The sequence below is a fragment of the Nicotiana tabacum genome, chromosome 19 (assembly GCF_000715075.1).
Source record: "Nicotiana tabacum cultivar K326 chromosome 19, ASM71507v2, whole genome shotgun sequence".
NCBI lineage: Eukaryota > Viridiplantae > Streptophyta > Magnoliopsida > Solanales > Solanaceae > Nicotiana > Nicotiana tabacum.
Window position 1 is genome coordinate 60,237,630 of NC_134098.1, and position 71,369 is coordinate 60,308,998.

At 37.6% G+C, this 71,369-nt stretch overlaps 5 protein-coding genes across 12 annotated transcripts; 2 read left to right on the forward strand and 3 right to left on the reverse strand.

Annotated features, from left to right (window-relative positions):
• The first annotated feature begins 8,433 nt into the window (after nt 1-8,433).
• On the forward strand, nt 8,434-16,237 carry LOC107831861 (hyperosmolality-gated Ca2+ permeable channel 1.7-like). 3 transcript variants are annotated; one of them, XM_075237796.1, is made up of 13 exons: nt 8,434-8,744; nt 9,468-9,621; nt 9,893-10,232; nt 10,426-10,575; nt 10,974-11,109; nt 11,192-11,293; nt 11,520-11,639; nt 11,771-11,851; nt 12,917-13,257; nt 13,652-13,897; nt 14,550-14,874; nt 15,360-15,593; nt 15,766-16,237. In XM_075237796.1, the coding sequence occupies exons 3-13, from the start codon at nt 9,919-9,921 to the stop codon at nt 15,967-15,969; spliced, it is 2,253 nt and encodes a 750-aa protein (XP_075093897.1). In that variant the 5' UTR covers nt 8,434-8,744; nt 9,468-9,621; nt 9,893-9,918; the 3' UTR covers nt 15,970-16,237. The 3 variants fall into 3 exon arrangements, with proteins under 3 accessions (XP_075093897.1, XP_016515142.2, XP_016515143.2); XM_016659656.2 differs by having other exon boundaries at nt 9,491-9,621; XM_016659657.2 differs by lacking the exon at nt 9,468-9,621.
• Nucleotides 16,238-22,731: 6,494 nt separating this feature from the next.
• LOC107775735 (isoamylase 2, chloroplastic-like) lies at nt 22,732-26,869 on the forward strand. The gene is made up of 2 exons (XM_016595496.2): nt 22,732-22,830; nt 24,035-26,869. Exon 2 carries the CDS (start codon nt 24,110-24,112, stop codon nt 26,699-26,701), a length of 2,592 nt encoding a protein of 863 aa, XP_016450982.2. The 5' UTR covers nt 22,732-22,830; nt 24,035-24,109; the 3' UTR covers nt 26,702-26,869.
• A 193-nt stretch (nt 26,870-27,062) lies between these two features.
• LOC107775741 (protein PALE CRESS, chloroplastic) lies at nt 27,063-32,625 on the reverse strand. Of its 4 annotated transcripts, none has more exons than XR_012702709.1 (8): nt 32,436-32,619; nt 32,277-32,350; nt 31,606-31,800; nt 29,495-29,581; nt 28,785-28,835; nt 28,060-28,242; nt 27,604-27,804; nt 27,063-27,340 (listed from the first exon to the last, which is right to left on the reverse strand). XR_012702709.1 is itself a non-coding variant. In XM_016595517.2 (8 exons), the coding sequence occupies exons 1-7, from the start codon at nt 32,548-32,550 to the stop codon at nt 27,626-27,628; spliced, it is 939 nt and encodes a 312-aa protein (XP_016451003.2). In that variant the 5' UTR covers nt 32,551-32,619; the 3' UTR covers nt 27,063-27,340; nt 27,604-27,625. The 4 variants fall into 4 exon arrangements, 3 of the variants coding, with proteins under 3 accessions (XP_016451003.2, XP_016450995.2, XP_016451010.1); XM_016595517.2 differs by having other exon boundaries at nt 27,604-27,859; XM_016595509.2 differs by having other exon boundaries at nt 27,063-27,859; nt 32,436-32,625.
• A 1,437-nt stretch (nt 32,626-34,062) lies between these two features.
• Nucleotides 34,063-45,207, reverse strand: LOC107775727 (mediator of RNA polymerase II transcription subunit 33A). Its single transcript, XM_075237798.1, has 12 exons — nt 44,777-45,207; nt 43,958-44,068; nt 41,973-42,320; nt 41,482-41,801; nt 41,314-41,405; nt 40,587-40,923; nt 39,997-40,207; nt 38,952-39,066; nt 37,676-37,837; nt 36,593-37,250; nt 35,978-36,184; nt 34,063-35,516 (listed from the first exon to the last, which is right to left on the reverse strand). Exons 1-12 carry the CDS (start codon nt 45,064-45,066, stop codon nt 34,384-34,386), a joined length of 3,984 nt encoding a protein of 1,327 aa, XP_075093899.1. The 5' UTR covers nt 45,067-45,207; the 3' UTR covers nt 34,063-34,383.
• A 1,091-nt stretch (nt 45,208-46,298) lies between these two features.
• Nucleotides 46,299-54,981, reverse strand: LOC107775711 (RNA exonuclease 4-like). 3 transcript variants are annotated; one of them, XM_016595476.2, is made up of 8 exons: nt 54,845-54,981; nt 54,561-54,620; nt 53,935-54,086; nt 53,709-53,842; nt 53,381-53,598; nt 53,088-53,294; nt 47,119-47,199; nt 46,299-46,848 (listed from the first exon to the last, which is right to left on the reverse strand). In XM_016595476.2, exons 2-8 carry the CDS (start codon nt 54,605-54,607, stop codon nt 46,614-46,616), a joined length of 1,074 nt encoding a protein of 357 aa, XP_016450962.1. In that variant the 5' UTR covers nt 54,608-54,620; nt 54,845-54,981; the 3' UTR covers nt 46,299-46,613. The 3 variants fall into 3 exon arrangements, with proteins under 3 accessions (XP_016450962.1, XP_016450956.1, XP_075093898.1); XM_016595470.2 differs by lacking the exon at nt 54,845-54,981 and adding an exon at nt 54,703-54,837; XM_075237797.1 differs by lacking the exons at nt 47,119-47,199; nt 54,845-54,981 and having other exon boundaries at nt 54,561-54,769.
• Between the last annotated feature and the right edge of the window lie 16,388 nt (nt 54,982-71,369).

Genomic DNA, 71,369 nt, shown 5'->3' on the forward strand with positions numbered 1-71,369 from the left:
GATACTGGATGTGTCAACAATTGTTTGGACGTAATGACGGGAATCATTGTATGTTTGAGGAATGGTATGATGAACCCATTAACCAGGAATATTACAAATCATGTTTGCAGTATGTTTGGAATATGAACGGTGAATACCAATGCCAGATCTCTGAAATGCAACGAGAAATTGCGGCAGTGCAGGAGAAACTAAAAGACACGGAAGAAGAAAAAAAATAAAATGGATGAAAAATTTAAGTGGTTGGAGCAGAGAATAATAGGCGGTAGTGACTAAACAAACACATGTATGTGTTGAGTGTAGTATTTTATCTTTATGTTTTCTGTGTCATGTATTTTCATTAGTTGTATTGAATTTAAATTATGTTAAGTTACTATGTTTGTGTTTGTGTTGTAGTATTAAAATAATGAAGAATCGGAGAAATAAGAATATAATGCGCATATAATGTAAATAATAAAAATTATTGCTATTATTTACTGAATGTCATATATACATAAAATTAAAAAAATCAATGTGTCCCACATCCTGTATGCTTTAATGCAACCGTTGGCCTGAGGCGCATCCCAAACCTCCCGGCTACGCAATCAGGATCATCCTTATCACGTCGCCTCTTTATCGGAGGATGCGCTGCAGCATGGTCATCAGCAGGGTTGGCAGGCTCGGTAGAAGGATCGTCGGTCCAGCAGTAACCTACAGAATAATAAGATATTTTAGTATATGAAATAGATATTAGTAATGTACGTGTTAAGTCATAAAAATTTAAATTGTCTTACCATGGTCTCATCTGGCTCCTGAATATAATCATTCGTCGTAGCCAGGTCAGTACCGCACAAAGTGGCCTCCGTGACGGGCGAGGATGAAGCCTTAATAAAAAAAACATAAAGATATTTATGGCTAATTAATGAGATAAAAACAAATTTAAATTTAATCGTGATACAAACATACTTGCGCCTGTGAAAGATCCCCAGCATCCCTCGATGATGAGCCATAACTCAGTCGGCACCCATTATCCACATCTCGTGTCGGCCGATCATCAGCAAGTCGATGGGCCTGGAAGATCAGGAAAATACTAATCCCAATCCTCTCGCGCAATGGTCGTGCCCGCGATCAACAATGGAGCGGACGGGATCACCTGCGAAGTCCCTGGAGTGAGCTGAAGCTAAAGGCTGAATGACGGCATGCTGCTGTGAAAGTGGTCTGGCTTATGGAGGTCACCCGACTGATCAACTCTAACATCCTCAACAGGTGCCTCAACACCCCCTTGCTGGGGACCACCTCCTCACCGACCACCACGACCTCATGGGACACCCCTACCTCGTGGGGCACGCCAGCCACGTCGACCACGTTCCGGCCCCACTGGTGGCCCACGATGGTACTTCTCTGGTGCCACATACTCAGCCTCGTATCCTAATCGCTCATCATCTCGGGCTCCCTTCAATGTCCGGGAAGCCAGATCGGTAACCTGCCGGCCATACTCGTGCAAAGCGATTTCTCCCCCGCCGGTATATTATTGCATCTGCAGTCCCAACTAGTGGAACAGATGTAGGTCAATAGTCTGCACAACATGTAAAATATAAATTACGGAACGCTAGGTTAACGTTATAAGTAAGTATACCAAATAACATACCAGTGCCTCGTGCCTCCCAGCGTGTTGAACGTACCGACAGCCAGCGCGATAAATGGGATTCCCGATGAAAAGTCGGGTACCGCTGCAGTACCAGCCCATATAATCATGCTCAGTCTCCATCCGATCAGGTGGAGGGGGACGGAATCAGGTCATGTCGCTAGTCCCAAGTATCGATCTGCAACTCTAGCCATGCCATATATGTATGGTCCACCCTGGAACGATCATCCCGCTGGTAATGTGTGATATGTCGGGGGGCGGTAGCGGTACAAGCTGCGGGCGGCCAAACTAGCTAAGTACAAGCTCGGTGGCATGATACTCTACAATATCAAGGCACATCAACGGGACGGAAGAGCTCCACATAATTCGGTCGGCCGAGCAATAATCGGGCAAACCAACTATTAGCTCGTCGATGTATGGCCTCCAGATGAACTATTAAGTAACAACAGAAAACGTGAGTATACGCAACACATATGAAGCCAGGCCAAGTAAATTTAGGTATACATTTACCTGTGCATCCTCCAGCAAATCCAACAAATCCCTGCACAAGGAGAGATTATGTTGAGCCTCGTACTCTTGTCCATATTCTCGCCTATCAACCCACCTCCTAGCTAGAGGGAGAAACGGAGGTGGTGCACCCAGAGCTAAGGGTGGTAGAGGTGGCTGCAACTGCATGAACCGCTCCCAGGCCCAAACCTAATATATAAAGTGGACGTAAAATTTAAGGTATATTTTTACCGGGTATGTTATAACGAATAGAGTATTCGACTATGTTTTCACCTGTAGCAACGGTAAAAATTCAGCAACGTCATGTTGGGTGCCCATGCTCGCCGGGCACATCTGCCTGTACAAGTAACCGAGAATAGCAGCACCCCAATTGTACTGATGAAAAATCATCTAGTCGCTCAAGATGATGAAGAAATCTCAAGATGACTAGGTTTCCCGAAATGTTTGGGAACAAAACCCCTCCAAACATAAGGAGCAACATTAACCTCGTGTACCGGTGGATATGAAGCTCCGGTATATCATCTGTGATGTCAGTGTGCAATGCCTCCAAATGCTGTCGGACGAGCGTCAACTGCAGACGAATGGCCCCAACAAGTGCAGTCTCATTCAGTGGTTGGAAACCGGTGAGCCGCTGCAGCATCTCCATGTAGTGCAAACCCGTATACTCTATGATGGCTTTCGGCAAAGCAACAGGGTGTCCATCAACGGGCAACCCATACAGGACCTCTACGTCCTGAAGCATGATAGTGGCCTCTCCAATGGGCAAATGGAATGTCTGCGTCTCCGGTAACCACCTCTTTATCAGGGCCGTGATCAACGACTAATCCAGCTACAGTCGGCCGATCTCTACAATCATATAAAAGCCCGTATCCTGGAGGCGTCTGACTATACGGGGATAGAGAGGGTGGTCCCTGAGAAAGCCCCACATATTGTCAACTCTCCTGGCACGGAACGTCTGGGCCAGTAACTGCCCCTCCCATATGTGCGATGACCTATGATCGCCTTGTAACAACAGTAGCTCCAGACTAGCAGGTCCGGGATGCAAAGGCGGAATCTTCATGTCGTTTACCGTAAATTAAATAATATTAATTACATTATTTTACTTTAATATGTTAGTTTTATTATTTTACATGTTAGTTTTATTATTTTATATGTTTGTTTGTAAATTAAATAATTAATTTTCATAATTATACAAGATTTAATTATTAAATATTCACATATGAGTTCCGGGCTCGATATTTGAGGCCCAGTAGCACCAAGATATCCTGAATTCTTGTGTTCATGATGAGAAAATTTTCTTTATCACTCAACATGTCTGTTATTTTAAATGTTAGTTTATTATTTATATGTTAGTTTAATATTGTATATGTTAGTTTTATTAATTTATATGTTAGTTTTATTATTTATGTTAGTTTTATTATTGTATATTTTTGTTCATGATTCGCTTATTTTTTACTATAATAAAATTAAATAATTAATTTTCATAATTATACAAGATTTAATTATTAAATATTCACATATAGGTTCCGGGCTCGATATTTGAGGCCCGATAGCACCAAGATATCCTGAATTCTTGTGTTCATGATGAATTTTTTTTTTGATTTATCACTCAACATGTCTGTTATTTTAAATGTTAGTTTATTATTTATATGTTAGTTTTATTAATTTATATGTTAGTTTTATTATTTTATATGTTAGTTTTATTATTATATATTTTTATTTATGACTCACTTATTTTTTACTATAATAAAATTAAATAATTAATTTTCATAATTATACAAGATTTAATTATTAAATATTCACATATGGGTTCCGGGCTCGATATTTGAGGCTCAGTAGCACCAAGATATCCTGGAAATATTGTTGTTTTCTCATACTTAGCCCAGAAAATATTGTTGTTTTCTCATGTTATTTTCTTACGATTGTTGACTAGAATTGGACAGAGTTTATATTTGAACTATCAGCTTTTTTGACGTATTTTGGGTATAATAGATACTTAAATGATTAATTTCGATAACTACAATGATACTACGCTAAAGGGCACTACATTTTACTACGCGAAAAGGGCATTACATTACAAATACAAGCACTACATTATGTCACAAGATACCACTAGAGGAAACTAAAGTAATAATTTATCTATTTTACTAGTTTTTAAGCAAATAAATAATCTAAACCGGATAAAAATAATAAATAAATTTAATCACACAACATTCACGAAAATACATATACCACAGTAAAAAGTAACTAATTAGTATTTTTTTTAAGGTATAACTAATTAAAAGTAACATATACCACGGGCCGTTAAGGTATAGCGTCATTTAAAAGGGCGTTATACATATTTTGATCACTATGATTTTTTTCCACATATTTTGATCGTTTGAGTTCAAAAGAATCACATTTTGATTCCGGCCTCTTTATTTTGGTTGGATCAGTTGGACCATCATGTGACCTAGAAGTTAGGAAATCAAGAAACTACTCCAATAAATTAGCAAAAAGAGCATCGAGATCTGAAAAATACGTGGCCGTCTTAGTGGCAATGGTACCATTTTGCTATTTAAAGCTACCATGGTCTTGGAGGTAACATAGTGCATTTTTTAGAGAATGTTAGATGTCAATTAAATTATTTCAGACACCTCAAAATAGAGAAACAAAACGAGAATAACTTTAGAATCCTCATATGTCAAAAAAACAAAAGAAAAAAAATAACCAAACTACAACAACCGCGGTCCGCTTTTTACACTTTTTTTCCCCTCAAAAGATAAAAGTCACCACACAAAAAATAGGAAAACGGTTGGCTTTAGACTAAGGGTGGCAAGTGGGCCGGTCCCGGGCCTAAACGGGTCAAGTGGGTTGGTCCAAACGGTTTTGGTTCCGGATCGGTCCCAAATTAAACGGGCCAAACATTTCCGGGCTAAACGATCTTTTTGTAGGGACCGGTCCGGGACCGTGACCGTTTGATCCCGGGCTAAACGATCCCGGCCCGCGAGCTAAATAGGCTAAGTGGGCCCAACAGATTTTTTTTAAAAAAAAAATTAAAAAGATATTAGAGACAAAAGGATGTTAAAAAAAAATATCTAAGGCAATGCTTTATAAATTTTATTATAGAATTGTGACCTGAATTTTATTTAACATCCTAAATTTTAATATTCAATATTTAATATATATATATATATTATACTATACTATACTATATGTACATCTTATATAGCTTATATACTATACACTTAGTATATATATACTTTTTAGTAGTAACATGAAATAACCAAAGTATGGTACTTTTTAGCTAGTATAAATATGGAATGATAGAAGATCAAGTTTAGCTCAACTCAGTTTTAGTTGAAACAGTAATCTGAGTTGAGCTAAAACTTGATCTTCTATCATTCCATATTTATACCAGCTAAGAAGTACCGATGATATATAGAGAGAGAGCTTATATATTATACATTTAATATATATACTATACTAAGTGTATAGTATATAAGATATATAATATGTACGTATAATATAGTATAGTATAGTATATATATATATATATATATATATATATATAAGCTATATTTGATATATATATCGAATATAGCTTATATATTATATACTTAGTAATAATAAAGTAAGCAATAGTAGCAATTATAGAAGAAAATTAGAGAGAGATTGTGATAGATTGATTATTTTGTAAGAAAAATGAAAGAATGAGGGGGTATTTATAGTTGAAAATAGAGAAAAAATGTAATTATAAAAATAGGGGGTATTTATAAATAGCCAACGACTATTTTTGACAGCCAACGGCTATATTAAAAAATAAAATAAAATTTAAATATAGCTGTTGGGACCGTTTGGCCCGCTAAGGGGCGGACCCAAAGCATAGGACCGGCCCACGAGACCGGCCCAGACCCACTAAAGCCGGGCCTAACGATCCTGGCCCGTTTAGCCCTTTTGGCTCGTTTAGCCCGCGGTCCCGGACCGGCCCATTTTAGGGGGGTCTGAGTGGTTAATTTCGTCGGCACCATAAGGATAATATTGGAATGAATGAACTTGAATAAGTAAAATGAATGTAGATGATCATTCGTATTCCCGACCCGAATTGAGGCTCAGTTGATTGAAAAAAAGTTAGATTCATTGCAAAGCTTGATCACATATTAGGAAAGGAAATGATCCATGGAATGCTAACTTATGAACTTTTGTAAACAAACATTTAGTTACATTGATTTTGTGAGTTACTATTTTTATCACCCTTCCCCTCTCCTAGTTCCAATTTAGGAAAGAGTGTATCTTAATTTGAAGTAATCTATATAAATTTAGATAGGTTACCACTCACCATCTTAGAGATAGTTTTGTTCAAGATTATGATCTTATTGTTTACCCACACGTATATATTGAAAAAGACGGGTTCCCCGCGTAAATTGGAACCGTAGCTGTTTTTGATGTCCCCACATATTTGAAAATGAAATTACTCATTGTAACTGCTTGCCTGAATTGGTTTAAAGCGTTGAACAATAGAAAAGAAATAGTTTAACGTTAAAAATAATAGATTGATATTGTTTAAAAATAATATAAGCTAAATATTAGTTTGAGACAAGAATTAAAGTCTGCCTCAAACACAATATACATGAGTTAATTTTGCAATGGTCACAGAATTATATATGTCTGTGTAAAATAATATTTTTAACACGGACATATAATATGCATAGATATAATAAATCGACACCAACATGTCAGGTATCAGAATTCCTTTGCAAGTGCACAAACGACAAGAAGCGTAGTCATTACTCATTTGAATTTGAAAAGAAAAAAGTTTGAGACAAACAAGAAGTCAAATTTGGAAGACAAGAATAACCTCGGACAAACAACCGCAGGAGCCAACAGCAACCGCCCAAGACAGCGAATCATCCTAACACTATACAAAACACAAACTGGACACGCAGTAAAAGCGAAGGGGGCATTTGTGGAATTAGCTCAAATATGCAGCTTATTTATTTTTTAACATCTACTCCCTCCTCCTATCCACAATAAGTGATTCTTTTGTTATTTTTACACAAATTAAAAAATTTATTTTTTAATATTAATTAATAATAAAATTGATCATAATAACTTTTACTATTTGTTCACATAAATACTCCTAATACATATTCCAATACTATTTACTTCAAGAACAATATAGGAAAAAAATAATTAATTCATTCTTAAAATCCGAAAAAATTACTTATTTTGAACCATAAAAAAAAGGCTAAAAAATCACTTATTATGAACCGAAGGGAGTAATGTTTTCTCGAACCTTCACGCCAACGAATATCACTCCGAAGAAAGGTGTTTGTTTTCTTATTTTTTGATAATTTATATGAAATATAAAAACTTATTTTAATTACTTCATCATGTTGTAGAATGATATCAAAACTTAAACATCTATGAGAAAAACTTAAAATCGTTTCAGTCGGAATCAATTTGATGTGCTTTAATTCCACTCTTAATTTTAACATGTTATAACTAATAATTATATTTATATTTATAAATTATTAATTTTACTTTTGGATGAATAGTAACTATACGACCAAACTTCTCTATAATAAATTCGTTTATTAGGACTTTTTGTTGCCTTTTATAATGATTAACTGTTATACCGATACACCTATTACAATTTTATGTCTCTATCTCATTTTGTTGTTCTAAATCAAAAGTTATTAATTTTTTTAATTTGATTATGTTATAAAAAGGTAACAAAGTTATTTAATATTAAAATCTAAAATAATATTCATATTTCATTCATTAAATATTTTAAAAAGCTAATACACTACTAATAAGATGGACTGTGAGGAAAATGTCAAAAACAAAAAAAAAAAAAAAAAAAAAATCTTTATTTTTAGGATTGTTACACAAAAAGCATGCCAGATTTAATGTTTAATTTTTCTTGTCTGTATACATAGATTATATATTGATTGTATATAATTATACATATATTATAGTATATAAATTATACATGTATTATAGATCGGCCGGTTATTTTAAGTTTAAGACATTATAGATTAGCTGCTATTTAGATTAAATCTTCTATTGTTTTTTATCTTCTGATTTAACAAGAGTGTTTGACCAATTAAATGCTTCGCTGAAGCTTTTACAAAGAGATTCGAACTGAATTAGTGATAGGATAGTAGTTATCATTTATATGAATTGAGAGTACAAAATTAAATTGAAGAAGAAGACAGGTCAGAGCGCATAGGGGTAGTTTTGTAATTGCAACATATTTCAAGTTATGCTGCAGCTGGTCTGTTAATAATAACAGCATATAACGTTTTTTGGTGAAAGTGTCATGAGACGCATATACACACAGCAAAAGAAGGCCGGTCCCGTGCTTGTTGCCGCCCCCTCCTCAGGCTCGGGCACATTTTCCCCTCCATCAAAATCGTCATCTTCCTCTCTAAGAAACCCTAACTGAATCTTTTTCTTCACCCACATTACGTTGAGGTTCTGTTCTGTCATTCACATATTCATTCACTTCATTCTTATTGAAGAATATACCTTTGTTTGCTTGGTTGGCCACAAGGGAAGAAAAAAAAAATCTTGTCGATACGTTTGGGTTCTTGTGAGAGGACGGAAAGCAAGAAACTTGGCTCGTTTTAAGGTTTGTCATATGTCAATTCTTTGTTCATTAATCTTCTCAAGTTTGTATAATCATGTTTCTTCATGTGTTTTGTTGATTATCGGAGAGATATAAGCTGTTTTTCAAGGCCATGATCATGGAAAAAACAATTTCTGAATTCGAAAGAAAAAAAAAAGAATATAAAAAACAAAAACTGATGGGCCTCTGTTCTTGATCCTGATTTGTTTAAAAGACCATTAATGTATAACAAGATATTGTATAACATTGTATGTTGTCCATCATCTACGGCGTAGCTGTTTCATGTTCCCATTGTCTTCATCCTGTTAACTCATGGCTTAAACATGATTATCATGCTCTCAAATGTCATATTCAAGACTTTGCCATCTAAGGCGGAGCTACAATTTTGAATTTATTCTGAATTCTAGATAAGACGGCTTACTAGGTTCTGAATAAATTATGTATACATATTAAGTGAACTTCTTAACACAAATACTTGATTTGAGCCAAAGTTACTAGGTTCTACTGAAGTTGTAAGCCCGTACACTAGCTCCGCCCTGTCTGCCATCCCCATGTGACCCAATAAGTTTATTTTGTGATTATTTTTTTTCGGTTATGAGGGGTTTTACAAAAACGCTCTACATGTCTCGTAGCATACTGTTCTGCGTAAGTCTATAAATTATAACTTTGATGCTTCTTCAATTAGGTTTGAGGTAAAGTATGCATATTTTGGTATTTAATTTGTAGATATTGGCGTTGCACTTGTACAGGCTGATAGAGTACGGCCTGATAGAGTCAAAAGGTGATTGACAGACCTCGAAAGTGCGCCATCATTGCGGCTGGGAAAAAGGAGTGCCTATAGGTTCTAGTTCTTCTGGTTGCCTTGATAATAAAGCAAAAGGTGCTGACTATTGAGACTATGAGTCCAAAATTTGATATTTGTTGAAATTTTACTAATTTTTCACATATGTTTATATTCCGCGTTAAAATTACTGGTTCAGTTGAACCCAGTGAATAAGGCTGCATCCGCCTCTACCTCTGCTGACTGGTAACTGGACTGATGGCATATTTGTTAAACTTGATTATGAGTAGTATTTGTCTTCATTATGAGAAATACCATAATTGGCAAAGTTGTCACTCTTATACATACCTGTCTTCCCTGGTAATAACAGGTTACAAGTAACATTCTGAAGGAAACATGGCTAGCAGTGATGATATTCTTCTGTCAGCTGTGCTCAATCTTCTATCTGCATTTGCATTTCTTGTGGCCTTTGCTATTCTACGACTCCAGCCATTCAATGACAGAGTGTACTTCTCAAAATGGTATCTGAAGGGAATACGAGCAAGCCCAAGAAGTTCCGGAGCATTTGTGAGGAAATTTGTCAACTTGGATTGCAGAACATACATAAGGTTCCTGAATTGGATGCCTGCAGCTCTAAGAATGCCAGAACCAGAGCTTATCGATCATGCTGGTCTTGATTCTGCTGTCTATATACGGATATACCTTCTTGGGTGAGTTCACAACATTTAGAATATTCCTTGTCCATTTCATTAGAAGGCTATAGTTTTTATTGATAACACAGTGCTTTCAGTTATGCTTCAGTCGTTTTAACTAGGAACTTTTAAAGGATAAGTGGCAAAAGAGTTGGTTTACGTTATTGGTGGTTTCCGTGTATCAGAACTAACTCCAGAATTATTAATGCAGATTGAAAATCTTTGTTCCTATAGCACTATTTTCATTTGGGGTTTTAGTGCCTGTCAATTGGACTGGGAAACATTTAGAGCAAATTGAGGATCTAACATTCAGCGGTATCGATAAACTTTCGATATCCAATGTGCCTTCTGGATCAAAGAGGTGAGGATTTAGTTTTGCCATGCTGTCTTGGTAGCTTTCTTGGTCTAAAAATGTTCATAATTGATAATTAATTTGGTATAGAAGTTTCACATCACAAGTCAGAATTATATTTTAAATAATATTCTATTATCAAGGTATCAACAAGATATTCATGCACATCTGTATGTTCTGCAATAACTGTTAATGAACATATATTCATGCTCAGATTTTTTGGCACAAAATTGACAGACTTTCCTGTATTCTTCACTTCTATTACATAAAAGAGTAATGTACAAAATAGCACCTCAGGCTTAGCGATTGCAGCTTCCTTTATCTAGTGGTTTCTATAAGGATACACCTTTGCTGTTGAAGACTTGTTACTAACTACATAAACCTTCCATTTATTCTTTTTTTATCAGGTTTTGGGCACACCTGGTAATGGCTTATGCAGTCACGTTTTGGACCTGCTATATACTATACAAAGAATATCATATAATATCAACCATGAGGCTGCAGTTTCTTGCCTCTGAAAATCGTCGGCCTGATCAGTTTACTGTAGGTGCATGACATAATTCATTGAAATGTTTAGACTGTGGTACACCCTTTGGTTACTTTACCAGCATTTTTCCTCCTATAGGTCCTTGTGAGAAATGTCCCTCCAGATCCAGATGAATCAGTGAGCGAGCATGTTGAACATTTCTTTTGCGTGAATCATCCAGATCATTATCTAACACACCAGGTTTCTATCCTTTTGAATGTTAATATGATGCATTTCATAAATTGATGTGAAACGATAGTTAATATGATGTTATTTAATATCATGTCTCTTCACTTCTTTAGATAACATAGTTATGATATGTTTTATCTAGCCTAGTAAGAACTAGGGATTTAGCCATTTCTCATTCTTACATGTCCTGGTTTGCAGTTACTGCAATTGATCAACCTTAAACTAATGCAACTTGTAGGTTGTTTACAATGCAAATAATCTAGCTAAATTGGTGGAAAAGAAGAAGAGCTATCAAAATTGGCTTACATACTACCAAACTAAGTATGAGAGAAACCCTAAGATTAAGCCAAAGACGAAGGTACTTTTTTCTTTGCCTTGTTGCTTTTTTGAACAGCAAAGCATTATTTTAATATCATTTGCTCTTTGGTTTTCTTGTTAAATATATTGAGTTAATCATACATAACGAATCTCATGTTCAGTCATGTATAGACAGGGTTTTGGGGCCTTTGGGGGGAAACTGTGGACGCCATTGACTATTATACCGCTGAAATTGAGAAGTTAAGTAAAGAAGTAAGTGTCTCTGACTATGGTATATCTTTCCACTTTCTTCTTGATGAATTCATCTGAATAAGTACTTCTTTTGCTTGGAGTATTGTCTGTTCTTCCATCTACATGAAGTCATTCACCACTGTTTAAAAGCTTATCATGGTTTGGGTTATACTTCCCAATTTATTCATTCTAAGTTACTGGCTTAACTCATTGATGTTTAACAAATCACGCTTCTTTCTTCTCATCAAATGATCTACATGTTGGAAAACCAAACTGATGTCAACACTGGAGGTTTGTTAAGAAAGAAGTAACGTGCTCTGTGTTTATGGCATACTTGATCAAATCTGGAGAGAAATGTTCCATAGAGGACTATTTAACAGGACAGACAAACTATCAGCAAATCCTAAGATTTAATGGGAGTACATGCTCATGCATAAAAATGTGACCTCTCAGATCTTTCCATATTTTAAGCACCATCTTGAAGAAATCACGACTTTCAATTAGCTCTTTTAAATATAGAGCAAAGAAGATGCATCTATATGTGCAGTGAATAGTTATATTAACGTAGTACGTTGGGAAATTTAATCTGCGTTCAGGGAATCCAAAATAAACCAGGAGCTTTTCCCTGGCCAACCCTTGCATGAATTTTGCCAAAATGTTTATTCTCACTAATGTTTGATTTTAGCTAGCATGTGAGAAAATATTTTCAGCTTCTTTTGGTGTCTCTTGTCAAATATGATGATTTTCGGATTAAGAGTCACGTAAAACGTGACATAACCTGTGGTAGTACTGATAATTTTAGTGGCTGAACCTAATTGCATGCTAGCTTGTATAAGGTGATTTTAGATCAATTTGTGTTGATTTATGTTGAATGATACATATGGTTCCTGTCTTTGCTTTACTAGTCGAGATTCCAATCCTTTTACACCTAAAACTTCACTTTATGGGAAACCAATTAGTGAGACAAGATAAATTTTGCAAATGGAGAAGTCTTGATTTAATAGTTATAGCAATAAATAATTTATTTCGATTGCCTGCTGCAATATGGTAATAGACTTACTCTGACAGACTTACTCTTTGATGTAGGAAGCTTTAGAAAGAGAAAAAGTTATGAGTGATCCCAAGGCAATAGTTCCTGCAGCATTTGTTTCATTTAAATCTCGTTGGGGAGCGGCTGTCTGTGCTCAAACACAACAATCAAGTAACCCAACCATTTGGTTGACACAATGGGCTCCTGAACCACGTGATGTCTATTGGGATAATCTATCAATACCATTTGTTGAACTCAATGTCCGCAAACTGCTAATGGCTGTTGCTTTCTTCTTTCTTACATTCTTTTTTATGATCCCTATTGCATTCGTTCAGTCTTTGGCAAGCATTGATGGTATTGAGAATAAACTTCCCGTCTTGAGGCCGTTGATACAGATGTAAGTGATCTTCTTACTTTGTGATTTTTTACTTATAAAAAAAAGGAAGTGATCTTCTTACGTTGTTAGTAAAACGGGTGCTAGTATTTATGCGACAAAGAGAGAGGGGAAAAAAAAAAGATCACTTCGAAATTCTGTTGTAGTGATGGGTGATTATACCATAAGAATATTTCTACCCATTCCATATAAGTGTTCAGAGTACCGGATAGAGGTCTATGTGTATATTTTTATACTATTTTCAATGCCCTTGCAAAATCTTTTCATGGGGAAGGTTAAAAGCCATCAATTTAGCTTACTTATCTAGAAAGACAAAGAAACCCACAAAATTAAGCATCAAACTTCAATATTTGCACTTCAATTTTTGAGGTTCTTACTTCTGGAATTCCTGTTACAGGGAAGTTGTCAAATCTTTTATCCAAGGTGTTCTTCCTGGGATTATACTGAAGATTTTTCTGATTCTTCTTCCTATGATTCTAATGGCCATGTCAAAAATAGAAGGCTATACATCACTTTCATCTTTGGACAGAAGATCAGCAACTAAATATTATTTTTTTATCCTTGTCAACGTGTTCTTGGGAAGTATCATCACTGGAGCAGCATTTGAGCAGCTTCAGAGATTTGTGGAAGAGCCTCCATCAGAGTGAGTTCCTACTGCTCGTCTAAATGGGAGACATGACATGTTCACGGATCTTTTTCTTGGGGTGCTAGAAAGAACCAATCTTTTTGTTTTGATATAAAAAAAAATAACATAAGAAAGAGGAAAGAAGATTACATTCACATTATTTGGTGACAAACATGTTACCTCCTACGATTGTTTACTTTTTCTTGGTTCAGAGACTGGAATGATAAAAATCAACCTCTTGGCATTAGGAGCTCACTGTTATCTAGAATTGTATCTGTGGAATGTTCCTTACAACTTGATAGCTGAATCCTGCTTGTGACCTGAAACATTTTAATTCTTTAGCAGTGCTCTTTGAACAATATTTCCCTCAAAGTGCAGCAATAGTTTTCATTATACGATGTTCAGCGAAAGCTGTAACTGAAGATGCCATTGCATTGACCGATCTATTATAGGAATTCTTTGTGTGCTGAAGTGTGAAGCATCAAGATTTTGGATTATTTAAGCGACACTTTAGATTATTGTGAAAGGAGTCTGAATGTGTTTACAGGAAATTCCTTAGTATTACATAACTTCTCTGTATTTGATATGAAAGGATCCCTTGGTTTAGTGGTTATGTATTTTCTGTCTTGATCATATACACAGCTTGTTTAACCTGTTCCTTTTCGTTCAGAATTCCAAAAACAGTTGGTGTAGCTATTCCGTTGAAGGCTACTTTCTTCATTACCTACATAATGGTTGATGGTTGGGCTGGAATTGCTGCAGAGATTCTTAGATTGGTTCCATTAGTTATGTTTCATCTTAAGAATACGTTTCTGGTAAAGACAGACCAGGATAGAGAGCAGGCTACAGATCCTGGTTCGTTGAATTTCTCTGTATCAGAACCTCGCATACAACTGTACTTCCTACTAGGCCTTGTGTACTCAGTGGTCACACCCATACTCCTGCCTTTCATCATCGTCTTCTTCGCATTCGCTTATATGGTTTTCCGCCATCAGGTATTGCTTATGCAACAGATGTTTAGATATCTTGTTGAGAAGGTGGAAAGACGAGATACATGATAAATGCTTAAAAGCAATGGAACCTAAAAACATCTAGTGTTCTCCAAGAATTACATTTCGGTATGTGGATTGCCAATGAAGCAAATATAGCATATGTAGTTTGTACTTTTCAGTGTGCAATAACGTTCATATGTAATATCTGAAGAATTGACCCTTCTCCTGAACCTGTTTGCTTTGTTGGGTTTTTACACTTGTTCTTGCTTTATATTTCTAGTAACAACTCTTTCTTCAGTCAAAGAGATAACATCCCTTTACTTAGCCATTTCTAATAACACATTATTTGATTAACAAACTCAGCTAATTACTGCACAAAGATAACTTGCATTTGTATCAACGGCCTTGAACTGCAACATTTACCATTACTGTTTCTACTCCCTAGATCCATCAAATGGTCAGATACTGAAATTTGTTCTTTCCTGTAGATCATCAATGTGTATGATCAGAAGTATGAGAGCGGCGCATCATTCTGGCCAGATGTGCATCGTCGTATAATTGTAGGTTTGGTTATATCCCAGCTTCTATTGCTTGGACTGTTGAGCACCAAAAATGTTGCCAGATCAAATGTAATACTGATTGCACTTCCAATTCTGACAATTTGGTTCCATATATTTTGCAAGGGCCGATTTGAGTCAGCATTTGTCAAATTCCCCTTGCAGGTTAGTGTTCATTACCTACTGCAGCACATTATAAGCAAAGTCAATCGTTGCATTCTAGAAAAATTCTTTGTCTATTATACTTCCAGTCTTTACACATACATTTTATATCTTCTTAGGAATGCTATTACCATGTTTGTCAACTCAGGCTAAGATTGTTAAGTGATTGCTGCAGGATGCAATGGTGAAGGATACACTAGAACGGGCGACAGAACCAAACCTTAATTTAAAAGCATATCTCAAGGATGCTTATGTACACCCAGTTTTTAAAGGTGTAGAGTTTGAGAGACCGACAGCACTTGACGATGAGGAGAATAATCCACTTGTTCCAACCAAAAGATGTAGGGGTAGTAAGACTCAGTCTGAAGAGGGCGTCTGAGACACGGGTTGTATAGTCAGTTTTGTCACCCAAAACAGATAGAAAGAACCTCAGAAATTGGTTATTCTTTATTTTGTTTCCCATTATAGCTTGAGTTGGGATTTCTGCATGAGAATGTAACTCAATCAGAATGTACTGAATGCAGAACTCATACGCGCATAAATGATGATGATGATGATGATGATGATATTGTAAATGCTCACTATAGGAGAAAGAATTCTTTAACTTGTTCATACTATGTGAAGTTTGGATCTGGTTTTGTGCAGAATTCAAAGGCTAAAAGAAAGAGTGTTTAACCATAATGGTAATTCAGTTCATCCCTCTAATATCTCAACAATCAACATGCATGTTTTCATTAGGCTGAACATTCTCATCCCTCAATCACATTATCAGTGATAAATGGCAAATAGAGGCCAATTTGGACCATTCAATGAGTAAATATGTTGTTTCTAAGATTATCTAAAGTCATTTTTTCATCCCTAAGAAAAATCATTCCATTTCTGGAACTAATTTTGGCACGTGAGACTCAAAGAGGGGTCCCAAACACGACAAAAATAAAATTTATTTTTCACTCAGTGAGCGACAACTGAAAATTTATCTACTTTTATTCTCATTGTATCAACCCTCACTTTTGGTTACTGTTTTACTTCAACGTTCTATGCTTGATGATATATTTTGTTTTTATTATTCAGGAGTTTTTAGCAATCATAGTGATTCACTTGGAAGATTGATGAACTTTTAACGTTGGTTTATGGTTTTAATCAACTTATAAAACTTATCAGTGGACTGATATGGTCCAAAATAATTTATAGTCTGTTTGACCAAGCTTCTCAAGAGGTCAAAAGTGTTTTTTTTTTCCTCAAAATCACTTTTTTTTCCTAACTTGAGGTGTTTGGCCAAGCTTTTTTGGGGGGGAAAAAGTGATTTTGGAAAGAAGCAGAAACAGTTTCTGAGAAGCAGAAAAAAGTAGTTTCTTCCCAAAAGGAGAAGCAGAAGCAGTTTTGACTTTTTTTCTTATTAAAAGTACCCTTAACAAAATATAGTATATACCAAAATAACCGTTAAACCTAATACTTAGGATATTAATTTATAAATATTTCTTATTATTTTTAGGATAGATTTCTAATATATAGTGACTTTAGGGGTGAATGTTTTTATATTTGTTGAATGATTTTTAATATATTTAACTTATATTAGAAGAATTAAGTACTTTTAAATTTTATTTTCATATTTTACTTGAATAAAATGATAAGATTTAATTATTGATTATAATAATAAATTTTTAAAATTATTTATTTACTTATTCGGAATTTGATACTTAAAAACACTTTCTAAAAAGCTTGGCCAAACACAAATTATTGCTCAAAAGTGTTTTTCAGAGCTTCGAAAGTACTTTTTTCAAAAGCACTTCTTAAAATAAGTTGATTTCTCCGGTTTGGCCAAACAGGCTATTAGTCTGAATTGTAATATCTGCTAACAAGGATAGTGAAATACTAGTGGACAATTCACATATCACTATGTTTACCGGAAAAATCGGATAACGTTAGATTTGTGGATGGTTCTAAGGATATGCGATACAATTTGATATAAATCGCGTAGAGAAATGGAAATATGTGTATTATTGACTGTAAGAACGAAAATAATAAGCAAAAAGAATGAATAAGTAAAACAAGCACAAGGGGATAACTATCAATATAAGAAATGATCTTTTTCTTCCCTCCCCCCCTCCCCCCCAGCTTACAAGGATTTCCCTTTTATAGAACAGGGTCATTACCAAAATACAATAAAGTAAAACATGTAGTGGAAGACCCATGATGACTTGTCTCTTCCTTGATTCCCGACAAGATTCTCTCTCTTGGTGTGGTTGCAACGATTCTTGTCTGTGAGCTCGATACTAGCTCGAACTCGTTACCGGGTCGGGCCCTTCGGTCTTGGATCGAGTTCGACCTTCGAGATGGGCATCGCGCATTTCCGACCTCGAAGCAGTGCCTAGCGGATCGATTCGGTCACGGGCTCGATAGGATTATCGAGCCGCCTCCTCGAGCGACTTTCGGGCTCGAGGTTCGTTAGTACCGACCTCAAAGCTCACTCCCAAAATCTCATTCCGACTTCTTAACACTCGAACTCGATCGAACGTAGAAATGCCGAAATCTATTTCGACCGTATACAGATAGTCCCCTCGTTTCTCGGAAAAGGATGTGGCGAGAAATGATATGATTTTCCAGCAGCTCGATCAGATATACACAAATATTTTTATCGATCCCGACCATGACGTATGTAATGCTCGATCATCTTATGCGTCTTTATAGTCCCCGACTTCATTGAGGATACCCGAATTTTCTCTTCCCCGGTGGGAATTGCCAGTTACCTTCGGTCCTTGGTGACCGGAGAAGATCAATCAGTGATGAATGCAGAGCGGCTTCCTGTCTTTTCAACGAGGCCCAACATGCTTTGAATCGGATAACTTCTGATGGCGTTTTCGCCGCTTCTGTACAAAAATTTTGTAAATACAAATCTTTCTTCTTCTTTTTTTGAAGAGAAATGGCCTTTCAAACTAAATAAACAGTTTGAATTTAAATCTCTGTTGCCTTCGGGCCTCGTGGGTAGTCCCCTTTGTTTTATCGGGTTCGAGCGTCCTTCAGCTTAAATAGTCAAGTGTTTGTTTTAATTCGAAGAAATGAGTAGTTTTGCTTGAACTAAGGCAGCCCGTAGGCATAATAGTCGAGCGAGTGATGGCTCGAACTCGAAATAAAGGTAGCCCATAGGCTTAGCAGTCGAGTGAATGATTCGAACTTGATGCAATGTAGCCCGCAGGCGTAATAGTCAAAGTAGCCCGTAGGCGTAATAGTCGAGCGAGTGATGGCTCGAACTCGAAATAAAGGTAGCCCGTAGGCTTAGCAGTCGAGTGAATGATTCGAACTTGATGCAATGTAGCCCGCAGGCGTAATAGTCAAAGTAGCCCGTAGGCTTAATGGTCGAGCGAGTGATTGCTCGAACTCGAAATAAAGGTAGCCCGTAGGCTTGGCAGTCGAGCGAATGATTCGAACTCGATGCAATGTAGCCCGTAGGCGTAATAGTCAAAGTAGCCCGTAGGCTTAATGGTCGAGTGAGTGATTGCTCGAACTCGAAATAAAGGTAGCCCGTAGGCTTGGCAATCGAGTGAATGATTCAAACTCGATGCAATGTAGCCCGTAGGCGTAATAGTCAAAGTAGCCCGTAGGCTTAATGGTCGAGTGAGTGATTGCTCGAACTAAAAATAAAGGTAGCCCGTAGGCTTGGCAATCGAGTGAATGATTTGAACTCGATGCAATATAGCCCGTAGGCATAATAGTCAAAGTAGCTCGTAGGCTTAATAGTTGAGTGAGTGATTGCTCGAACTCGAAATAAAGGTAGCCCGTAGGCTTGGCAATCGAGTGAATGATTCGAACTCAATGCAATGTAGCCCGTAGGCGTAATAGTCAAAGTAGCCTGTAGGCTTAATGGTCGAGCGAGTGATAGCTCGAACTCGAAATAATGGTAGCCCGTAGGCTTGGCAGTCGAGCGAATGATTCGAACTCGATGCAATGTAGCCCGTAGGCGTAATAATCAAAGTACCCCGTAGGCTTAATGGTCGAGTGAGTGATTGCTCGAACTCGAAATAAAGGTAGCCCGTAGGCTTAGCAGTCGAGTGAATGATTCGAACTTGAAATAAAGGTAGCCCGTAGGCTTGGCAATCGAGTGAATGATTCGAACTCGATGCAATGTAGCCCGTAGGCATAATAGTCAAAGTAGCTCGTAGGCTTAATGGTCGAGCGAGTGATTGCTCGAACTCGAAATAATGGTAGCCCGTAGGCTTGGCAGTCTAGCGAATGATTCGAACTCGATGCAATGTAGCCCGTAGGCGTAATAGTCAAAGTAGCCCGTAGGCTTAATGGTTGAGTGAGTGATTTCTCGAACTCGAAATAAAGGTAGCCCGTAGGCTTGGCAATCGAGTGAATGATTCGAACTCGATGCAATGTAGCCCGTAGGCGTAATAGTCAAAGTAGCCCGTAGGCTTAATGGTCGAGTGAGTGATTGCTCTAACTCGAAATAAAGGTAGCCCGTAGGCTTGGCAGTCGAGCGAATGATTCGGACTCGATCCTGTTTGCATAATAAATCTTGAACATAGAATATCGGTAAAGAAGAGAGCTTTCTTTGCAGGTCATTACACATGGGTTCATGTTTTGCGTCAGGGCTCGGGTAAACTATATAAGCATGGTTCGATTTAACCGTTTGGCCTTTACAATGTTTCCCGTTGAGACACTGTTTGTCATGAAATAACGAAGTAACTTCCTTTGCACCGAACTTGATAATCATCACACATGCGTTCAATGATAAAGCCCCCCTGTGTACGAGGTTGATTTTAAAGAGGCATCGGATACTCAGCAGTAGTATCGTTTCCGCTATATGGCTAGTATCGATCTCTGGTCGACTTTTGATTTTTCGTAATGGTCCTAGAAGCCAACTGGTCATCTTCGACTCTTATTTTGGATTGATATCGATTGTGCACATTGGTCCAAGTAATAGCTGGGTACTCCATCAGATTTTGCTTCAGCCGCCGCGAAGCCCTTGAGCTCCGCTCATTTAGACCTTGAGTGAAAGCTTGAACAACCCAATCGTCTCTGACTGGTGGCAGATCCATTCGTTCCATTTGAAAACGAGCTACGAACTCCCTTAGCATCTCGTTATCCTTTTGCATTACCTTGAACAGGTCCGACTTTCTGGTTTCGACCTTTATGGCTCCGACATGAGCTTTTACGAAGCAATCTGCAAGCATAGAAAAAGAATCAATGGAGTTAGATGGTAAATTATGATACCATATCATTGCCTCTTTTGACAGGGTTTCACCGAATTTTTTTAATAATACAGATTCGATCTCATCATCTTCCAAATCATTGCCCTTGATGGCACACGTGTAAGAAGTGACGTGCTCGTTGGGGTCGGTCGTTCCGTTATATTTGGGTATTTCGGGCATACGAAATTTTTGGGGATTGGTTTTGGGGCTGCACTTGAGGGAAAAGGCTTTTGAATGAATTTTTTCGAATCTAGCCCTTTTATCATTGGTGGAGCCCCCGGGATCTGGTCGACCCTGGAATTATATTTCTACTTTTTTATCGTTGACTTCGACTCGTTTTGTGAGTTCCTCGAGCAATTTAGTAATTTCGGGAGTAGTCCCCGATTCTTGCTCATTTGGCTTCTCTATGACTGGTTCCGTTCTGTGGGTGACTTCTCGAAGCGGGTTGGGCCCGGCCTGCTTTATACCTGAGTTTGGCACTGCAACTGAGCTATCGCTATTTGCTGGGCTTGTAGCATCTCGAAGATTATCCGTAAGCTGACTCCGATCTCCTCCACGTTATGGGTGTCTCGAGCTACGGATCGAGTACCGCCCTGAATGCTTCTTTCCGGTTCGGAACGCTGATTCGCCTCTAGAGCTATTTGTGAATTGACATCCAATGATACTTCGGCTCGAATTTCTGGTGCTTCGATTTGAGCCTCAGCGCCTTCATCAAGTGGCCTTCTGGCCCCGGGTGCCAAGTTGTTGGTTTCATCTTGAAGGCCGGCTTCGTGGTCAATAGGTGAAGCCATTGCTGATTTGAAGTTGCAAACTGGCGTGTACTTTAGGTTTATATCAAACGATCACTGTTACCCTTAGCCCCACGGTGGGCGCCAAGCTGTTTATCGAAAAAATCGGATAACGTTAGATTTGTGGATGGTTCTAAGGACATGCGATACAATTTGATATAAAATCGCGTAGCAAAATGAAAATATGTGTATTGTTGACTGTAAGAACGAAAATAATAAGCAAAAATAATGAATAAGTAAAACAAGCACAAGGGGATAACTATCAATATAAGAAGTGAAGACCCATGATGACTTGTCTCTTCCTTGATTCCCGCCAAGATTCTCTCTCTTGGTGTGGTTGCAACGGCTCTTGTCTGTGAGCTCGATACTAGCTCGAACTCGTTACCGGGTCGGGCCCTTCGGTCTTGGATTGAGTTCGACCTTCGAGATGGGCGTCGCGCATTTCCGACCTCGAAGCAGTGCCTAGCGGATCAATTCGGTCACGGGCTCGATAGGATTATCGAACCGCCTCCTCGAGCGACCTTCGGGCTTGAGGTTCGTTAGTACCGACCTCAAAGCTCACTCCCAAAATCTCATTCCGACTTCTTAACACTCGAACTCGATCGAACGTAGCAAGGCCGAAATCTATTTCGACCGTATACACACTGTGTATATATATGATTTCTCTCTCTATTTTTCTTTTTCCTTTTTTACATTAAAGAACTAAAGTTTTAGCATTCAATTAAGCGATCATTATTCGGCTGGTCGAAGCCGGTATTTGTGCAAACTTAGTTATTGAAGATCGAGAACGAAAAAATAATACGAGGACGCTAGTCTTTTGCTTACCTTTGCTTTAATATGTTAAGTTTGTTAAGTAATGTACAAGACTCATTTGATTGATTTGGGTGATTTGGATTTGAAGTCAATAGGTATAACATAAGATGAATCATCATTTTTTTACATGTTAATGCACTAACTTTTGATAGTACGACTCCCATACATTTTTTTTTTTGCGTGGAAATTTCGTTTAATTTATCATGTTAGGTTATATTTTAAGAAATAAATATAAAATTATTTTGTATAGATATAGTTTGAATTGAGATATTTCACGAATCAACAAGGAATTGGGGCCCATTAGCCCAAATTCACGTTCCTTAAAAAACAAATAAATGGACCCGTACGATCTTGACCACTCTTAATTACAGAGTTTGTGCTATTGCAGCTAAGTTGATCTTTCTTCACCAAATTCCTCAATTTCTCTTTATCTGATTGAATCAAATGGTATGTTTTCTCTTTCTCTCTCTCTAGATATTTTTCATTTTTCTTATTTTCCATTCTGTTTAGACTAAATATATCACTTTATTGCAATAATTTTTAATGGAAAAACACCATTGTTAAAGTATACGAGTATATCTGATGTTAGTGTTTTGTTCGGTCCTAGCGCTGAACTAAAGCCTCAACTCGACTATCATTGTTCAATGTGATTCTCACAATATGTAATATAGGTTCTTCTTTGCTCCCCACTTAATAATAGCTTGAAATTGTGATTGTAGATGCTTACTTGCGGTTAAACAGTAAGAATAAATTTCTGAGTATCTCCATTTGGCCCGAAAAAGCTTTTGAAAAGATTTTGTTAAACTGAAAAATATTGAAAATGTACAGTTGACAAAAAGAAAATTATTTCCTGAAAAGCATACCCAAAACCAATCCAGACTTGCTTCCTTAATAACCATAAACATTTAGATGTTATTAATCTGATCCTCTTTATTTATAAGTTATTTTTCCTTTTAAGTATCATATGCTTTTCGGAGGCGGATCCAGGACTTAAGTTCTGTCAATTCTACCTTTAAGGTTCTTATCTTTAAACCCATTATATTGTTAAAATTATGGGTTCATTCCTACTACTACAATAAATTTATGCTCCATGTTGAAAGTACTGAGTTGCTGCAACTGCATGTGCCTCTTATGTTTTCCTGATGTTTTCACGTTCTCCGGCAATGCCATTTTGTCAATGTTGTCTTGTTGATAAAACTACTTATTTTTTTATTGTTTATGTCACGAACTTATTATTAGTCTAATGATGTAGACTTAGGAATATTGTTATAGTGTTTACATACCTGGAGGTCTGATTGATACTTTCCCAAAGTAAAAGCATTTCGAACTATAATTTTCTAATTTGAAATATGGTAAATCCAATCACTTATGTTTTGACTTTTTGATAGTTAGTCATCTATATACAAATTAATTTCAGAAAATCTTTCCTAAATATCATTTTCAAAGAACATTTCCTAGGAATTTTCCAAAAATTATAAGCACCACGTAAATGACTAAGTACAAAAATCTTTCGTGAGTCTTATAGTTTCTGGAGGCTGTTCCATTATCGGTATCCTGCTCTGAAGTCATTTTGCCTGCTAAAAATTCTTGGAAAGGCTACCACCTCTTTCAATTCTTTTGCTAATGTATAATGTTTGTGGTGTTTTTGCAGGACTTGATTAAGAATATGTGATTCACCAGGTTGTATGTCTGAGACTGTGGTAACATTTTGTTCTGCACTTTTAAAATGGCAACTTCAACAGTACAGTTGGCTGTGCAATCACGTTTATTGAGCTATGGCATTGGTGAATCAACCGAGTTGGTTCCTGCTCCTCCAGCTAACCGTGGAAAAAGAGTAGTATGCAGATTAAGGAAGCTGGAATTGGAAGAGATGAATTTCTCTGGCAGAAGTCGAAAAATCGATCAAGAAGTCTCTAAGAGAAGTCATCGACTAAAAGCACTATCAGCATCAGGTATTTCGCTCATTCAAACTGCAAAAAGGGTTCCCACTTACCTTTTCAGGACAGATATTGGTGGTCAAGTGAAAGTCTTAGTGGAAAAGACAAACGGAAAGTACAAAGTGCTTGTAGAAGTTTTGCCATCGGAGCTCTCAGATGCACATGCTGAGCTGGTTATGGTTTGGGGCCTATTTAGGTCTGACGCGTCATGCTTTATGCCTCTAGATCTAAACAGACATGGAGCAGACGGTAAAAGTAGTACTATTGAAACACCATTTGTGCAAGGACCTTCAGATAAGGTCACAGTTGAGCTGGATTTTGAAGCAAGTTTAGCACCCTTCTATATCTCCTTCTATATGAAGTCACAACTAGTTTCTGACATGAAAAGCTCAGAAATCAGAAGCCACAGGAACACGACTTTTGTTGTACCAGTTGGTCTCACTTCAGGACATCCTGCTCCATTGGGTCTTTCCTGTCAGCCAGATGGAACCATGAATTTTGCTCTCTTCTCACGCAGTGCAAAAAGTGTAGTTTTGTGCTTGTATGATGACATATCAGTTGAAAAGCCATCCTTAGAGATTGATTTAGATCCTTATGTTAATCGATCAGGTGATATTTGGCATGCTGCTTTAGATTGTTCTTTGCCAATTAAGACCTATGGTTATAGATGCAAGGTGGCTACTTCTGGGAAGGAAGAGCTGGTTCTTTTGGACCCATATTCCAAGGTCATAAGGAGTGTTATTCCTCGTCAGGGTGGGTCTAAGTTACGTCCAAAATATCTTGGAGAACTATGCAAGGAACCTGGCTATGATTGGAGCGGTGATGTCCCTCCTAGCTTACATATGGAGAAACTAATTATTTATCGCTTAAATGTGACTGAATTTACAAATGACGGGTCTAGTAAGCTACCTGATGACCTTGCTGGAACTTTCTCTGGCATTACCGAAAAATGGAGCCATTTCAAGCATCTTGGTGTCAATGCAATCTTACTGGAACCAATTTTCCCTTTCGAGGAGCAGAAAGGACCCTATTTTCCGTCGCATTTCTTTTCACCTGGAAATATGCACGGACATTCTGGCGATCCTCTTTCTGTCATTAAATCTATGAAGGATATGGTTAAGAAGTTGCATGCTAATGGGATAGAGATTTTTCTTGAAGTTGTTTTCACTCACACTGCAGAGGATGCACCTTTGATGCATGTTGATAACTCTTCCTACTATTCAATCAAAGGTGGTGATCTAAACATTCAATATGCATTAAATTGCAATTACCCCATTGTCCAACAAATGATTTTGGACTGTCTACGCTACTGGGTGATTGAGTTTCATATTGATGGTTTTGTTTTCATAAATGCTTCTTCCTTGTTGAAAGGGTTCCATGGGGAAATTCTATCTCGTCCTCCATTAGTTGAGGCTATTGCCTTTGATCCTATACTTTCGAAAGTCAAGATTATTGCAGATTATTGGGATGCACTAGCCAATGATTCGAAGGAAATATTATTCCCCCACTGGAGGAAATGGGCAGAGATAAATAAGAGATTTTGTGATGACATTCGAGACTTCTTGAGAGGTAAGGGTCTTCTAAGCGGTCTAGCTACACGGCTTTGTGGAAGTGGGGATATCTTCTCAGGTGGACGAGGACCAGCATTCTCTTTCAATTATATTGCCAGAAATTTCGGACTTACTCTTGTTGACTTGGTTAGCTTCAGTAGTAGTGAAGTAGCTTCAGAATTAAGTTGGAACTGTGGAGAAGAAGGCCCCACGACTAATAATATTGTCCTAGAGACGCGACTTAAGCAAGTTCGTAATTTTCTGTTCATATTGTTCATTTCTCTAGGTGTACCAGTACTTAACATGGGAGATGAGTGTGGTCAGTCATCACGGGGCTCCCCTGTACATGGTGCTCGAAAATCTTTTGATTGGAGTACTTTAAAAACTGGTTTTGGGATTCAGACTACCCAGTTCATTTCATTCTTGACTAGTTTAAGAATGAGAAGAAGTGATCTTCTTCAAAAGAGAACCTTCTTGGAGGAAGAAAATATCCAGTGGCATGGGAGTGACCAATCTCCTCCAAAATGGGATGACCCGTCTAGCAGATTTTTGGCTATGACTTTGAAGGCCGATGCTGAAGACAGCCAGACATCAGTCTCTGATAACGGAGGTGACTTGTTTGTCGCCTTCAATAGTGCAGGAGAATCTGAGAGTGTTATCCTTCCACCACCTCCAACAGATGTGGTATGGCATCGTCTCGTTGACACTGCCCTCCCATTTCCAGAATTTTTTGCTGAGAAGGGGACGCCAGTTGAAGATGGATTAGTTGCATATGAGATGAAGTCTCACAGCTGTTTGCTGTTTGAAGCACAGAAACTAGCTGAAATTTAAATTCCCCTTTTCCTGGACATAGAGCTTTTTCTACTTGAAGTCATGCATCATAAGGCCCCTTTATTCCTTCATAATAGATTTTAGTAAGGCAGCAGAGAATATTAGATTTTCTTCTAAGAGGTAATAGCTTGTAAAGTCGTATATATTTAAATAAGAGACATTTACTGAGACTACTTGTATCTAAAATTTTCTTTTGCAGCAGGAAGTACCTCGATTTCATATGTAAAGCATGTAAAGAGCAATGCTACTGAAACTGTGTCATTGCAAGTTTTCTGACGTGATTTTCTGTATGACGGGCTTTTCCTCTTATTTCAGAATATAACAGTCTGAGTAAGGTTCTTATAAGGTCGCCCAAGCAGTATTTCCCAGAAAAAGAATCTCACATATATAAATAGAAGAAACTAACATTGAACCCAAATCGTCTTAAAACTTTTCTGATTCAGAAGAGTAACATGTCTCCCCACTGACTGAATCAGGACAATTTGCTACTACATCAATTGTACAACAACAAAAAACCCAGTGTATACCCCAAGTAGGGTACACTGGGTTAATAAATAAAGCTTCAAATACTATGCTTCCAGCTATTAAATATAGACACTCTTGTCGGTTTGGGAGAGAGCAGCAGCACACGGTTGTTACCTGGGGCACGAAGGAAGAAGACATGGCAAAAATATCTAAAATTATGTTGCAAATTGCTAACAGATGATAATAAACACATTGCATTGTCTTGCAGTTCGGACCCTAACTTTTAAGCATGCTGAGTCGTCTTTGCTATTAATGATAGTTGGAGTTGGACACTACATATACTGACTGCACTGGTAGAACCTTGTGAACCGGGAATATTATTGAAGAACCTCGTGTGACTTTTCTTCTGTTATGAAATTTCTACTCAGTGAACTTACTCATTTGGGAAGAGGTAGCAAACTACCACTCCAAGTTGATGGCCAGATCCAAAAGAGTTTCGACTTGGTGTATTGCACGTTGCTTCTCCTGTTGTTTCAATCTACTTGCCACTGATTCTGGATCAAGTCCTTGTGTCTCTAATGCTTCAGTCTGTTCAGATCGAACCTCCTTTAACAGTGCATCCACCTCTCTGACAAAATCTACCCTCAAAAGCACATCATCAGCTTCCAAAGCTGGTCTTAGAGGACCTTGATGCTAACAAGAAATGCAGAGAGTGAAAGAAAAGCAATGTGATACGTCTTGAAGTGACGAAATTAACGCGCGCATACCATATATAGAAAAGTGAATAAATATCACACAAGTGAAATCGGCTTTATGGATCTCACAGGCTAATGGTAGGAAGATAAACAGTTTATTTCAAATAAGAAAAGCAATTTAAAAGAGTATAAATATACCTTTTCAATGTCGAAACCTGCAGGTACAAGAATACTAAATGGGTCCTCTCGCGGAAATGTATCAACCAAACGTTTTTTACATGCTTTGAGCCATCCTTCATTATCGAGTCCACCGTCATGCATATTCAGAAGATCATTCAGTAGTCTCATGGCAGGAGTTGCTTCCCGCTTCAAAATCTCTGTCTAAATTTAAGGATAAAGGTTTAAAGACAAAAGGAAAACCCAATAAAGAGAGAGGGAGACAGAGAGTTTGGGGGGTGGGCCGGCGACGGAAAAAAGTAAAGGCAGCAGAAGAAAACAACAAGAAAGGATCTCTTGCTCAGCTTATGTTTCTATCAACATGCGATGAGAGATAAAACATGACTGAGCATGAACGAGTCAACAAAAAACATGAGTAAAAGCCTACCAGTTGAAATGTAAAAACAAACTAAAAAGAAAGGACACAAGGTAAGAAATATAAATAAACAGCAAACCACATCTACTTGTGAATTCGTCAAAGATCAACAAATGGGTAAGATATTTATCTAAAATGGATACTTAAGATGAGGTGCACTATATCAAAGTGATAGTAATGTTTGCAAAAGCTAATTTTGGTGGGCAGAGGAATACAACAAATAAGAGAAGAAATAAATGAAAATACAGGTTAAGCAACGTTTCATTAATTGATACCACAGAATATGAGTTTTTGACAGGAGAACTCCCACTGAAGCCCTGTTTTCACATACCTCAACTCGCCTGTACAAGAGATCAAGACTTCGAACTGCATCCTTCTCATCCTGGAAAGCGCAACAAAGATATCTTACATGCATTAGATTGTTCTTTTGGCCCTTTTCCTAAAGAGTTCGGGGAAGGGGCCAATGGAGCTACCGCATTGGACTTCTAGAGGATATTCTATACAAGCACAGAACTTAGAGGGTGCATATTCTTCTAAAACACCAAAGTAGAAAAAAGACGGTTATTCCCATTGCCGCACTGCCTATGCAACAGTACATACTAAGCTAAGATTGCACACTGCATATGAAGAACTTTAAACACACCAAGATGGAAACCAAAGAATTGTCAAGGAACAATACCTAACAGGAAAATTGCATGAAATATCATGCATGTTGCACTTCATCATTTAATCATTACAGTAAGTCCTCTAAATTTTCTCATTTAAACAAGAGCCATTTTATTCGGGGAAAACCCTGTCTAGATTCAGATCCAAATTTGCTACGGCATAAGTGTGCTAGATTTTGAAGCAGACACAGTTTCCCCCTTTGGCAATTGAAACCAAAAATCTTAGCTCATGAAATAAAGAATATGCTAAGGTGAATGTGACTCTTATACTGATGAGTGATGCCCAAAAGGCAAATCCGCCGCACAAACAGGAAAAAGAAGTGGATAAGGGTCATTGAGTAGTCATAGAAAGAAAAGATAGCAGTAAAATACTTACATCACGCCGAGCAAGATCAAGCCGATTCCATATGATCAACAGAACAAGTTCATCGAGTTCACCTTTTTCTGCAGCTTCCTCAATTTTCTGCACATAAGAATCAAAACAAGAAACAATGTCCAATAAGAAAGCTATTGCAACATTGGAATTTAGAAAGGAAAAAAATGGTCTCTAGGGCTCGTCTAGTGCAGTGTTGTCGAAGGCGCGCTTAAAGCGCGCTTAAGCCCTGAAGCGAGGCTCAAAACATGTTGAGCGCTTCGCCTCGCTTTGTGGGCGCTTTAGTGTCGCATCAAGGCTCTATGGCATACTTTTCCTTGCCAATGAGTGTAATCCTGAAAATGCGACATTAAACAATTGATATTTCGCTTTATTGTAAAAAAAATTCAATTTCTTTGTCCATATATTTGTTATTCATGCTTATAATTATTAGTCTTGGACTACATATACATATTTTTACTTTTTCTCCAATTGCGCCTTTTTTCATTAAAGCCCACGCTTTATTTGCGCTTTGCGCTTAAAGCCCCAATAGACCGTAGAGCTTTTTTGCGCTTTTCGCCTTTGATAACACTGGTCTAGTGGTAAGAACACAATGATGTGTCTTTTAGGCGCATGCACAAGAGCCTGGTATTTAAGTGGAGAACGGTAGAGGGGCGGGTCCAAACCGTGTACCACTGGTCCTCGGGGTTTCCCGGTTATAAAAAAAATTGGAACTTAGTCGAGTGACCCAAATTCTAGTATGTGCAGTTCAAAAATGATTATGGCATGATAAACTACAATAGTTCTATTGCAGGATCAAACCAAACGAACAAGGGAGTTGCAGCAAATTACAATCATGAATAAGCAACAGGTAAATCTGGCTCACAGAAAACAAAAAGGATACTGTTACTTTTTCACTTATGTGAGGAAGTAACTGCCGAACTTCCTAAGGTAAGATCAAGCCTTGGTCGTGACACCTGGCACTTGGTACGTCAAGCCGTACGCTAATCTCACATATGATTGGATTCAAAGTGCTCACTTAAGCTAATTTGACAGTCAACATGACAATATTTTGGAATTCTTCCCGCCGGGTGAAAAGAACATACAAGACCTTGGATTAACAAGAAGATGGTCATGTAATCTATGCCACATCCAAGTAGTTACTATAATAGATAGATAGAGAGATAGATTTTCTAAGCAAGAAGAGTTTTTAAAGGCTAAATTAATAACACGATAGATCACCATAACCAGTCAGGAAATGAAGTCCCGTAAGAGAGAAGGGTTGCTGGGATTAGTTCTGCAACCTACAGAAATAGAAAAGAAAGAAATCTACAAATCCAAAAATAAACTCTTCAATTAGTTTTCTCAAGGTCACATAAATCAACAAGATCAATGACTTAATTGAACATCTTTGAATTAGCAACTGACAAGAGGAACTATATCCTTGAGAAACGAGGATTTCTGCTTCTAACTCTCTTGAAGGGGACATGAGGTAACAGTGGGTAGAAAAAGGTAAAAAGATATCCTTTTGCTACTAAATTTCTTCATTAAGACATTGTAGGACTAAAGAGAATAATTCATTCTTGTTTTAAAGGGGAAAAAAGGAAAAAGAAAATGACAGCACTTAGTAATTTTCTTGTTTGTATTTACACCAACTCCATAACAAGTTTGACATTGTTAAGATTCTCCTTGGCTGGGTAAGTAAGTAGAATACTTATCAAGGTATAATGTTATATTCTCATAAAGGTTGCAACTCTAATCTTCTTCTTTTTTTCTTTTTCTTTTTATATAACGGTGGTATTCGGGCCAGCTTGTACACACTTTGACAAATTCTACGAGATACCTGCTATCTCCCACCAACAACAGGTACCAGGTAACTCTGTCCACCAAGGCTTGGACATATTGAAAGAAATCACCTAGTGTGTTTGCCTCCACTGGGGTTTAAACCTGATACCTCATGGTTCTCAACTCACTTCATTGATCACTAGGCCACACCCTTGGGTGCAATTGTAACTCTAATCTTCTAAAAAACAAATATAGTTGTATCACATGGAAAGCCTCATACACCTAGAGTATTTTATCTATATACAACTAGAAAAAGATAAGAATACACATTAGAAATGAAAGTAGTTCACCTCTTCCACTTCTTCGGCTGATCTAATGAAGCTTGCAACCAATTTCTTGGCCTTTAGAAGCTCTTCTTCTGGATAATTTTTCAAGCGCAATCCAATTTCACGATATTCATCAACCTTCTTTTCCTCTTCCTCATCCTCCTGTTGACGTAGTCTATGCAATTCCTTAGTCTTTTCCCTTTGTCGAGCTTGCCATTCCTAACCAGCGTAAGGTTAGCACCAACTTTCAAAAGAATATATAACATTATACTTTCCTTTTCCTCTACTTTTGCTTGTATATTACTCCACTCAGTCAAATCTTATACTACACTATTATTTATATTAAGGAGTCAGAGAGCCTTTTCAATTTTTTTCAAAACATTTTTTACTATTTTAATTGTAACATACTGTGAATCATAATACTTTTCATGCACTTCAATTTTCCAATTATATAAATTTTACTTAAAAAATCTTAAGAGATTGTGTCGGAATTCACACTGAATTATGGAAGCTTTGACCCTCGTAACCCCCCTTTTTTTCTCTTGTTACCCTTTTCAAGAATTAAACTAGAAAGTGGTAATCAAATCAAACTATATAATTCATTGGTCAGATGGAAGAATATACTAAAACATAAAGTAGAAACAGACAAAAAAGGCCTAGAAACAAGAATAGATGATGGGAAAAAAAGAACATACATCATCATAATATTCCTTTGGAAGGCCATACAGATCCTGCTCCTCGATTCCTTTGCTTCTTCTTCTATGCAGTGCTAAAGATTGTAACTTTTTAGATGCTGCAATCTTATATAGTAATAAACTCTAAATATGATTACAGAGATTAGAATAGAAGCTGACCTCTGCTGGGTGAATATTTGATTAGAGTAAGTGATGGAGTTCTTGAAAAAGATGAAGCTGAAGAAGAGACGCAAGGGATTGCAGTGCATGTTAGGGACAGACCTATTGCCTCCATTTCTTGCTGGTTAATGGCTGTCCCTAAAACCCCGGATAAATCCCCCCTTTTTTAAAAAAAGAAAAAAGAATATTGAGATTAAATCCCATCAATTTTTATACAGTCCTTCAAGTAGTCCTCCTTACACCCTCCCCCCCAAAAAAGAAAGAAAAAAGCACTAATTTACTCAGGAAGTACGCAAGCTGACTTAGAAACCATAATAATAATAATAATAATAATAATAATAAATGAGGGAGTGAGAATTTTAATTGTTGGATATTTTGATTATGTTATAGCCTAACATACTTCTAAGGTGCTTCGACATGATTTGGTTGAGATTTGAGAAAATTAAGATTTGAAGTTGAAGTTTAAGAAGAGTATTTGAAAGTTAAAATTATGTTTGGATATGAAACACAGTTTAATTTTTCTGTTTTTCAAAGTTTGAAGTTGAAATATGAGCCAATTTGCTAAATAAACACTAATTTGAAATAATTTTTAAATATTAGTTCAGATATTTGGAATCTTACCTATCTTTACTTACTATAGACAGTTAGTCATTATTAAATTTTAATGGCATTATTGTGTAAATAATTTTTTTGTAAAAAGTTAAACATTTTGCTTCAGTATGAATCAAACAAGAAGCTATTGAGGGGAGGTGGAGGCGTTTTAGCATTTAAGTTAGACTTGCTCTTCTTAATTTCCTTCTTTTGTTTGTTATCTCCCTGCTTCTCATTTTATTTGAACTTTTCTAAACTCATACATTATAGTATGACAAAATTCTAAATACGATATTAATTTTGTTTCGGGAGGTTGTTAATCCTCTTGTTGGTCAAATTATACCGTAAAAATGACACCAAGTATTTGTTCTAAAGGACTGTTATTTAGGAATTAGCCAGTACGTCCTGAATTTCAGTTTTCCAGTTCAAATTTTCAGGACAAAAATGTCATGAGTTGTCCCGATTTTTTGGTTTAATATTTTGAAACAAAATAAGTACTAATTAATCTCTAAATAGCATCATGAGATTAGCTATATGTACACTTGACCCAATTATACTTTTGGTTTTGACCCAAATCTTAATGTTTTATTCGATCCACCAAGGAGAAGAGTAGATCGAACTAAATCAAGATTCTCCCATCTAGCCCAGAACTGAACTAGCGTTATTGTCGGCCACGTCATCTTGGGTCTCGTACTAAATGAATTTTCTTGACAAAATAAGGCCTTGATTAGTTCAACTTAATTCCATTCTAATAAAAAGATTAACTGCTTAACACGAACTTTAGTGAAATATCATAAAATACATATATCTGAGACAGATTGCCAACTAATACTCCCACATGGTACCAACATAAGTAAAATAGCAACAACAACAACAATATACCCAATATATTTCCACAAGTAGGGTCTGAGAAGGGTAGTATATACGCAATCCTTACTCTTACCTTGTGAAGGTAGAGAGACTGTTTGCGAAAGACCCTCGACTCAATACAATAAAATAAAATCACATCAGCGACAGAGAACTACAACAAACAAAATAGTAATAAAACGAAGCAAGGAGAACCTCGGGTAAGATAACACTAGTGCTACTAAACATAAGGAACACAAGGATAACACTAGTACTACAGCTAGGGAAGGAACACCAGTAAAATAGCAAAGTTCAAAAAAAAAAGAATTCCTACTCATATGAGCAAGAGGTTTCAATAATTTGGTTTCTATGCTCATCTACATGGTATATGTACAAAATCAAAACTTGTACAAAAGCTAAAGCTCCTCTGATGATCTGAGAGGCAATGGTACAGGCAAGTCTCTCGCTTGAGTACAAACTATTGTAGGAGTAACATTAACTGAACCCCAACTCATCTAACAAAGTTGAAACCACCTTCTATAATCATTTCCGCAGCCGTGCCCATTGCGCCAATACCACTACTACCCAAAAGAGCCAATGCTAATTCCTCCTCATTCCACTGTTTCAAACCCATACTTAGCCTCTTCAGAACATCTACATCCACCTCTAGCATCCAGCCTGGTGTGGATCCCACCATCAAGCTGACGAACCCTGAAACATAAGCCTTCCAGGTAGCTTTGTTGCAACCGAGGGATATTTTCCCATCTAGGGCACTGGCAAGGAACTCCAAGTGTGCCCCAAGAATACTTGATCGATGCTGGGATGCAGGTGATGATGAATCCACTCCCCATGCAAATGTTCCAGAGAGCACTGCAAAGTAAGCGAGGGCATAACCCCCCAGCATTGCAACTAGCCCTCCTGACATCCCACCACTGGGCTCCGACCCATGTGCTGATATGAACCAAGATGGCAAGGTTTCTTTAATCAATGATTGAACCAAAGCTACACCACCTGTGATCCAAACTAATGAAGCACCCAGTGAAGCTGCAAGCTTAACACGAGTCATTGCTGCAGCAAGAGAAACCTGACCATACCTCATACCATATTTACTTTTCTTTCGTTTCTCCAATTTCTCAGCAGGTAATCCACTACTTGCGATATCTCTGACAAAATGCATCAAAAGGGAGACGACTTCCTCGGTCATAAACATGGCATTTCGGACAGCTCTATGGATGCGCAAGTAGAGTATACCAGGGGCAACAGGGGAGATGCCACCAGAAAAATGAGAGCCAAAACCATGACCAAGAAGTGCACCTACCCCGCCGTTGCTTGCGATACAAGATGTAGTTAGACCTAGTGTAGCTGCAAAGCACATTCTAAGCAGTTGAACCACTGCATCGCTATTGTGGTGGAACACGGTCCGGGATGCAGAGAAAACAAGAAAGTCACTCCACCGCTTCACTTTTTGGGCCCATAGTGCAACCATGACAGGCATGCAGGGCCAAGGACAAGCTGTAGCCAAGTTACTCAAGGCTGGGCTTATCAGGTTCAGAAAGCGGTCAGTTGATCTATCAAGTTTGTATGTAATGGTGAGGCTCACAAGGGCAGCCAGGGGCAAAGGAAGGGTAGCTGGAGAATTTCCACCTACAAACAGAAAAGCATAAGCTAGACATGCAGAAAGAGATGAATGAACAGTTAAAACCCGAAACAGATGGACAGGATATGTATGAAAGTCCAGGTGAGTATAGCAAAGCTTTTGAATCCATCAATGATAGAGACCGGTTTTACATGCATCAATGATTGGGAGGTCAATCTTAGCACCAACAAGTTAGTTTAGCTGGCATAACTTGGTTCTCTAAAAGTACAGGGATCAAACCCTATTATCTCCACCTCCCACATGTGATAGCAAGAGAGAGAGAGAGAGAGAAGACATTTCCACCCACCCATGGAGAAATTATCACCAGAGATAACTGGTATATCCAGTAGGTGCCAAATCAATAGGTATGGGGAAAAGATTGTACTTAAACGAGAAGCAGGAAGCAGGTTTCTTACGCCACACTTTAGACCTTGAGAATGTAATCGCTTCAACTTAGATAAGTGCTTACCTACAGTGAGACTTGGGACATTCACACCTGTTGCAGCTAAAATTTTCTTTATCTGTTGCTCCACTGTTGCTAAATTTGCAGCTGGGCTTGGCCAGTCAGTTCCATTCATAGAAGCAAGCTTCCAGATACCCCGTGTCACTTCAGCTGAAAAGTAGCTTACGATGGTTGCCAAAGACGCTGGGAGAAAGTCTGCCAGATCCTTAAGACCTGAGATTGGGAAAATGCATCTGTCAAATACTAAAACATACAATTCATTGACTTAAACAGAGAACCAGCAAAATCACAAGTTAAGAAATACATGTTAGTTTCATTTTTCTTTCTTTTGTTTCCTCTCTTTTGAGTGAGAATGTGTGTCTTGGACAGGTAAAGGGGAGGTGGGTAGGATGGGGATATGATATATCTCCCATCAACACTTTATGCCTCCAGATGAAAGTGGAGGTCTGACTATCCATTTTTATTTGATGTAGAGTTACCATCGTAGCATTGCACAATACGTCTCTTATATCTGATAATTGGTCTTAAAAGCTACATCTCTCTTTCTGTCTTGAAAGTGTCCTTGCATGCTCGGCTGTCTAGTATATTAAACAAGTGCTCCTGAAGGCTAGATTCTCTAACCTGTGGCTAGTTCACGTGGTGACAATCTACCATGAGCACATGCAGTGAGAGCAGCATCAAGCACAAAAGGAACAGCTTCCAGAATATCCCATGCAGGCAGCTTAAGGTGGAGAAATACATCTTCATTTCCAGGCCCGGATGAGCTACTGCTTCCAGAAGTAGTTGGTGCCAGAGACTGACCAGTTCTATTTATCTTTCTGAACATGAAGTTCAGCAGTGCTTCAACAATCTGGTGAACAGGAGTTCCAGGGAGAAGACCTGAGAGAGGTGAACCAATGCATGCTTGATGTTGCCTGTACCACAGTTTTAATTTTGGAAAAGAATCCATAAATATGGGTTCTCCAGATAATGGACTTGAAAGTCTAGACAGCCGCTTGATTTTGCTTTGATCTTTCTGCAGATCATCAGAGGATGCCAACTGGGAGTTGCGCACCAGCAAAAGGTATTCAGGAGTTAGACGGGATCCCACTGGAACAACATCCATAACATTCTCACGAGGCGGCTGATCAAACCTCCACAACTTCAGCAGAAGAGTAAATGCGTTCGAGAAGATGTCATGTGAAGAAATTTCTTCAGACATTACAATCCATGTCACATTGGGTGCACACGAACCAAAGGCCTCACAAATTGGCATCAATGCACCAGCAAGCTGTGGAACCTGGAAAATGCAACGCATAGACATTAGTACAAAATGAACAGCCTGGTTTTCTCCATCCTAATCTTATGACAGCTGCTAACCCTGGGTACTTTATTTCAGGCTTCAAGGCCCTCAAAGGTACATAAAAGACGGTACTTTATTTCAGGCTTCATTTGTGGCATGGCTAAAGTTTCCAATATTTGTACAGGCCCCTGATTGCATACAGATATATTTTTCCAAATTTATTTGTGATACCATCAACTTTTCATGAAGTGTACACAGAAGAATTCATTTCTGAACATTTGTCATCAGGTTTCAAGGATGAGTGGCCATGCAACTGTAAGCTAGACTCTCTGCTTTTTAATGTGATTTTCAGCCACACAAGCAACATAGGTGACATTTAAAGTAAATTATAACAAGATAGGTGAAGCTGAAGTTCAACGTACCAATCCATGCAGAGAAAAAATCTGAACACAATCAATAGATGACACTCCAATGAGAAGAACATTCAGGAATCGAGCATAGCCAATCAAATGGCTTTCAGTTCCAGAATAATTAGCAGGAACAGGAGGCGAAAGCAACCTGGTGATGAACAAAACAGTATGTTCCTGCAAACATGCAGATGAAACACAGAGGAAATGAGTCTGTCGACATAGAAATGGCAATTTTCATAATGACTTAGCGGAAACCAACTTCTAATACAAGTACACTATTATCTAATTTCTTTGGCAGCTCAAATTAAAGTAATGTGCCCTAAATTACTGAGGCAGAGTATCTTAAGGTAGTCTTCGAGGGAAAAAAATCACTCTTCCAAAGTGAGTCATTTTCCGTGTTGGCTTAAGGGGTTTTCCTTTCGTAACTCCAGATCTATTTTCTTCCTTCTCGTCGTCCATCAATCTTCATTGTCACCACCTGCTAGGCTGCTACCGTTCCGCCCCTTGTTCTACAAGTCATACGAGCCGCCAACCAGCGGGTAGTGTCTTGCCTTCTCCAATCCTAGTTGCATACACACCAGATACATTCTTTTTCTTATAGCCTGTTTAGCCAAAGCTTCTTTTGAGGTAAAAGTGCTTTTTTTTGGGTCAAAAGTGCTTTTTTTCTAAAATTAAGGTGTTTGGCCAAGCTTTTGGAGGGAAAAAAAGTGCTTTTGAGGAGAAGCATGAGCAGTTTTTGAGAAGCAGAAAAAAGTAGCTTCTCTCGGAAAGCACTTTTTTGAAAAGTACTTTTGAGAAAAATACACTTAGAAGCACTTTTTAAAAGCTTGGCCAAACACTAATTGCTACTCAAAAGAACTTTTCAAACTAAGTAGCCAAACACAAATTGCTTCTCATCAAAAGTACTTTTTTTGAAAAACACTTTTGAGAAAAACACTTCTCAAAATAAGCTGATTTTAGAAGCTTGGCCAAACAGGCTATTAGTCTCACTAAACCAACTGCCAACAGTGGAAGGGGGAAACTAAGCCGTTTCTTCATCTCTTGATGTTAATGGGATTTGAAAATGGTGTCCAGGTGAGGCCTCTAGGCTTTGGTCTAGTAGTAAGAGTGCAGCGCGTGATGAGTGGATTAGAAGCATGCTAGGGCTTCGAACCCTGCTGCATATAGAAAGAAAGTTTTCATAAATAATTTAGACTCTAGAGGTTTTGAACAAAGAGAGTTTTGAGGTTCAACTACCTAAAATAGTAAAATACACCCCACTTTATCTAGAGAGAAAGGCAAGTATTACCTGTATATTCCAACCACGAGCAAGAGAGGCACCACAGAGAATAGTAGCAGCAGAAATCTTGTCATCATCCGAGCCATTGACGGCAATGTCATATATTTTCTCTATTTCTGCTAAACTTCCATCAAATCCATGAGCTTAATTTCAGTTCCATACCACTGTATAAATTTCGAAAAAGAAGATCTGATATACCTGGCTTCAGGAGAGAAAAGGTTTTAACTGAAGACCAGGCAGTTGCTAGGAAAAATAAGGGAAGATTTTGATTGCACAACTGCATTTTCCAATTTTAGACTACTAACATGCCATACCCTCGGAGATATAGACTGATTAAACTGAAAGCCGAATTACTAACCCTTAAACCAGATCTATTGCCCAATTTACTGCACTTTTAAGAGATTTTTTTCTAGTAAAATAATCCAAAGTTAGAGCAAATATGAGATTGACCCTTCAAGGGAATTTCTTTTTTAGTAGTTAATTCACCATAATTTTCTTTTCCATTATAGTTGGTTTGCCATCCAATCTTCATCACTCCCTCTCTACCATGTTCTTCATTACTATCTTCTTTCCACCTACTCAAAATTAGCATAAAAACTCATCTGCCTTCTGCCATTAGAGCCCATGAAATTCCTTTTTAATAAAATCTTTTAATTTCTGCCAATCTGGCCTATTTCCCATAACCTCTCCAACCATTCCCGAACTCTAGTAGGCTGAGCATTTTTTATAACTTCTGGAACTTTATTATTTAGTCATATTAATTCAGATTCTGATCCACTACGGCCCGTTTTATAAGCCAGCTTGGATGGAATACTTCATGTTGAAGGCCTATCTTTATTTCAGTCGGAGAGTATCGTTTTGTGAGTAGTTATATGTGCATCAGTTCTCTTATCTTTATCTTTTCACGCTCTCAACATGTTTGAAAACTCCAACTAGGAAACATGAACCAGTGGCACTATGTAGAATATTACTATTCGAAGCAAGTGTTCCGGGCAGAAGATAACGAGCAAATTAGGAGACAAGGAAAACTTTCTAATTGACAACTCAGTTGTACCTTGATGCTGGCGTTGATACCAAAGAACTGACCATTGGAGGAGTTAAGGGAGACCCCTTCATCAATGATGACCAGCCAGGCATTTGGGCCGAGACACTACGAGGCACTTGATCACATCTACCTTTTACATATCCGGGCCACAAATAAGCAGACGTGTCCAAAATGCTTCTGGCAATGCAAGCTTCCACAATCAAGTGCCGCAGGTTTCCAGCTACAAATTGTTAGAGATTAGCATAAAAACATACATCAGTAGTCTGACATACTAGTGCATAGAAGAGACGTAACAGATGCACCATCAATCAAGTTAAGTTTTCCAATCATACCATTCGAACGCAATCACCCATCAAAAATAAATAAATAAATATAACAAAAAAAGGGAAGAAACAGGAAAATAACATAAATACTCAACTGAGGACAAAAGGCAAAATTGAGAGTTTCATCTAACTTACCATTGACATGGATGAAGATGAGGCAAACTTGATTAGCAATTTCGTCAAAGTAACAGTATAAAGCAAGTTAAACCACATGGGACAACTAATACAAGACAGACGCACTGAAATTTCTTGCAGTTCAATAAAGAGATAACTCACCGCAATTGACAGGCATGTCATTTAAGCTCATTCCCTCAAAATAGCCACTCCCAACACGTAAACCTGAAAGGAATATCATTGCTTTTGCGGCAGCTTGATTCGCCAATGGAGCAGCAGGCAATGGTGGGGTCAACAAGCCTTCATAATCGACAAGTTGCTGAAGGCTAGATAGCAAGTCTTGGTGACGCTTTCGGGAGGACTCTTTAGTTTGATTGGTAGAGCTACAATTCCTTTCCTCCTCTTCAATAAGATTCGCTATTGCTAGTGGTGTAATCGACAACAACAAGCATAAGCAAGTATCTAGGCGAGGTACAGGTCCCTCACTTGGATCCCTTTCCTACATTGACCAAAAGCGGTTAGAAGATTCCAATAATGAAACCAAAAGCAAATCCAGCTCCCCCTCTCCCCCACCCAACCCACCCACAACAGTGACAAACACACAGCATCATACATATTTCCAGAACCTTCTACAGAAAGAAATGCAATGGTTCAATAATAAAGCAACCCTAAATTCAGCTTTAGCTAATGCATTGATTTACTTTCCAGAATTTAAACTTGAATTGTTCCCTGCAATATCACATTGGAAGCATAGTTTCCCAATTTGTTTTTTTTGGAGACTGGTAACATGTTTCCCTATAATTTTGCCCAAAGGGAAATAAAGGAAGGAAAGAAAGCTAAGATAAGACAACTTAACAATGGATGGAAGGGACTCATCATGAATTCTTACTCTATTAACTAGCCTTAGGGCCGCAATCCATAATCCAAGAAAAGTGTCCTGCCAGGTTGTAGAGTTAACTGCTTGCAGAGCCTTCACTAGACCTGCAATACAACTTCAGTTTAGCAATGTAATTTAGAGCAGGTTAAACTCACTAACAACTTAGAGTACTATGTATACCGGTGAGTGTTTCAGCAGCACTTGTAGCTGCTACTTGTGACCCGTCGATGGTGTCCTCTAGAAAGAGATCGATGGGAAGCCACAGCACTGATGGACTAGCACCATGACACTGATCTGCAGAAGATGCAAGCGAACCAGACGCCACTACAGCATGAAACTTTTTCTGTGAGCTTGTTTTGCGCTTTCTAGAGAGGACTACATGATTATTGGATGTTAACTGCAGCAAAGCCTCCGGAGAAATATTCTTAGAGTTTCTTAAAGCTGATGAGTTTGACACGAGAAGTCTTAAATTCTGGGTAAAAGATTCCCAATGTTCGGGCCTAAAGAAAAAATAAAACATGAACAATGAGCCACTGCTATATCAATTTGTACTTATTCATTGCTTAACCAAACAGTGAAAAAAGGCAACCGGTAATATGCAAACTTGTGTGAGGGGTACTGTCACTATTAACAAAAGCAGCAGTTGAGAAAATAAAGCTATATGATCTTACATGTTCTTGCGTGCCAAATAAAGGATCGCAGAAGTCACTTTATCTCGAAAAAATTCACCAATTATTTCAATAGCCATAACTGTGTTCATTTTACATAATCCTTCATGCTTTTCTGCTCTTCCCCCAGCAAAAGCATCATGATTATTCAATTCCATGTCTTGAGATGTAATAGGCCACCTGGACTTCTTTTCAGCAGTCAGTTCCATCACTCCCTCATCATCAAGGGACGCATCAAGTAACTCCCATACAATAGCAAAAACAAATTCAACCATAATTAGACCACTTTCAGATCCTTGAAGTCCAAATATCTGGTAAAGATGTAATGTATCATTTATTGCTTCCATGATCCTGCAAATTTATTCACATTTATTAACTGTTGATACTAAATTAGTTGACTGCATTTGCACTAGTTCAAACAAATTCAAAATAAATTGGCAATTCTGAGTCAATACACTTTTCATTTATATGGATATCTTATGATCTCTGGGGTACTAAAGACAGGAAAATTCCCGGACCATAAAGTGAGAAAAAATAATTATAGTTCCTATGAGTTCCACTTATATCATTTTCACTAGAATAATGATCATCTGAACTTTGCTAGATGGAATTTAAAAAATCCTCATCTTGGAAAGGGGTGCTCAGCAGGCGAACAATTGAATATATATAAACAATAAAAATTACGGGAAGAGGAAGCTAAGTTGCTCGGACACGGGTTCGGGTGTCTGACACGGGGGGTGCGGATCTAGAGGTCGGATCCTTCGAAATGTAAAATCTAAGATTCGGAGATGCGGATCCTGGTATGGATACGGGTGCGGGGATCCGGGTAAAAATAATTCAAAAAAATAAAAATATAAAATATAAAAATATCTCTAAATTATGAAAAAAATTGTGGAATACTTACCTATAGCTTGTAAAGTGTGAATTTTTTTTTTTAATTCTCAAGTTGTAGGCATGATTTCTTGATTTTATTCCATTCTCGGATTCTCCTAATGGTTAACTTTTTTTATAGTTACCTTCATATACAGTTAAATATTAATTTTATAATTTAGATTAGATCTCTAATTATTATTATAAAAATCAGAGTTAGTGTGTGTCAAGCTTTCACTACAAAGGGTACAATAGTATTAAATATAATAATATCCAAATAAAGTCAAAATCTTGCACTTTCCCAAATTCTCGAATGCTCCGTCTTCCCCAATCTCAATTGATATTCTCTGCTGCTCTTTCTGCTCGATCAAGAGGAGAAGCACTGAAGCAGAAAGTAAAGGATCCATTTCCAAGATAAGGTAAGCCATTTTCTTTAAATTTACCCTAGTTTGGGTTCTGATCTCGGGAATTAAATTGTATCTCGTCTCGAATTTTTTCACCCGTCATGGTCAAAGTACCCAAAATCTTTTGACCAGATCCGGTACGGATCCCATACCCACACCCACATCAGTGTCGTGTCGACACGGGGGCGACACCTAAACTGCCCCGTCAGAGCAACTTAGGAAAGAAGAGCCCCTTAAATAATGATTTTTTTGGAATTAGAATCTCAATTAATATTTTCCTGAAAAAGAAGTGATACTCTGGCCTCCGGGACGGTCAAAAATTGGAATGTTATCTACTGACGTTGTCAACTTAATTAGGTGGACAAAGTGTCCAAGGAAAGGAAGACCAAAAACCTACTTTAACTCAAAAGTAAATAAATGTACGCTTTCCTTTTTCACCCCAATTACCTTTCCACCTTCTCCAAGCCCACCATCTAACCAGAAAATCTAAACAAATTAATAAATGAATTCCCATCTTGCGGTAGTCCACGGTGTCAACTCAAATGCTATATCACATCAATGTTTTTTAAAGCTAAGATTAAACTTAATAAAATGCAGATGAAGTATTAATGACCAACATGCATAAATACTCGTCTGAAGTAATAAAGGATATGAACAAACAAAATGCTGCTATGTGAAATGAACTGAAGAGAGGATACAAGAAACGAGGTGTACTTTTGATAATTTGGACCATTAATCAGAGATGCCAATGAGAATGCATATCTTTTTAGAAGTTCCATATAGAGCCTGTACGCCACTGGATAGCTCCTTCGAGCAGGGATCACTCTGCAAAGAGAAAAAAAGGAAAAAAAGCGTGAACAAAAAACAAAGACTAAAAATCCATTAACCAATCACCACACCTCAATCACAAACTAGTTAGAGTTGGCTATACGAATCTTCTATATCTATCATGTTCTATAACAGCCAATTTCACTTTTTTTGTAACTGAGAAATCCATTGTTCATAGCCTTGAAAATTGGTGGATAATGGACTCACCCCTCTACCCTTCTCCACTTAAATATAATACTTGGTTCACGGATTCAAACTCGTAATCTACCAAAGCCCTAGGGGCAATAGTATACAAGCCAATTTCATTACAATACGAAACATCACGAGAAACTAATAAAGATAAATGCATTTCTTAAACTGTATGACCACCTCATCTAAATTATCATTAGGAATAGGACACTTTTTTTTAATCTAATTACGTATGTCTCAACATTCATCTACGTGGCGGGGGCTCATTCTTTTCTATTAGTACAAGCTCATGAAAATACTTTCTATTACTGCGTAGTTGTTAGAATTTAACCTAGAAACTATATCGAATAGGTTATCACCTCAGCTAAAAGCTTAAACTTTAAAATTAGAGTTGAACATTTTGTTTAATTATATTAACCGCCTGAATAGGTCGGGTATATAAACTTTAGTTCTATAGCAATCAAGCCACTTAATAACATTGATTGGTAATCTCGAATAAATGGCAAGTAAGCTAACCTGGTGGAAAGAAGAGCGAGAACGAACATAGGAGGGACAACACGAAGGGTCAAAGCTTTCTCTAGAAACTTCCAAGCAATAGGAACGTTATTAGCCCAACAGATATGAGAAACGAGAAGGTTGGCGACGTCGGTGGAAGGCATGGAGAGTCCAGCAGAGTTAAGGTTGGAAGAAAGTTGGATGGCCCACATCAAAGGGTCGGTGCCTTTCTGCTGAGCCGACTTGGTCAGTTCCATCACTCCATCCCATAGGTTTGATTGTATTTGTACAGAGGACACCATAGCTGCCATGGCGATTTACTTAGTGTTTAAGCTTTAGATCTGAAAATCTTCTTCTCTCATGTCATGAATAGTACTAGAGCTGTTCAAAATTTGGACTAATGGGGAAAGAAGTTTCCAAGTGTTGGCTCTTTCGTTCTGTGTAGGGGAAGACTTGGAAATATAATTGAGTCAGTTTTGAAGGCTTTTGCTTCTTTGATTTTTCTCTTTTGACCCCTATTACACTTTGCTGACCCACCTATCGTTTTCAAAAAAATTGCCCAAATATTTGAGTAAAAAATACTACTCCGGTTTCTAGATCATTGCGGGATATTGAACAAAATATTTTTTTAAGTTTGGTCTTAGAGCTATAAAAAGATGTTTGTGTGAATTTAGTTTTGTATTTCCTCTTTTTAACTGTTCAACCTTTAAAGTAACTTTAGTTAATTGTGAAGAAGTTCTAATTATTTTATGGCGAGATACTTGTTTAGTTTGATGCCTTAAAACAGTTTGTGCAGTCAGATATTTGGAATCGTCCCGGCTCTTACATGTGAAAAGTGTAGGATCAGTCCGAGGACGAATTGAGAAAAGGACTTTATGGTCCATTATTAGGGGTGGAAGTTATATGCACTAACGCAACGTTGTATAATATATTTAAATAATTAGATTACTTAATTAGTAATTGTAAGTAATTCTATTTAATATTAATAGGTAATTTAGGAAAAATAATAAGTAAGATGCTATAACATGTTAAGTTGGATCAATGTATACAAAATTCATTATGTTATTACAGTATGTAACTTAAATCTTTAGGGGGGAGAGGATAAAGTCAAAATCTAGGTTTAATCATATGAATTCAATAACGTACCCATTTTTAGGAGTTTCAGCATCTTTTTCAAAGTGTGGATTCTCAGCTAGATTGTGGTCACCCAACTACATTGCAACTTTCTAGCACAAGCTATGACTTCTTTAAAACCTATACTGAAGTGCTCATATTATATTACTAGTAGAACTTTACACTCCATGGGGTCAATTGAAATTGCAAACAAGATATTGCATGAAAAATTTACACTAATCCAATTAGATAATAATCTCTCTAATCACTCAATCCATTCGAAATTGGTTTCTTAATTAGCTGTCAACATTTGCAGCATATGTACTTTCCTACTAACACATTATAGAGACCGTAAAATTGCAATAACAAAATCCAGTAATTCTATTTCCTTTGAATTAAAGCTGAAGTATCAAACTAGAAGAATCCCCCAAGGATGAAATTATGGCAAATAAGGTATAACTTTTACCAAGGAAAAACATATAGTTCTACTCATTGACACTTCAGTAAGTAAAAACCTTCTGCAGCAGCCTCCTAATTAAATGTAAATCCACAATAAACCTTAGCGCAGTGTCATTATCTATAAATGCACAAAAATCTTCCCCCTTGCCTCTAGATTTCCAAGGTAGCTTTTGAATAACAGCCTTCCCAATCAAGGGAGCAAGTCATTTTCTTGAAAAGATAAAATGCCAACCTCAGATCAGATGTATAGTTAATAACTGGATTCATCAGTAAGGAGAGAGCATCATCATCGCCTTTGCACTGCTTCCCGAGAATCAAGGCACCAACACCTGTAGTTTGGTGTCATTTTCTCGCGTGTCATGGATTTCCATGGATCAGAGATACTGTTAAAGCTTGGGGATGAATTTGGTACCCTCGTGGTCTCTTCCGTCGGGTGGTCTTGTGAGCGGATCCTCTTATACAGCCGCATGACAGACACAGAATCTTGGTAAGGATCATGGAAACCAACTTGGATATCGTATCTGTTGGGTGAAAACTATCAGTCAGCATAGCACAGAAGTGGAGAGATAGTATTAAGAACAGTTGAAGCAAATAACTACGAAGCAACCAACTCTGCACAGAAATGCCTACTCAAGCTTCTAGTAACCAACAGTAACAGAACATTTTCTTCACTAGCAGAGGACTGTCGAAGTACAACCGCGGAATGGGAATATAATGCATAAACTTGACCAGCAAAAATATAAGAGAAGATAAAACCAAGTAAAAAACATAACAGTAAGCAAGTAACTTGCCCTAGATAAGTCTTGGTTAAATATTTGAGAGAGTGGCTGACAAAGTTGGTCTTCATCAGGGGGCGGTACGTTGCAGTATCTCTGCATAGAACAAAAGCAAGACATGAATATTTCGAACCATGGATACAGGAATGAATCTTGTGCAGAAACGATATCCAAGGCAGGCAGATAGTTTTTCCATATACCCAACTTACTTGACAGACAAATCCAGAGAACGTGAACAATTGATAATCCTTAATTTTATCTTCATTTCTTATGTTTGAATTTCTTAAAACGGAGTACAAGAGAAGTCAACACAAGCTGCAATGGAAGCTGTAGTACATGCTCGCAGATCAAGTTTCCATAACCAGGGATCAAGGGAGATTTAAATGAACAAATTTATTGCGTTCCGACCTTGAACAAATATATTCATATTTTACTATCTCCCAATGTCTTGAATTGCTTTTTACAGGTTTCACCGACATAAAAGTGAAACATAAGTTACCATCGACACTGATGCGCATTAAGCAGTTCTGAGTGATTCTGACAAAAAAAATGAAATTAATGTAACGACCCGACCGGTCGTTTTGCCTTCTAGAACCCCGTTCCCTTAAACAAGACTCCCCGTATGTGTCTTTACTGTTTTATGACTTGCTGGGATAGTTAGATCGGGTTTGGAAGGGTTCGGGTTGAAATCAGAACACTTAGTTCCTTAATATTGACTTACAAGGTTAAGTTTGACTTGGGTCAATATTTTTAGTAAAAGACCTCAGAACCGGGATTTGACGGTCTCAATAGGTTCGAATGATGATTTTGGACTTGGGCGTGTGTTCGGATCAGGTTTTGGATGACCCGGGAGCGTTTCGGCGCCTAAAGTTGGAAGTTGGCTCATTGAAGGTTTTAAAGTTCTTAAAATTTGGTTTGAAGTAAGTTTTGGTGTTATCGAGGTCCGTTTGGAATTCCGAGCCTAGGAATAGCTCCGTATGGTTAAGTATGATTCGGAGTAGTTTAAGTATGATTCGACGCGTTCGGAGTAAGTTGGAAGAACTTGAAGTTCATGAGTTGATTCTATTAGGTTTTGGGTTGCGATTCTTAGTTTTGATGTTATTTCACGTGTTCCTAAGGGTGCGAGCGAGTCCGTTTTATGTTTACGAACTTGTTGGTATATTTGGTCAAGACCCCGAGTGGCTCGGGCGAGTTTCGGACATGGGTCGGATGATTTGGGCCATGTTGAAGTGCTGGAAGTTTTCTGTTGCTGGTGCGATCGCTTCTGCGGAGGTTTGGTCGCAGAAATGAAGTGAAGCCCGCAGAAGAGGCTTTGGACGAAAGGTCAGTGGCCTGCAAAAGCGGAGGATCATCCGTAGAAACGGCCTCGCTTCTGCGATGAAATGGCCGCAGGTGCGAGAAGAGGTTGGCTAGGCCTTGACCGTAGGTGCGACTCCGCTTTCCGCAGAAGCGGGAGCCCGTCCGCAGAAGTGAAGTCAGGCGGCCTGGGCTAGGACCGCACCTGCGATGGATTTTCCCCAGGTGCGGCCCATGGTCCGCAGGAGCGGAAATCGCTAGAGACAGTGAGGTTCATTTAAGACGGGACTTAGGCCATTTTGGTTCATTTATTTCACTTCTTGGGCGATTTTTTGAGCTTCTTAGAGAGGGGTTTCCACCTAGTTATTAAAGGTAAGTAACTCCTACCCAATTTAAGTTAAATACATAGATTATGGGTAGATTTTAACATATAAAATAGTGAAAATTATGGGTTTTGTTGAAAAACCTAGGTTTAGATAAAAATGGGATTTAACCACGAAAATGGTTATGGAATTGGGTGAAAATTATATATTTGAGTCCATGAGGTTATGGGTAACAATTATCTTCGAAAATTTTTGCAATCCGGACACGTGGGCCCGAGGGTGAATTTTAAGAATCTTCCAATTTGTGTTGGGTAATTACTCTAATAGCTAAATTATTAACTTTTGAGTGTATATTGAATATTTTATATAACATTTGGCTAGCTTCGGATTGTTCGGCACCAGGTTGGATTCTTAGAGTGAATTTGTGACCGGAAAGTGAGCTTTGAGACGAGGTAAGTCTCTTGCCTAACCTTGTAAGAGGGAATTTACCTCATATGTGATATAAATTACTATTTGCTTCTAATTGTGGGGGCTACGTACGCACGAGGTGATGAGATTCCGTGCGCAGCTACTAATTATGCTTATGTCCGGGTAGCTTAGGACCCAAATCATGAAATACTTGTAATGTCTGCACCCTACTTATTAATTAAAGTGCCTAAATTATATTGAAACTTGTTAAGAAATTTATAAAGACCGAATTTCACTTACTTGAGTTTTGGAGGGATACTTGACCGTTAATCACTTAATCGAAATTGTGCTTCTTTGTTTTGGCCTCGTAATAGCTTTTAAATCGGATGTTCATAAATATTCTCTCTTCTTGTGGAGCGGGCCGAACGCCTCGGCAGTAGAATAGATTCATCTATGGTTCGTGTCGCTCGACCCTCGGCAGTGTACACATTATTCTGGATCGGGCCGTATGACCTCGGCATAAATCGTGTGTGTTAATGCTTGAAGCCTGAACACACTTGATATTATTTTTCATGAAGTGAGAGATTATAATTTATTTATTTGTTTGGAATTTACTTGGAATTAGTATGTGCTAATAGAAGACTCTAGAATTTATTATTTGTTGAAGAATTATTTAATCACTGTTGTTATTGTGTTATTATTATTATTCACAAACTCTATGTCTATTTAGCATTCTTTTATTTTATAGTTAGCCCATAGTAAGTGTCGATGTCGACCTCTCGTCACTACTTCTTCGAGGTTAGACTGGATACTTACTAGGTACATGTTGTTTATGTACTCACGCTACACTTCTGCACTAATCGTGCAGGATCTGAGGCAGGTGCATCTGGCAGTCATACCGGTGCGCACTCCTGATACCCCGAAGCCTAGTGGTGAGAGTTGCTCTTCTGAGTCCGTTCGGCAGCACCCGGAGTCTCCCTTTTGCATTACTTTCTGTCTACTCTATTTCAGACAGTAGTTTAGTATTTTTGTATATTCTACTAGTAGCTCATACACTTGTGACATCATTTCTTGGAATTATGCTATTAGACATTTGATAGCTTTGAGTATTTATTTCACCACACTTGTTCTCATAATTGTTTACACTTCATTTTATTAAATTTTTCACCTCTTACTTAATAAATAACAATCAACTATTTCGAAATTGTTAAAAAGAATAAATACATGGCTAGTTCACCGTTGGCTTGCCTAGCGGCGACGTTGGGCGCCATCACGTCCTATAGGTGAAATTGGGTCGTGACAATTAACAAAGAATATAATGGGAAAATAATGGTAGCAGTTTAATTGAGAAGCAAACTCTTTAGGAAGGGCAACAATTTTTAATGGTGGAAGTGAATAAATTAGGCCAGAAGTAACAAAAAGACCTAACAAGTATAGCTCCAAGTATTACCTTACTTTCATTCAATAGACAAAAATCTCTCAATATTACAAATCTAGGAAAGAGTGTTATACTCTCTCTCGTGGGCCAATACAATTATAATGAAAAGAGCTATTATATTTAGATACAAATTCATGCTATGATGGTGCTGGACATAATTCTTGATATTGAAGTCATGATATAACATTGAATATTGAATATTTTCTTGATTTGAGTGTATATTGAATATTTTATATAACATTTGGCTAGCTTCGGATTGTTCGGCACCAGGTTGGATTCTTAGAGTGAATTTGTGACCGGAAAGTGAGCTTTGAGACGAGGTAAGTCTCTTGCCTAACCTTGTAAGAGGGAATTTACCTCATATGTGATATAAATTACTATTTGCTTCTAATTGTGGGGGCTACGTACGCACGAGGTGATGAGATTCCGTGCGCAGCTACTAATTATGCTTATGTCCGGGTAGCTTAGGACCCAAATCATGAAATACTTGTAATGTCTGCACCCTACTTATTAATTAAAGTGCCTAAATTATATTGAAACTTGTTAAGAAATTTATAAAGACCGAATTTCACTTACTTGAGTTTTGGAGGGATACTTGACCGTTAATCACTTAATCGAAATTGTGCTTCTTTGTTTTGGCCTCGTAATAGCTTTTAAATCGGATGTTCATAAATATTCTCTCTTCTTGTGGAGCGGGCCGAACGCCTCGGCAGTAGAATAGATTCATCTATGGTTCGTGTCGCTCGACCCTCGGCAGTGTACACATTATTCTGGATCGGGCCGTATGACCTCGGCATAAATCGTGTGTGTTAATGCTTGAAGCCTGAACACACTTGATATTATTTTTCATGAAGTGAGAGATTATAATTTATTTATTTGTTTGGAATTTACTTGGAATTAGTATGTGCTAATAGAAGACTCTAGAATTTATTATTTGTTGAAGAATTATTTAATCACTGTTGTTATTGTGTTATTATTATTATTCACAAACTCTATGTCTATTTAGCATTCTTTTATTTTATAGTTAGCCCATAGTAAGTGTCGATGTCGACCTCTCGTCACTACTTCTTCGAGGTTAGACTGGATACTTACTAGGTACATGTTGTTTATGTACTCACGCTACACTTCTGCACTAATCGTGTAGGATCTGAGGCAGGTGCATCTGGCAGTCATACCGGTGCGCACTCCTGATACCCCGAAGCCTAGTGGTGAGAGTTGCTCTTCTGAGTCCGTTCGGCAGCACCCGGAGTCTCCCTTTTGCATTACTTTCTGTCTACTCTATTTCAGACAGTAGTTTAGTATTTTTGTATATTCTACTAGTAGCTCATACACTTGTGACATCATTTCTTGGAATTATGCTATTAGACATTTGATAGCTTTGAGTATTTATTTCACCACACTTGTTCTCATAATTGTTTACACTTCATTTTATTAAATTTTTCACCTCTTACTTAATAAATAACAATCAACTATTTCGAAATTGTTAAAAAGAATAAATACATGGCTAGTTCACCGTTGGCTTGCCTAGCGGCGACGTTGGGCGCCATCACGTCCTATAGGTGAAATTGGGTCGTGACAATTAACAAAGAATATAATGGGAAAATAATGGTAGCAGTTTAATTGAGAAGCAAACTCTTTAGGAAGGGCAACAATTTTTAATGGTGGAAGTGAATAAATTAGGCCAGAAGTAACAAAAAGACCTAACAAGTATAGCTCCAAGTATTACCTTACTTTCATTCAATAGACAAAAATCTCTCAATATTACAAATCTAGGAAAGAGTGTTATACTCTCTCTCGTGGGCCAATACAATTATAATGAAAAGAGCTATTATATTTAGATACAAATTCATGCTATGATGGTGCTGGACATAATTCTTGATATTGAAGTCATGATATAACCAAATTCTGCATAAAAGTAACTAAAGATTCTAACTTATTGAAAATGTGGGAATTCAAAACCGGTCCCAGTAGAGGAGGCGAGAATTCATCTTCTAGGCGGTTAATGGTATATGGAGTGGAGTACATATTTGGATGACCCCAGCAGGTGGAAGGATTAGAGTATCATCATTTGGATACGAGGAATGCCCAAAGAAACTAAAGGGGTAGAATTATATAGAAAATTGTAGGTAGAACAAAGAGGGCCATTTTGGCTCACTTAAAGAAGTAAATAAAATGTATGAGGCAATTGGCAAGCCTCGGAAAAATACTAGGCTTCTTGTACCTGATTAATGAGTTAATAGGTCTATCTCAGGAACAAATCTACTTTGACCTAAGCATAAATGTTCCACCCCAATTAGTCAACTATAACCTATTTTCTTTGTCTTTTTTAATAGCGGTGTTGTAGGCACCCTTAAAAGAGCATCTTATGACGAAATTATGAATAATTTAATCATTCGTGTTTATGCATGACAGTGAATGGCGTAATACACATAATATAGGACAAGCCCATGATTTGGACATAATACAGGAGATAAGGTTCCGACAAGATGATTCTCAAAGAAAATCAAAAATAAAACTACCTCAGAAGACGATCAGGATAATCCATCGCCAAGCAATCCAGGTGATGCGCAAGGTTATGGCCCACAAGTACGTTTGCTCTTCCACCATTCAATCTTGCTCTAGAAATTGACTCTCCGTTGTAAAGAATCTGCAGAATTCTCTGCCGGACTTCATTCAGAGGCATGGCATCTCGTAGATTCTCCTCTGTAATACCAGTAATTTCATACCTGACACAATGATGAGGAATATGAAAAGGTATAGTGCCAAAAATGTAAACCAGCACAATAAATAGGTATGTATTGCCAACAGATACCTATAATTAGTAACAGGTAACTGAGGTAGAACGTAAGTGTGGAAAATAAGCCTATCATCTTCGTCCACAAGGCATACCCTTGCGCAATAATCTAGTGATCCATCACTTCCACATCCAACCATTTCACAATCTATGGCAACTGCTTCCTGACTTCTTATGCTGCTATTTCCACTACTTATATCAATTTCATATTCTGAATTAAGCATCTCCACTGTATCCTGCAGCAATTTAATATAACAATTCAAGCAACTAAAATATACATTTGCTGTATCCTAAATGTAACTGATTCTTGTGAAAGCATTGAGGGAGAGAAACTTCATCAACTCACAATGGGTCGAGGAGTGGTTAGATGACACATTTCCTTATGCTCGTTGAGAGAGTCTACGCTGTCGCAGATTTTCAGACACAAAGTGCAGCCTCTTTCGGCATAGATGCTTGAACAACTCACTTTGGACAGAGGACCTAAAATGTTAAAGAGCAAAAGGGAAATGAGGAAGGACAGCAGAAGAGAGCAGTTGTACTTAAAGAACATTCCTAGTAGCACAATGACTGACCAGCAATGTGCTCCCTTAGTGATTCAAACGATTTGCAATGCTTGTTACACACACCACACTTAGGGTCATGAACCGAATGATTAGAGGTTTTCATATGTTCAATAAGATGCTCCTTCTTGTTATACTGCTTGTAACAAGCTGAACACTTGTGCCTGGTAACACATAACAAGAACACAAGCAAACACAACCTTCAGCAAATGAAATCGAGATGCTATACCCCTACATAGAACACCTTAGTTTAGCTGTTGACAGATCATCTTTTTACTCCACCTCTCCACAAAGAAATCAGCATATAATGGTGGACGCATCTAACTTAGTGAATTATTTCTTTGAATCCTTTTTCTCAAAATAAAATTTATATATTTAGGAAATATATAAAATAGGAATTAACTTATATATTGTTAAGATTTTTCACAACCTTATAAGTGACTTGATCATATAAATATCAGTGCACAAAACTTAAAGACTTGTAGAAAAAACTACTAGGAGTATATAGTACCAACTTTTACAATATATGAACAAATTAATTAAAGAAACAAAAAGCTCAAATATCTCCAAATAATGAAGTCTTGCGGGTCGTCAAATATGATTTCGTACATTGCTTCGTGTAGAGAGTTACAAATTACCTTGTGGTGTTGAGGGTTTGAACAGCAACTTCGTAGGGCTGCTCCATAGAATGAACTCCGCTGAAAATGATAGAGTGAAATTAAAGCAAATACAAAATGCGGGTGCAAAAATGGAGATGTATTCAGGGTCCATTAGGATTACAGTGATGCTGCTTCAGCATTTCAAAACCCTCTTCGGTTTCTTCACTCAAAGTAGTGCTAAATTGAGCAAATGCATTGCAGGGGTCCCTCAACAAGTTAATGAAAAAGTAGAACCTTCAACTTTATTTCCGGTCATTACGCACCTCAATAAATTTGTTTTTTTTGGTGCGTTTACTGCTCCAGTAACCGTATTGGATTCCGACTATAGCTAGGTTTGCACTGCATAATTAGAGAAATTTTTTCATACTCAAATCTCGAATACAAGAACTATGAAGCTGCTACTTCCCTGCACCACATGCTTTGGTGTGCTCGATAACAAATTAACTTCCTCTACCCCTAATTTGGTCAACAAGATTGTAATGAGAAAATATTTACTTTGTCAAAATATATAGTTATATACTGTTTTTTTTATTTTTAAATTCAAACTTCTTACTTTTAATTATTTATTTTAATTTTTAAAATAAAATCTATATATTTAAAAATTATATAGAAAAAATATAAGACTAAATAATTCAAAATATCTAATAGTATATAAAATATTACGGTCAAAAAATAACTTCTTTGACTCTCAAAATTGAAAAGGGAGGAGTATTATTTAGGAAGGTAGAAGTTCTGCTCCTCGCATAATATTAAACCAAGAGGAGGAGAGACTGAGAGAGACTTAATTGCATTAAAATAATTGAGAGCAGGTAAACTTAGTTGTCCATAAATAGGTCCACAATATGAAGGGCCTTGATGGACTATAAGATAACCAAAATTGAAAATAATGTAACTATCTAATAAGTTCCTCACAAAAAGAAGAAAGAAAATAGAAGTACATGTTGGAACATATTGCTTTAGTCGATAATAATAACAACATATATTATATTATACTATAAAGTGTTAATTGGACCAAAATCAACATATAAAGTATTGTAGGATTGTGTAAATTTACCTTCTATAATGATATTAATCATGATAAATCAATATGTTTTGATATAAATATTGAAGGCGAGTAAGTTTTTTGCATTCATTAAAGATCCATTTAATGCAATAAAATTTTACTGTCACAATATTTTCGATTATACTCATGGGGATGATAGCAAATTTAACTTGTTCTACGTTTTCAATCACTTAACTTTACGAGTGATCTTGCACTTTTTGTATTTGTTGAAGCGTATCTTATACCTTCCTTAAAACACAAGCCTTTTTTTGTTCAAATTCAGCGAATAATTTTGATCGTGATGATCTCTCTCAATGTTTTTCCTCTCTCATCTTGATTTCCCCTCCGGGCTTCCTTGGCCTTTCTCATTATTTCTCTTCGTCTATCTTGTTCTTATAATTTAAAACACAATAAGAAAAGCAAAAAAAATTATAACTTACCGAGAATTTTGGCCGAAAATTAAAAATTAATTTTCCCTTTTTTTCCTCCATCATTTTTCATTTCATGAAAATTTTCCATGGTTGAAGTAACGCCTTTCAAAGTCTTTCAGACGCTTTCAACTCTTGATGTTTCGGCAACTCTTTTTTTGGAATGTGTATAACCTTATATGCTCAATATAGTAATACTTTGCTCGGGTTGATATTATATACACTTTGAAAAGTCATATAGATTCACAAAATATAAGTGTGTAATTGAAAAATTAGGACAAACGCAAAAAAAAATTATCAATTATATCTCATACAGCCTCCTTATAATTGGATTTGTTTATAATTACACAGTTTAAGACCGTTTGTATGGTCAGTAATTACTTGATTAACATGAAATTGAGTGTACTTGAGTTATCCAATTCAAGAAAAAATAAAAAATGATTATAGCTATATGGTGTCATTACAAGGTGACTTTTTAAATTATTTTTAGCTTTAAAAAAATATATTATTCTTATTACACTTTTTTATTTTTATTTCAAATATATGGAAGATGGTTAAAAATAATTTCATGTTTTACTTGCTTTATATTCTATTCATTACTATAAAATGTTTATTCTAGAAATTTTTCCAAACTCATATCTATCTTTTATTTGTTATGTAAAGAATGCAAAAATCTCATTTAACCGATTGACCTTTTGGTGTTCCTTGCTTCACCTATTAAATAAGTCAAGTAATTCCAATTAATTAAAGTTCTCTTTTGGATTCAAACTTTTGAACACAATCTAGATTTATGTTAATTTCACGTATGAACTATATTAACAGTCACTATTATTATTTTCTAGCTTTGCTTGATGATATATTGTATATAATTATGCACTATTAAATCAACCAAAAAATATCTATAAATGAGTCTTCTTAAAATATAAAATTAGTGTATACGGTTAAAACCGAGACCACTCGATTTTACTATTTGACCGAGACCGGAAGGTTGCATAGAAGGACGGCGTCGTAACGGAACAGACTAAACCACGAGGATAAGGTACCGACTTCAGAATCGAGGTACATGTCGACATCGAGGCTAGTAGCGATCGAAGCCAAATGAGACAGACATCGAGCAAGAACGAAGATAGCACAATAACAGAAAGGCGAGATATCCGTGACTGGTCGAGGATCATGGCGTAAATCTAGGAACGAATCAAATCAGAAACGGTTAATTAGCTAGTTATGGGATTTCCTTCTGTAATTAGAATTATACCATAAGTGGAATTTCTCTACTATTTAAGTAGGGGTTATAATCATTTGTAAGACACATTATTCACAGATATCAAGGCAATATAATTCTCTTTCTCGTTTATACTATTGTTCATCAGCTTGTTATATTTTAATTGTTCTTACATTAACCAGTTCGAGGATATCCAAACTCGAGGGCTGAGTTCCGTTCTAACACTGGTTTGCTTTACTTTGCAGTTCATTTCTGTTATTAATCTCCATAATTATCAATTGGTACTAAGTGAAATTTGAAAACACATAAATTTGAAATTACAAAAAAAAAGTGAACAAAAAACTTTTTTTTGTGCAGGGTTGGGGCGGGTGGTGCAGAAAAAAAAACAAAAAATTGAAAATTTCAAAAAAAAAAAAAACTTTTTTGTGCGGGGTGGGGGGCAGTGGGGTGGGGTGGTGCAGAAAAACGAAAAAAACAGAAATTTGAAATTACAAAAAAAAAAGTAAGAAAAACTTTTTTTTTGCGGGGAAGGGGGGTAAGGTGGGCGGTGACGGAAAAAAAATCTTTTTAGAGAGAGGGGGTGGGGTTAGGTGGGTGGGTGTGAGGGTGTGTGGTGGGTGAGGGTGGGGAAGGTTGATAAGGAGTTTTGGAAAATGTTTTCCCTTCTCTTGATAAGGAAAATATTTTCGGAAAAGGTTTTCCAAAATATTTAAACCAACCATACATGGAAAAATTGGAAAATATTCTCCTTCATACCAAACACACTCTAATTGTTATCCAATTTTAAGGGTAAACAGTTTGGCGCCCACCGTGGGGCCAAAGATAATAATAGTGATTACGTAATACTGATTCCGATAACACACATTGCATTACACTTGTTCTTGTAAGAAACTTTATTTTCAGGATAAACGTGTCAAACTCACAAGCAACGCCTACACATGGTGACAACGGCCTCAGATTTCATGGGGAAAATGACAATATAGTCGCCCCAGGGATCGAGATGCCTCAGGCTGACCTTGAGGGAGCACCAATTATAAATTCCGTCGATGTCAGTTCACACATCGCCCTAAATGCAAATTTGGGTGTTGATTTCGAAGGTAGCGTACGCAGGGAAGTTCGATCAGGTGGTCGAGGTACGCAAAGCGGAGAAGATGGTGGAGTTAGCCTCCAATTGATTTTTGAAATGTTACAGGCTCAACAAACCGTTATAGCACAACTACAAATCAGCACCGAACACCGAGTAGGATCGAACCAGAAGTCGTCCACATGACCAAGCATGTGCCGGAAAGGTCAAACGCTAACGAATCGGGGACTGACCTCGTCGTTATGAAAATGCTCAAGGATCTCACTAAAAGGATTGAACCGGGAGAAAAGAAAATTGAGTCAAATGACAAGAAAGTAGAGACATACAACTCCCGGGTTGACCAAATACTGGGGGCACCGCCGATTCTAAAGGATATGGATTCAAAGAAATTCGTACAGAAACCTTTCCCTCCAAGTGCGACTCCGAAACACATTCCGAAGAAATTCTGAATGCCAAAAATTCTTAAGTACAGTGGGACCACCGACCCTAATGAGCATGTCACTTCTTATACATACACAATAAAAGGAAATGACTTGGAAGACGATGAGATTGAATCTGTTCTACTTAAGAAATTTGGAGAAGCCTTATCGAAAGGAGCAATGATATGGAACCACAATTTGCTGCCTAATTCCATCGATTCCTTCGCCATGCTTGCAGACTCCTTCGTAAAGGCACATGCCGGAGCAATAAAGGTTGCGACTAGGAAGTCGGACCTCTTCAAGGTGAAACAAAAAGACAACGAAATGTTGAGAGAATTCGTATCTCGATTCCAGATGGAACGCATGGAACTACCACTGGTCACAAACGATTGGGCTTTTCAAGCCTTTACTCAAGGTTTGAACGAACGAAGTTCGGTGGCATCACCACAGCTAAAGCAAATTTTAATTGAATATCCAGCGATAACCTAGGCCGATGTACATAATCGATACCAGTCAAAGATCAGGGTCGAAGATGATCAATTAGGGACCCTTTTCCGGTTTCGTTTATCCAAACAGGCCCATCTGTAGAACTCAAAGGGATATCGACAGAGAACCCCGATCGAACAGATATCGGTACCAACCATACAATGCATATCGAAGAAATAGTAGCCCATGATGCAATCACATCCGAAATGATTGAAGGAACGATCGAGGACAGACCTCTCAAGGGATCATGAGCAAAAGCGGCTTCGATAAACATGTAGATCCCACAGAAGCACCATGATTATTATAATACAACTTCATCATCGACGCATCAGGTATTGTATCAGCCATTAGGAGAATCAAAGATACTAGATGGCCCAGACCCCTACAAACCGATCCATCCCAAAGAAACCCCAATCAAATATGCAAATACCACGGTACACATGGTCATAGAACCGAAGACTGCAGACAACTAAGGGAGGAGGTGGCCCGTCTATTCAATGAGGGTCACCTTCGAGAATTCTTGAGCGACCGAGCTAAAAACCATTTCAGAGACATGGATGCAAACAGGAAAAACGAGCAGGAAGAACCACAGCATGTGATTTATATGATCGTTGGTGGGGTCGATATTCAACAAGGGCTCATGTTCAAACGCACTAAAGTATCAATCACTAGGGAAAAACAAACTCGAGACTATGTGCCAGAAGGCACTTTATCATTCAATGATGAAGAAGCATAAGGGATCTCACAACCCCACAATGATGCTTTGGAAATCTCTATCCTTATGAATAAACTTCACGTTAAATGTATTTTAATTGATCCAGGAAGCTCGGCCAATATTATTCGATCGAGGGTCATGGAGCAGATCGGCCTACAAGATCATATCGTACCCGCAACTAGGATTCTCAATGGCTTCAACATGGCGAGTGAAACAACTAAAGATGAAATCGTCCTACCAATAAATGTAGCCGGAACTATTCAAGAAACAAAGTTCTATGTGATCGAGGGCGATATGAGATACAATGCACTGCTCGAAAGACCATGGATTCACAACATGAGGGTGGTCCCCTCAACCATTCACCAAATGCTTAGGTTCCCAACAACGAATGGAGTAAAAATGGTGTATGGGGAACATCATGGTGCCAAAGAGATGTTCGTGGTCGATGAAGTAATACCGGTATCGGCGCTTTCGTCAACAAAGGGATCAGAGTCCAAAGAAAAACATGAAGCTAAATAGCAACCACAACCACCAGCCTCGACTCAGTCGAAGAAGCAGGGAACGGACGAGGATGATGACTACTGGACCCCTCGATCCTTCATGATCCTAGGGGATTCCGACGCCACCAAATCTACAGTTGAATAGCTGGAGCAGGTCATACTGATCGAGCATCTACCCGATCAAAGGGTATTCCTGGGTACGGGGTTAACCCCCGAGCTCAGGGAAAAACTGATTAAATTTCTTATCAATAATATGGATTATTTTTCTTGGTCCCACCTAGATGTGACAGGGATACCGTCGGAGATCACTACATATCGACTAAGTTTGGACCTGAAGTTCCGCCCGATAAAACAAAAGTGAAGGCCCCATTCCGAGGTAAAACATGCATTAATCAAGGAAGAGGTAGCCAAACTTCGCAAAATAGGATCCATTCTTGAAGTAAAATATCCTGAATGGTTAGCAAACGTGGTCGTAGTCCTTAAAAAGGGAAATAAACTTAGAATGTGCGTAGACTATAAAGATTTAAACAAAGCATGTCCTAAAGACTCTTTTCCTCTGCCGAATATCAATCGCATAATCGATGCAACGGGCGGCCACGAGATCCTTAGTTTTCTCGATGCCTACTCCGGGTATAATCAAATACAAATGAACCCGTAGGATCAGGAAAAGACATTGTTCATCACTAAGTACGACACCTATTGTTATAACGTAATACCGTTTGGACTAAAAAATTCTGGTGCCACTTATCAATGCTTAGTAAATCGAATGTTCGAAAAACAAATAGGTAAATAAATGGAGGTTTATATTGACAATACGTTGGTTAAGTCCATGCGAGCAGAGGATCATTTGACACATTTGCAGGAAACCTTCGATATACTAAGGAAATACTACATGAAACTCAACCCAGAAAAATGTGCATTCGGGGTCAGCTCGGGCAAGTTTCTCAGCTTTATGGTATCAAATCGGGGGATCGAAATCAACCCCGATAAGATCAAGGCAACCGAAGACATCACAGTCGTGGACAATGTTAAGGCCGTACAAAAATTAATAGGGCGCATAGCCGCTCTAGACCGATTCATATTGAGGTCTTCAGATAGAAGTCACAAGTTCTTCTCACTGCTCAAAAAGAAGAACAATTTTGCATGGACGCCGGAATGCTAACAAGCATTGGAAGAATTAAAGCGGTACCTCTCGATCCCGCCACTACTTCATACTCCGAAAGCGGATGAACAACTCTACTTGTACTTAGTAGTCTCGGAGATCGCAGTAAGTGGGGTCTTAATTCGAGATGATCAAGGTACGTAATTTCCTGTTTACTATGTTAGTCGAACTTTAGGTGAGGCCGAGACCCGGTACCCACACTTAGAAAAATTAGCGCTTGCCCTAATAAATGCCTCTAGGAAATTAAAACCATATTTTCAATGTCACCCGATCTGTGTGGTGGCTACTTATCCCCTTCGCAATATTTTGCATAAGCCCGAGCTTTCGGGCCGATTGGCCAAATGGGTCGTCGGATTAGTGGGTACGATATCGAGTATCGACCCCGAACGACCATCAAGTCTCAAATCTTAGCGGACTTCGTGGCCGACTTTACGCCAGCCCTCGTACCCGAGGTTGAAAAGGAAATATTATTAAAGTCGGGTACATCATCGGGGGTGTGGACCCTCTTCACAAACGATGCTTCGAACGTGAAGGGGTCCGGGCTAGGCATCATTTTGAAGCCGCCCACGGGTAATGTAATTAGACAAGCTATTAAAGCTTCTAAGTTAACTAACAATGAGGCCGAGTATGAGGCCATGATTGCAGGTCTCGAGCTAGCTAAAGGTTTGGGAGCAGAGGCCATCGAGGTCAAATGTGACTCCCTGCCTATGGTAAACCAAGTCAACAAAGCCTTCGAGGTTCGAGAAGATCGAATGCAGAGCTACTTGGACAAACTACAGGTAACTCTACATCGGTTTAAAGAATGGACCCTACAACATGTGCCTCGGGAACAAAACAGCGAGGCCGATGCCCTTGCAAATTTGGGGTCATCAGTCGAAGATAATGGGATTAGCTCGGGGACTGTCGTACAACTTTCAAGGTCAGTAATCGAAGAAAGCCACGCCGAAATAAACTCCACAAGCCTGACATGGGATTGGAGGAACAAATATATCGAGTACCTAAAGAGCGGGAAGCTTCCATCGGATCCTAAGGAGTCGAGGACTCTATGTACGAATGTTACGTCCCGTACTTTTGTACGTTAGATTTGTCGTAAGATAATTGACATAAGTTCAAGGACAAGATATTTTTTTTGATGTTATAAGTATTTATGTTATTTATAACAAGTGATAAGTAAGTGTCGTGAAGGTTAGAGAGTAAACGAGTTGAAGAAAATGAGTTCCGTCGAAGTTTGATATTTTGGAATAAAATACGGTCCAAGCTATAATACCTCGTATTTATGGATTAGTGCTATACAATATACCACATGACCATGATAGTAAAATATATTATAGTAAGGTATATGAAATATATTAGTATTTAAGTGAAATAAAATTTAGAAATTAATTATGTGGCTAATTGGTTAAATATTAAATTTTAGTGAAAGATTAGTAGATTAATTAGTGAATAATTATTATGTGGGCATGATTCACATGGATTAGGAATATGTGGAAGCCAAGGGATGGAGACATGAATGCATAAGGTATAGGGGACACATATTTTGTCTATAAAAGATACATGTGTATTTAAAAGGTGTGTTGTCATCTTATTAAAAAGGATGACATAGGATTGACTCATGTGTAAATAAAGTTACTACTTAATAAATTTAGATGACTTTCTTAACTTTTCATTTAAGCAAGATACTTTTTCAAAACTTGAACGGAGATACAAACCTCATTAACGTAATATTTCAAGGGATTAAGACCATTCATAAGGTTATATAGGATTTGTGACTATGTTATTGTAAGACCCCGTAAGTTTAACAACCTTAATATCATTAGATACAATTTGATATGGTATTTATTTTGAGTGAAATATTTTTTTGTAAAAAGTTTGAAAAATATAATTTTATATAGCTATTAATATTACTACTTCCGAATATGCTTTAAATTATACACATAATATGAGAAAGTTTATGAGATTTTCTTTATTGTAAAGATAAAAGTTATTTTCTCACAAGAAAAGAAGGTTATGTTTTTACCATTTTAAGAATTAAGCGTACGAAAATTTATACTTTTTATACGAGATTAGCAAATTTAGAAGTTGATAAAATATATGTATTTTCATATGGACGTTTTAATGAAATAATAATGTATGTATTGATTTTATATGGTACCATAATTTATTAATATTTTAATAGTAGTAATTTAGTATGAGGACAAGATTTCTAAGTTTTCTCGATATTATCCATGCTAGTTCACGTGATAGTGTCTACTCAATTAGACATCCTTATATTATTATATTAATAAAATTATTAGAGGAGTCAAATAATCATGTGAGTGCATATAAGTTAGAGGTGGGGACTATGTGTAATGTGTTTAGGAATTGAGAACAAATGTTGTGGCATGATAGATAGTAATTACCACTATTCATGCCTTACTTCCACGTGTTTTGGTCATATTCAAGTAATGTAGGGACAAGGAATTAATTTTCAATACTTGCGCGGGAGGGAGTGTGTTTAATTACAAATAAAGATTAGTCTTATGTTCATGTGGACCTGCTTAAATGAATAGATGATGATTCATAATGTCTTCCTAACGTGGAAATGGTAGCATAAGCACTAATATGTATTAGATGGTGACATCTATACAACAAGTCATAATTTTGGCAAATGGGGTGGACCCCACTATCCACTAACTACAACTGTTACCTTCACTTTTTGGTGGATACACTTATGTCTTGATATATATATATATATATGTATAGCTATCACAAGCAACGGACTAGCAAGTATGGAGAAAATACACATTTTGCTTCCTCTCAACATAGATTAGAAACGGGTCCCCTTGAAAAATTTGAGCTACAACGTGGGGAGGTAGATATATCTCCTTGCACCGAAGCAAAATGTGAAGAACAACATAGATGTTATACCGACATCGGTTTCCTCTGGATGACAAAAAATTGGAGATTTCTTCGTAATGAAGTAAGGTGGAAGAAAACTAGTTTTGGCATACAAGATTGAGAAGATTGTTCACATATTCAAGTAGGAAATTGATATTAAAGGTATGTTACGGCTAATCCTTCCTTCTTTTGGTATGATCTAAGGATTAAATGTCTATTTGCTTTCATTTTGGCAAAAGCTACTTATAATGTTTACACTTAATTTTGTGCGGAGAATGAATTAACAACATTCAACATCTTTTTGGTTAATGATTAATTCTTTCATTGGGGGAACTCATGCCAACACTATGAGGATAACTTATTTTAGAATAAGTATGATATTGGCATGTCTACGTGGGGCCATGACAATATGTAACATATGACTAATGTCCTTTATAGAATTTATGAGCGGACATTTGGAAGAAGTTGGTGATATAGTGATATAATGAAGAGGTGGGTAAACCTCACAAATCATGATGGATAAAAATACTCTCTTTTGGAAACTTATTATGAGAAAGAATTGCAGCAAATATGATCCCCTTATCACTTTAGCTAAATATAGTGTTTCATAAATAAACCTAGGCAACAACTATTTTGGTTCCTTCATTTTCACGAGAAGTAGAAAAAATTGAAGCAACCTTTCAACTTTGAAAATTATACATAGCAGCAGTACTACATCACAAGGGATATAGCATCAATGTGAATTTATATTGTAGTAGCAGCAATGTTAGTTGGTAATTTATGGAAGAAGAGTGTAATCTTTCTCAAAGACAATATATGGGTTTTGCGCACCACCTTGATCTCGTTGTTCTATTTTGGCGCGTTGGTTAATCCGGGTTGTCTTCAGTGTGAAGTAAGGTGGAATAAGAGTATTTCTTGGCAAATAAGGTAAGAATTTTCCTCTCCTTGGTATATTTAAATTCGTCTAGGTCATGACTAAATTGTGGAATGAGAATTATGGAATTAATAGCGAAAAATCGCATTTTGACGTTGTTGTTATTGTGTCGGCTATTCGGTAATGTTCGAAGTTGTGTTGTGGCTGGAAATCATTGGAGTAACTTGGATATATAGTTGTAGTTGTCATTGATATATGTTTTGAAGGAAAGAAATATTGGAGAAGTGTGTTTAATAATCGTAGCCGAGCTTGTCGCTCGTTGTATCATAGTTTGGGTTGTAAAACTTGTTGTGAGATATTACCTTGCCAGTTGTAGGCTTGAGGGAATGATAAGAATAGGGAAAATCATGTCCATTTCATTGTAGGATATGTTACCTTATGTCATGCGATTAAGAGAATTGTTCGTATGTTTTACAATAGTATTATTCTTGTTATTGCATAGATCGTGAAGTGGATGCGAGTTGAGCTCTTGAGACGGTGGGTTAAGACTAGGTATGCTAAGTATATCCCTTCTTTCCTTTTGGTATGATCCATACAATATAAATGAAACGAGCAAACGCACAATTTTTATAAATGTCTCTATTCATAGAAGCACTAGGGGTGCCTATGTTCTTGATTTCCCATGTGTCTTATTATTATATCGTCTGTTCATGGGTCTCAGAAAATACGTAAGTTGACAAATTTTATTTCATGATATTAATCGAAGCCATAATGATTTTACGACATTCCGAGAAATCTTATTGACTTACTTCTCATGCATTGCATTCATTTATACATGTACATTGACCCATGACCATATGGCGTTATATACACATATATTATATGTATATGGGGTATGGAGAAAGGTTACAATATTATATACACACCACCACCTGATCAGTTGGTATACATCGATTATTTAGCATACAGAGGTCGAGATAATATGATAGGATGCCTTCAGAGGCTTGATGATGTTATGTATGCATATACATATGCATGATAAGACATTTATATTGTCACGACCCAAAATTCAACAAGTCGTGATGGCACCTAACCCAACCCGCTAGGTAAGCCAACTTTTAATTATCCAATTCTAATAATAATTATTAAAGTAATTTAAGTGAAGAAGCATCATAATCTTATACATCCCCCAGGAACTGGTAGTACAAATCATGAACTTTTAAGAATAGAGTATATAAAGCGGAAATAAAATAAATACACAGTCTGTTTGAATAATACATAAATAGAGCTTTTATAAATCTAAGGCTACCATGAACAAGAGGCATCTACAACAGGAACACATGTACATCTTCAAGTTCCGCAACCATCGAGCACAACAACAACAACAACCAACATCTGCACACAATGTGCAGAAGTGTAGTATCAGTACAACCGACCCCATGTACTGAGTAAGTAACAAACCTAGCCGTAGGTTGAAAGTAGTAACGAGCTTCTACCAAGATCGGGTCCACAACCAATAGTCCATAACAACATAAAATAAATAATACCAAAAGTAACTCAGAGATAAAATGCTCAGGCAAATCATGATTTCAAAAATATTAGTTCTTCATTTCAAATACATCAGTGAAAACCCAAATCGTTTGTCGAAGTTGCCAAAACAAAATATGAATAGTTTGAAAACAATAATTTCTCCCAAAAATCTTTTCAATAATAAATAAGATGTTTCATGAGGAAAATACATCTCTATGCATGTATGTCATGTGTGCATGCCAATGCGATGCAACTCAGTGATAAAATCATAAACAGTCCCTCGGGCAGAACTTCACTCATATACAGCCCATCGGGCAAACCTCACAGTCACTCATGCCACTCGGGCATACCTCACAATCACTCTTGCCACTCGGGCATACCTCACAATCACTCATGCCTCATAGTCACTCAACACTCGGCACTCTCACTCAGTAGGTATATGCGCTCACTGGGGGTGTGTACAGACTTCGGAGGGGCTCCTTCAGCCCAAGCGCTATAATCTGCATGGACAACTCATGTGTTGTACGGACAACTCACGTGCTATAATAATAAAGTATGCTGCAGGCGGGCAGCCCCGATCCACACTCATCCTCACAATCAGGCCCTCGGCCTCACTCAGTCATCAATCTCTCCAGTCTCTCGGGCTCACAATGTCATGAAAAATAGCTCAAAATGATGATATGATGTATTAATGAATAACAACAGAGACTAAGATATGATATATAATGAAATGAATATGACTGAGTATGAATTTTCAATTTAAAATAAATAATTTATAACAATATGACCTCCGTGGGTCCCAAAATACTTGCACATAGGCTCAACATAATTTTTAATATGCTTTTTAGCTTAATTTCTTTAACACATAAAATCGCATGGAGAATGCCAAGATTATTTACCTACAAAATTTCACAGAACCAATTATGTCACAATTTATATAGTGCACGCCTACACGCCCGTCACCTAGTATGTGCGTCACCTCCCAATAATTCACCAAAATACATATATTCAGGGTTCATACCCTCAACTCGAAGATTAGAAGAGTTACTTACCTCGAACAAGCTGAATCCAAAGTCGAGCAAGCTAAACAATGCTCCAGAAATTCTATTATGCGCGTATCAACTCTCTAATGGCTCGAATCTACCACAATTAATTTGATTCAGCCCACACAATTTATAGGAATTAATTCCATATCAAAATGCCAATATTTTCCACAAAATTCGAAATTACGCCCCCAAAATCACTCGTGGGGACCACGTCTCGATTTTCGGCAAAACTCACAAATACGACAACCCATCCAATTACAAGTTCAACCATACTAATTTCACTCAAATCCGACTCCAAATCAGTATTCAAACTTGAAAAATTCATTTTGTGACATTATAGAAATTTTCCTTCTGTCTCTCTTGAAGATTCAATAATCTTACACCAAAAATGAAGATTAATTCATGGAATATAGTCACAAGGGAGTTCATAATACTTACCTCAAGTTGTGTGGAAAATTTCCTCTCCAAAATTGCCCAAACCGTGCTCCAAAATCCGAAAATGAGAAAAATTCCCGGAACCCTCGTTTTTAACACTGCCCAGACATTTCCGCACATGCGGTGCCTGGGCTCGCACATGCGCATCCACTTTTGCGGACAAAAATGCGCACCTGCAAAAATAATCGGCCCTCTAAAATCTTGCATCTGCGGCGCCATTCTCGCATCTGCGGGCTCACAGATGCGCATTCCCCTTCGCACCTGCGGTCGCCTCACGCCAGCCCCAGTCCGCATCTGCGCCAACACCTTCGCACCTGCGGCCTCCCAGATGTGGCAAATTCCTCGCACCTGCGAGCAATTCCCAATTCCACACTTGGCCGCTTCTGCGACTGATCTCGCGCACCTGCGATCAATAGCTTCGCATGTGCGATCACACCAGTAGGCATCAGCCCCAACATTTTCTTAAGTCCAAATTTGATCCGTTAACCATCAGAAACTCACCCGAGCCCCTCGGGACCCCATCCGAACATACCAAAAAGTCCCATAACGTAACACCGACCTATATGGGGACTCAAAATACACATAACAACATCGAAGCGATGAATCACACCTCAATTCAAAATCATTGAACTTTGAAGTTTCAAGTTTCTACAAACGACTCCGGAACCTATCAAATCATGTCCGGTTGACCTCAAATTTTGCACACAAGTCACATTTCACATTATGGACCTATCCAAATTTTTAGAATAATATTCCGACCTCGATATCATAAAGTCAACTCCCGGGTCAAACTTTCCAAAAATTCATCTTTCGGCATTTCAAGCTTAATTCTACTACGGACTTTCAAATAATTTTCCGAACACGCTCCTAGGTCCAAAACTACCATACAGAGCTATTGAAATCATCAAAATTCGAATTTGAGGTCGTTTACACATAACTTCACATCCGGTTACTGTTTTAACTTAAGCTTTAAACCTTAAACTAAGTGTTCCAATTCATTCCAAAATCTCACTGGACCCGAACCAATTACCCCGACAATTCACACAACAACTGTAAAGTATAATTTGAGCAGTAAATGGGGAAACAAGGTTGTAATACTCAAAACGACCTGCTGGGTCGTTACATATACGCATATGCATGGCATTATAAATATTTTATGATTTACATAGCTATCCAGACTTACATGTTGAGTCCTTTATTCTATGTTTCTTTCATGTCCTTTATATACTGATTTACATGCCTTACATACTCGGTACACTATTCGTACTGCGTCCTTTTGTCGTGGATGTTACATTCATGCCTGCAGGTATATATAATCAGTTTGACGGGCCCTCATAGTAGTCAATGTTAGCATTCAACGAAGGACGGTAAGACTCCACTTCATTCGGAGTGCAGAGGAGTTTGTAAGTCAACGTGTCGTAGTTTTGCTATAGACTTATGGGTAGGCCGGGTCCATGTCCCGACCATGGTTTGATGTCAAATACTCTTAGAGGCTTTGTAGACACATGTTCATCATGTACAATATGTCATAGACCTTGAAGGCCCATATGTATTCATGTTTTAAGTACTATGATTCGCTGATACAACGTTTGCCCACTTATAGTTATACATTACGAGTTGTGGCCATGTTGCCCTATGATAGTTGAAAAAAAAGAGAGTTACAAAGTGGTTCGATCGGGCCAGTTCGGCACCGGGTGCCAGCCATGCCTCCGCAGGTTTGGGGCGTGACAACGAAGGTCGCACGATTCACATTGGCCGAAGATGGAACACTATATAAAAGGATGTTCGATAGACCATTGGCAATATGTTTGGGACCAGGAGATACCAACTGCGTCCTACGAGAAATCCACGAGGGCATATGCGGAAATTATTCTGGTGCCGAATCATTGGCACCAGAATTTGGCCTAGGGTTATTTGATATTGACATAAAAAATTAACGATGACAGGGTTGAGGGGGCCCACTGTGAAAGGGTAAATGTAAACACTTAGAAACCCTTCCACATGAGTGGTGATGTCTTCTTCGGGGGTCGGGATCATCACACCTAGGAAGGATGGATTTGGCCTAGGGTTATTTGATATTGACGGCAAAAATCAACGATGACGGGGTCGAGGGGCCCCAACGTGAATGGTAAATGTAAACACTTAGAAACCCTTCCACATGAGTGGTGATGTCTTCTTCGGGGGTCGGGATCACCACCTTTTTGCCCTCCCAGTTGCAGTCTTTCTTTACCTACTTGCGATATCCCTCAGTTATCGAGCATATATACCTCGACATTGGCTCGCATCGACCAGGAATCGACGAGACTTTTATCGGTCTTAAAATCAGAGTTTAGCGCTCACCCCCAGGAATGCATTGCTCAAGACGGGGTTCCACTGACGCTTTCCCGCCGGCCGGTTGAGAAGAAGAAACAACTTCTTTTTGTGGTACCGTTTTCGACGTTTTTGCCACATGTACCCATATGGATGAGTATAAACTTTTAAAAACCATATAAAAATTATATGAGAAATGTGTTTGACTTATAAAATAAAAGTTAAAGAGAAAATACAAGTTTTCGAAAATGATATTGTTAATCCTATTTAACTAACTTAATAAAGGTAAAAACTTTGTCATAGTAGTTTCATTCATCTCGCTGAGTCTATTCAGGGGCGGCCCGACCAATTTCGTAGCCTGAAGCCAAACTTTATGAGGGGCCTTAACTTTTTTATTAATAAAAAATATTTTATTTTTATTTGAAGTCTATTTTTCAAACTTTTTTTAGATGCAAATTTATTATTAATTTTTTATAATTAATTTATCCTAATAAGTCTTTCTCAATTGACAATATAACTTATTCATTTAATATCTTTGAGACATTGTTGATCTTAGGTAATGTTTTATCAATTTTAATTTTGAAACATTTTTTTCCGCTGAAGTAACGATAATAAGAGTTATTAACATTATTCTATAAGTAATATAGACATTTGGAAA

Coding starts and splice junctions, on each gene's coding strand:
- LOC107775711 (XM_016595476.2), bottom strand. CDS start 54,607: ATGGAGCAGCCCTACGAAGTTGCTGTTCAAACCCTCAACACCACAAG. Junction 47,200..53,087: donor TATCCTGATCGTCTTCTGAG/GTAGTTTTATTT, acceptor TGTTCTATGCAG/AGATACTGCAACGTACCGCC. Junction 46,849..47,118: donor TTAACCAAGACTTATCTAGG/GCAAGTTACTTG, acceptor TTCACCCAACAG/ATACGATATCCAAGTTGGTT.
- LOC107775735 (XM_016595496.2), top strand. CDS start 24,110: ATGGCAACTTCAACAGTACAGTTGGCTGTGCAATCACGTTTATTGAGC.
- LOC107831861 (XM_075237796.1), top strand. CDS start 9,919: ATGGCTAGCAGTGATGATATTCTTCTGTCAGCTGTGCTCAATCTTCTA. Junction 10,576..10,973: donor GTGCCTTCTGGATCAAAGAG/GTGAGGATTTAG, acceptor TTTTTTTATCAG/GTTTTGGGCACACCTGGTAA. Junction 11,110..11,191: donor GTCGGCCTGATCAGTTTACT/GTAGGTGCATGA, acceptor TTCCTCCTATAG/GTCCTTGTGAGAAATGTCCC.
- LOC107775741 (XM_016595509.2), bottom strand. CDS start 32,550: ATGGAGGCAATAGGTCTGTCCCTAACATGCACTGCAATCCCTTGCGTC. Junction 29,582..31,605: donor CAGCCGAAGAAGTGGAAGAG/GTGAACTACTTT, acceptor TCTTATGTGCAG/AAAATTGAGGAAGCTGCAGA. Junction 28,243..28,784: donor TCTTGTACAGGCGAGTTGAG/GTATGTGAAAAC, acceptor CCTTAAATTTAG/ACAGAGATTTTGAAGCGGGA.
- LOC107775727 (XM_075237798.1), bottom strand. CDS start 45,066: ATGGCAGCTATGGTGTCCTCTGTACAAATACAATCAAACCTATGGGAT. Junction 44,069..44,776: donor CTCGCTCTTCTTTCCACCAG/GTTAGCTTACTT, acceptor TTCTCTTTGCAG/AGTGATCCCTGCTCGAAGGA. Junction 40,924..41,313: donor CCCTAAGGCTAGTTAATAGA/GTAAGAATTCAT, acceptor TGGTCAATGTAG/GAAAGGGATCCAAGTGAGGG.